Source organism: Rattus norvegicus, chromosome 17 (genome assembly GCF_036323735.1).
Source record: "Rattus norvegicus strain BN/NHsdMcwi chromosome 17, GRCr8, whole genome shotgun sequence".
Classification (NCBI taxonomy): Eukaryota; Metazoa; Chordata; class Mammalia; order Rodentia; family Muridae; genus Rattus; species Rattus norvegicus.
The window spans coordinates 2211855-2273434 of record NC_086035.1 but is presented as its reverse complement, the minus strand read 5'-3'; the positions used below and the strand labels follow the sequence as shown (position 1 = coordinate 2273434).

General features: G+C 45.6%; 2 protein-coding genes and 1 long non-coding RNA gene across 8 annotated transcripts; 1 reads left to right on the top strand and 2 right to left on the bottom strand.

The window, feature by feature from the left end:
• The first annotated feature begins 8843 nt into the window (after positions 1-8843).
• Positions 8844-24035, top strand: LOC134482657 (uncharacterized). 2 transcript variants are annotated; one of them, XR_010059024.1, is made up of 6 exons: positions 8844-8953; positions 11544-11798; positions 13122-13261; positions 21763-21906; positions 23372-23639; positions 23773-24035. It is a non-coding gene; the product is annotated as an uncharacterized LOC134482657 (long non-coding RNA). The 2 variants fall into 2 exon arrangements; XR_010059025.1 differs by lacking the exons at positions 21763-21906; positions 23372-23639; positions 23773-24035 and adding an exon at positions 18436-18702.
• Positions 14064-31668, bottom strand: Fbp2 (fructose-bisphosphatase 2). Of its 4 annotated transcripts, none has more exons than XR_005495224.2 (8): positions 31196-31668; positions 29527-29689; positions 27498-27590; positions 23471-23611; positions 18316-18453; positions 16756-16875; positions 15185-15274; positions 14316-14453 (listed from the first exon to the last, which is right to left on the bottom strand). XR_005495224.2 is itself a non-coding variant. In NM_053716.2 (7 exons), exons 1-7 carry the CDS (start codon positions 31363-31365, stop codon positions 14259-14261), a joined length of 1020 nt encoding a protein of 339 aa, NP_446168.1. In that variant the 5' UTR covers positions 31366-31427; the 3' UTR covers positions 14064-14258. The 4 variants fall into 4 exon arrangements, 1 of the variants encoding a protein (NP_446168.1); XR_005495226.2 differs by lacking the exons at positions 14316-14453; positions 15185-15274 and adding exons at positions 17566-17638; positions 17722-18230 and having other exon boundaries at positions 31196-31666; NM_053716.2 differs by lacking the exon at positions 15185-15274 and having other exon boundaries at positions 14064-14453; positions 31196-31427.
• Positions 31669-37685: 6017 nt separating this feature from the next.
• On the bottom strand, positions 37686-60494 carry Fbp1 (fructose-bisphosphatase 1). 2 transcript variants are annotated; one of them, XM_039095342.2, is made up of 7 exons: positions 60353-60494; positions 47948-48110; positions 45410-45502; positions 43925-44065; positions 41670-41807; positions 40045-40164; positions 37686-38099 (listed from the first exon to the last, which is right to left on the bottom strand). In XM_039095342.2, the coding sequence occupies exons 2-7, from the start codon at positions 48026-48028 to the stop codon at positions 37833-37835; spliced, it is 840 nt and encodes a 279-aa protein (XP_038951270.1). In that variant the 5' UTR covers positions 48029-48110; positions 60353-60494; the 3' UTR covers positions 37686-37832. The 2 variants fall into 2 exon arrangements, with proteins under 2 accessions (XP_038951270.1, NP_036690.2); NM_012558.3 differs by lacking the exon at positions 60353-60494 and adding an exon at positions 59343-59728.
• Between the last annotated feature and the right edge of the window lie 1086 nt (positions 60495-61580).

Below are 61580 nucleotides of genomic sequence, written 5' to 3'. Positions count from 1 at the left end.
CTATTCTAACCTCAAGGTAAAGTAGCTTTTCCTCCTGAGCAAGCTGGTTCAGAGGAAGGCAATAGATGCCTCAATGCAGGACATAAAGAATTACATTTCGACTAGCCCTGACTGCTCTCTTTCTCATGACCACGACTTCACTGCAGAGAATTCCAGTGTTTTAAGGTATTCTTTTTGAATTTTTTTTATATGTATGGGTATTTTGCCCCCATGTGCACAGTATATGCTTAGACCAGCAGGGGGAAGCAGATCCTTTACAGAGATAGTAACCACGGAGTTTTGGGAATGGGCCTCCTGCCCTAAATTTTATTTTTATACATTGTAGTGGCTATTCCTGGTTGTCAACTTGACTATATCTGGAATGAACTCCCATCCAGAATTGGAAGGCTCACCTTTGGTCCTTATCTTGAGGCTGGAAGATATAAGTTTCTGACCTGGAACTTGGTATGGAGATCTTGAGGCAAAGTGGCTATGAATCCTAGGAGCTTAAGGCAAGAAGATCTCAAGAGTTCCAAGTCATCTGGGGCAAAACAAGTCCCAGATCCAGGTGTGGTGATACACACCTTTAATTTGGGATACACCTGCTGGAGACTTACATCAGGACATTGGAAGAAGGTAGAGTCTCTCTCTTTTTTACCTGCCTGCCTTGTGGGACTGAGCTACCCCTAGACCCTTGGGCTTTTATTCACAGCTGCTGCTAATCATTGTTGGGGAGTTGGACTACAGACTGTAAGCCATCAACCAATTCTCTTGCTATATAGAGACTACCCATAAGTTCTGTGACTCTAGAAAACCCTAAGACATACGTCTTAACCAAAATATATTGTATTACTTTCCCCTTTCCTTATCCATTCCCAAATTATTCCTTTCCAATTTCTTCCTTGTTAAGCATGTGTGCAAAAGTATGCCCAAATAAATGAATAATACCGGCTGTGTGCAGTTCTGTTTGGTGTGCACATAGTTTCAGGGATAAACGCTTTTCATTGGATATGCCATTAGGGATCTCATCCTGGCCTGAGGATGATTTTCCCACTTGCAGTAGCCTGGCCCTGAAGTAACCAGGGTGTCTCAAACAGGAAACATTATCAAGAAAACTGAGGGTGGTAAATACCTCAACTAACACTTACTAGTGCCATGACCCTGAACTTCTGGAGCTTCAGGGAAGACTATAAAATATTGACCTGAGCCAATCACAGTCGGCCTTGACTCTCTGGGCCTACCTAGCACCAAATCCAGTTGACCACTTTCACCCTGGATGGCTCTGAAATCCTGAAACTACCATATCGATGGCTTCCACTTCATTTACTGAGTCATTAGAATCACAGCATGAACAAAATGAGCAGGTCCACATATCTATTCAGTAATGACATAGCGCTCTGAGTCTGGGTTTCATGATCTGTAGACTAAGGACAGAACTCTGCCCTAGTCCTTTGGTGACTTATAACAAATATTATAATAAAGCAAAACAATATTGCTCCTAATTTGAAAGACAGTGGAGTTGAAGGTTGAAGGGCTGCATTTCATGGTAGACATCTATTGCTAGACTTAAGACCACAGTCTGTGTCTTAGCTACCCTAACCAGATAGACTCAAAAGAACTGACCCATCTAGCTGTGACAAGTTCGCCTATAATGCAGGTGCTCTGGAGCAGGGGTGGGTAGAATTCTCTGATGTTCTAGCACAGAAGCACATGTATTCAGGCCAGTCAGAGATTCATAGTGAGGCTATTCTTTAAAATAAAACAACAGGAATAAACAGAAAGGAGGAAGTTGTTAATGAAAATGAAACATTAGCATATTTATTCTGTGTGACTAATTTGGAACAGCGATGAAGTTATAATGTAACAATCCTTGGTTCCCTAACATGCTTATGTTAAAGGCAAGATATATGCACATGTAAGTAATCTAACCAATCCATATGATGAATTCTCTTTCTCTTATAAATACCTTCCCAAATTTTAGCTCCTTTCTGTACTGAAAAGGAATTCAGACAATGATTAAATATTTATTAAACATAGAAACCCTTATCAGGAGCATGATTCCAGGTAAAATTCAGCCTTCGTGGTCCCACTGTTACAGTACAAATTCTGCTTTGAAGATCCTATTCCTACCAGGTGGGCAGGTGTCAAGCCCACCTCGGCCGGCAAGGAAGACGCAACACGGTTGGATTCTTCTCAGCAGCCTTTACTGCAGGACACCTTCATTCTTGATACAGGGAGGTGGCGGCGGCAGCAGCCAGCCTTAAGTGTTACAGCTCCAAGTGTTACAGCTTCAAATGTTACCGCCGAGCAGCAAAGCCGCTCGCCTTATATACACAACAGTATGCTAATTATCTTTCAGGGATTGGTGGGGCACGAGTCACCCCACTACTTGTCCTCCAGGGATTGGTGCGGCATGAACTTCATTAGCATAGTACCGCCCCAGCCAGACTGATGTCAGGTGCAAAACCCCAGGCATGCGCAGTACTGTTGTTCACCACAGGAGGGCGCCAGATTCACCTCATTAGCATACAGCTGCCCTGACAGGGGACAAGCCTGCGCATGCACGGTAAGTTATTCACATTCGGACCGGGCTGGCTGTTGGCGCCATCTTTACTTCGCCGCGCTGCTCCCTACAGGCAGGTTACAGGGACGATGGGGTTCGGACTGACAAGCTTCAATATAATTGGAGACTGCCATGTGGGGTATGCCTGGTGTTAATCACTGACAGCTCCTTGTAGCTGCCAAGGATAGAAAAGAGGGGAAGAATTGGACAGGACTGACCCACCACAGCTGAGTGGATACCGAGAGTACAACAGGAGCAAGCTGGTTCTCAGGTCTACCTCAAGTCTTCCACTCTGGCCTATTCATCCTATTTCTTTGACCTTCAAACTCCCAACCCCCAGATAGTTACATCCATACTCCATGGTTCTTTCAAAATGCCTGATTTCCCCAGTCTTAGAGTGACTTCTGTTTGAGGTCCAGGGTCCCCTGATAACAACCCTGATGTCACCTACAGTTACTACCTCTCAGAGTACCTAAGTGAACTTTTTGCAAGCATCAAGGAAGAAGGATACGATTTCATTCAGACAAGTCAATCTTAGTGCCTGTATATTCCTTTTCCCTCTTTTCAAGAAGCATAAATCACACCAGGGTTATACTTGACATGTATTCTTGACTGCTGCTAAGTGAGTCTAGAGGCCGGTCAGACTGTATTTGGAAATTTTCAATAAATTGAGGTATGCTCTTTCTTTTTGGAAGTTTTGAGACACAATATCTCCACATAGCATGATTTGTCCAGGAATTCACTCTGGCCTAAAACTCAGAAAGTGACCTACCACTGCCTCCAAGGTGTTGGGATTACAGGTAAGTGAAAGGAGAATTATGACGAATTCTAGGTTTGGAGATACAAAATTAAAAGAATAAAACCCAAAAGGCCACAGATACAAAATTAAAAGAATAAACCCCAAAAGGCCACAGATACAAAATTAAAAGAATAAACCCCAAAAGGCCACAGACCGAGGGCTAAGCCCTACAGCCAGAACTAGCAGGCCATAAAGATAAAGGAGCACAGGAAACACTGTCCAGGCAGGACTGGCAAGCCATAAAGATTAGGAAAAGGAATGCAGGAACCAGCCTGAGTTAATGGGACTGATTCATGGGACGTCTGGCAGGAAGACATCTCCCCCCAGCTCACTCAGGGCCATATTTCAACTAGGTGTCCTCCAGACCCTGATAAGCCCCGGACTTCTAACACGTACTCTTTCTGCTTTGTTCTTACTGCTATGTTTGAATGAGCCAATTATATGTAACCACGCCAAAACCCCCTAGCCTTCTCTATATAACCCTCTGACTTTTGAGTTTCGTGGTCGACACCTCTGTCTCCTGCACGGGATACGTGTCAGCCCGGAGATCTCTGTAATAGGTCTCCGTAATAAACCTCGCCTTTGCTTATTACATCCAAAAAGGTCTCTCTGTGTCTGGGGTCCGCGATTTCCCGAGACTTTAGAAAGGGTATCTCTTCGGGGATCTTTCATAAGCCCCTGTAAATCCAGATGAGATGTTACTAAATGACTCATTTTCGAACCAAAAATGAAAGGTTAAAGTAAGGTTTAAAAAGGAACCCTCATGGTTCTTACAAACAGCAATACTAAAATTTTATAATAATATTCTAAACTGGAAAATCGTTTTGTATTTTATGAAAATTGGCTTATTTTCTTTGCCTTGTTCATTTCCTCCATGTAAAAATGTTTTAACTGTGTGTGTGGATGTACACTTGTGCCATGGGTGTAGGTAGCAGTGATGGCGACTTAGTTAAGTCCAAGAGAATGTGTGGGGGCAGGACGCACCAAGCGTTGGGATGTGTATGCCTGGCGGCGTGGTAACAACCTGCCAAGGGAACTGTGAGTGAAAGCAAAACAGCTGGCAAGGTGCCACATTGGAACAGCTCAGAGAGATAGCCGGGAGAACAGAGGTTTTAGAAGGGAGGAAGAAGCAGGAGAGAAAGCACAGGGCGGTACACGTGGAAGAGAAAGTGCGGAGCGATAAGCGCGGAACCAGTCTCGTGCCTTTTCTTTATAACCAAAAAAGGCGATAGCCTTTAGTATTTGCAGGTCTATGAGACTTTACTACCAAAACTCCAAAAGGACAACCTGCAGGGAATGTGGGACCGTACTACCTGACAAGCACAAGAGCAGGCAAGGTTGAGTGAGCTCGGACCTTGGAATCCCAGAGATTTGAGAAAGCAGGAGTCCAGCCTATTCCTGCCTGTCTCTGTACTTGGGCACTCAGTCATGTAGCATACATAATACCTGGAGTTCTACACACTAGTGAGGTGTCTAGATAGCCTTGATCCTTCAGCCAATGGCCTTCCCTTCCTGGGTATTCTTTCCCTGGAAGACATATATACTCTCTGGTTCAACCCAAAAAAAAGTGTAGGCATTTACATCCACCACCAAGTAAAGCAATGTAAACAGGCAAAGATCATCTCAGAGAGCTGCTTCATTGGAGACCACCATTGAGAAGACCTTCGCCTAAAAGAGTTACACCTAAGATTCTCAAAAAAAAGGCTTTCTCCCCTTCAATTCCTCTGGTACCAGCTCCCAATCAGGTTAGGTCCTGTTCCTCCAGGGCTCTGTCTTTCCCCCTCCTGCCTAGGGCACAGATGCCTTGAGACAAAATGTAGACTGCAGACCTCTATTGCCAACTGTGTGTCAATAGTTCCTGGGTACTCCCGGCAGAGAGGCAGACCATAGGTATGACAATAACCCATTCCCAACACTGGAATTTTTGTTAGCCTGTGATGTCTAGTGGGAATATTGTCTCCCTGCTATAGAGTAAGTTCACTTTAACTCTATACACGTGTGTATACTTTAAAGCTTCTACTATAGTTGATTCCTTTATAACTTTTTCAAATGTCTGTATTGTTATTGATCTTTCTATGTCCCTGTTGTACTATGTTCTCCCAGCTACCGCCCAATTTACCTCTTCCTATCCCATTATCCCCTTTAAGCCTTTATATCACTGCATTCTTCTACCCTATTTGAAAGCCTTCCCCAAAGGAATCCTTGCAGTTTCCAGAATTCTGTAGCTATTCCAAGTGAAGTACATATATGGAAAATTCAAAGTCAACATCTGCACGTGAATGAAACCATGCATCTCGTGGTATGTGTTAATCCATTCAAAATTATTGTTTCAAGCTCCATCCTTTACCTTTTTTTTTTTTTTTTTTTTTTTGGAGCTGGGGACCATCCTTTACCTTTTAAAGTCATGATCTTGTTTTTTTTTTTTTTTCTTCACAACTGTTCCCCCTTCCCCAAAGGTATGGACCAATATTTGTGATAAAATTTTTTCAATGGCCCAGTCTGACTAGGATAAGATGAAATCTCAAAATAGTTTTATATTTCTCCTCTGATGTACAACACTGAACACTTAAGAAATGTTTCTTGGAATGATTTAATCTTCTCAGAACTCTCTGTTTAGTTCTATGACTCATTGGGTTGTTTGTTTTCTTGACGTTTGTTTGGTTTATTTTTGTTTTGTTTGTTTTAGTCATCTTAGTTTTTTTTTCTTTTGAGACAATGTCTATATAGAACTGTCTGTCCTGAAGCATACTATGTAAAGCATGTTGTCCTGAAATCCTCAGGGGTCTGTTTGCCTCTGCCTCCTAAGTACTGAGATTAAAGATCTGTGCGCCCACACCTGGACTTTTTGTTTCCATATGTATCCTCATCATATTCTTACAGAGATAGACAGAAGATAGTTCTCATATCAAGGAGAGTATATCAATGTTTATGCCATATTTGCTAAGTTCTGCTTCTACATAAGGCTAGCTAGTTCCAGAATAGTCACTTGCTTCAAAACAGATTCTATGTCTCTTCTTGGCAGTTTTCTTCCTTCGGTTCCATTATTTGTGTTCTGTCTGATGGGTTGCCCTATTCTAAAAGGGTCATATAACAAAGCTCATAAAGTAGGTAACTTTATGTCTGGGTTGCTGATCTCACATGTTGTTTTTACCAGCATTCATATTGTAGTATTTTAGGATCTCCAATTGTTGCTAAGACATTTCACAGTATAAATTTTGTTTATGCACGCTTCCGTTGATGAACATTTGCTACAGTGTGTGGCCAGTAGGGTCAATGCTGCTAGAATATGTGTGCTTTGAGTGCACATTAAAGATCACATTGTTTTGTCCTCAGTGTCTATATGTCAGGATAGATCATATGAAGAAGTCTTTGAAGAACAACTAACCCGTTTTCCACTAGTGTTATTATAGTTTACTTTCCCACAGGATGAGTGAAAAAAAATACAGTTGAATTGTCTCCCCTTCCATCCTTCCCCCCCTCCCTTCCTCTTAATATTTTAGTACTGGGAATTGAACTCAGACCCTACTACATTCATGGCCAGTAGTCTCTCAGTGAGCAGTATCTCTACATTAATTTCATATTTTAAAATGAGTCTCCATTGTGAAATCACTCTTGACCTGTGCCTTGCAGATGCAATCCTCATGATGCCATCTCCTGAGAAACTAGGATTACAGGCTTGAATAACCAGGTCTGGCTTGTGCTAGACTTACCAGAAGCGGGGGTTGTGCTTGGGTTGTGTTTTGTCTTTTTTTGTTTTGTTTTTTTTCTTGCCTGCTGTCTGTAATATTTCCTTGATCCGGCTATCAGCATCTGAGTCAGTAGTCACTGGGGCTTTGGAAAAGAAATATGAGCCTTACATTAGCTTGCCACTGTAGACAATCTTCTCTAGGACCATAAGCAGTGTCCTTGGGTTCACAGCCCTTTGGCTATCCTGGAGATATGAACTCAGCTGTCAATTTCTATCAGTCAGACAGCAGTAATAGTGTTCAATACAACCTGGAAGGCTCCTTCTATTCAGGATCCCATTTGTCTGTATTCCTTCTTTCTGTGTTTTAAAAAGGACCCAGCGACCTGGGTCCACAATGCTTAGGCTCCATCCTTGTACCGGTATAACCTTGTTTCCATGTCCTAGGGGACATTTTGGAATAGCTTTGTTACACACTGGGTCATCTGACCAGCCACAGTACAAGACCAAATATAGCAAGAGGCAGTGATTTCTATGTAACTTATATAGTTACACTTATTTATAAATTTTCGAGATGTTCAGATTTTTTAATTTTATGTATGTAAGTATACTGTAGCTGTCTTCAGACACACCAGAAGAGGGCATCAGATCCCACTACAGATGGTTGTGAGGCACCATGTGGTTGCTGGGAATTGAACTCAGGACCTCTGGAAGAGCAGTCAGAGCTCTTAACCCCTAAGGCATCTCTCCAACCTGAGGTTCAGATTCTTATGGGTTGATGGTTTACAGCTCTAGTCATTTTTTTTCCTGAGGTTCCTCAGCAAACTTTGGCTATAATGTATGTAATAATTTTGTCCTTTTGATGATGCCCTTTGAATCAGGACTGCAGCCTGTAAACTCATAGGTATTTTTCCAAGGACCATCAATCTATACTGGATAACTTATGTAAATGATGGTCCATTTCTGCTGCATAACAAGTGGGAGAATTTGCTCCAGGACAGCTGTTGCCACTTCTCTGGCATTCTCAGTACTGATGAGGGCAGCTTCTATCCAGCTAGGATGTGGTTCACAAACAGACACCTGACCCTGGTGCAAGAGGACTTGTAAACAGAGTCTATTTGACAGTCCTTACCTGGGCAGGTGTCTCTTCTCTGTGTTGGTTCAAGGAATGGGACAGGTCACTAGTTGACAGAACACTTCTTACTGTGATGGTCAGCCCTTATCGTAGGAACGGTCAAATTGCCATTTCAGAGGTAGGCCTCTCTTTCTCAGTGGGATGTCATGTATTATTTATTTTCTATTCTACAATCTGAGGGCATAACACTCGACTCACTACAGAGATCAGTCTTCTTTGCTTCTTTTCCCAGAACCCTTGTGAGTTCTATAGTTTGACTGTAAATAATTTTCTTTCTATTAAAATTCTTGAGTCTGTAAGACTACCATACTTCCTATAATTACTAACCAGTTTTCTTGGCCAATCTCACATATGTCTTCTGGTGACTCTTGCAGTATCTGAATGTTACTCAAGAGGAGAGTTGGATAGCTCCCAATAGATTTTTGATGATTTGCTTATAGTTTATGAGTGCACTCTCGGCACTTAACCACCCTCCTCTTTCCTGGTGGTAGCTTGAAAACCATGAAAGCATGCTTTGAAGAAGTCCAGATGCTAACCCTTTTTTTCTTCCCCCAAATAAGTCCCCTTGCTTGGTATATTAGTTTAGCCTTCTTGGCCAATGAAGAAGGGGATATTGACTATTGACTCCACATCAAATGCTGCTCTTTGGCTGACCACTGTGCTACCACGTCTTGTTCTTCATTTAAAGGTAACAACTCCCATCGGCAAACCAGGTCTCTTCTGGATTGTCCCGGGTTGGCCGCTTAAATCCCACTATCAGGCACAAGTGAAGCAGATGGTCTCAGTACACAAGTAAGTGTTCTACATTAGAACGAGCTTCAGTGGGCATAAGTAATGTGGGATTTAGGGCTCCACACATTTTAATAGCTACATCTGGGTTGCCTAGAACAGTTGCCTGAAGTATTGTTAATATCATTCTAAGCAACATTAGCTTCCTTTTAATGGGTACAGCCTTTACCTTTTAAAATGTGAATGTTTTTAGATGACAACCCCAAAGATACTTTACAAATTTCTTCAACCTGCAGTGTCATAGCAACTGCAACTGTTGCCCAGTGAAGAGTAAGCCAGAGTTTCAGTTCAATCACAGACATTAAGTCAAAATGCCAAGAGCCAGGCCTTGCTTTTATTCTTCAAATAAAAGAAGGCCTTTTTAAGATTTGAGGAGTCCAATGTTGAGGCTTCTTCAAAAGCCTACTTTATTTGAGTTAAGTTGAGAAGCTGTGAATGTGGGATCTTGGTGGCCTCACATACAGGTTCTCCCATGTGGAGTCAGGATCCCACATTTGACAAAAGCCACTGGTCCCAAGAATGATAAAAGCTATCTCTTTGTTCTTGGGGGAGCTACTTTAGTTAAATCAAGATAAGGATAATTATCCTGCCCTGGAAGTCAAGATATGTGACAAACATTGTGTTTATGCGGAGTTATCTGGGATCTTGTAGGGGAGGAATCTAGAAGCTTTGTGAGAACAGAGAGGTTGGGACTCTGATGGCACTGTTTTTTGGGCTTTTTATAGTACAGCTACATATTTATATTTCGTGTTCTTATCACAGAATGGCTCTTTATAGGAGAAGTGGGTCTGTTAGGGTTTTGTTCAGTTCTCTAGCAAATTGCAAATGTAAGATGTTTTCATAATGGTCTAGCCTAAATTTGGGATGGTCCTGGACCCTTGAAGTAGAACTTTCCAAATGTACTCCTGGGACCCTCAAAAGCAAGTAAGTACTAAGTGGGTGGGTGTGAAGAATGGCAAAAGGCAAGCATATTTCATCTCTGATGCTCTATGCCACTTAGACTGAGGGAGCTGAGAAAGGATAGAAAAGATTCCCCACCAGAGAGTGCAGAGGAGTGGATAAGGGTAAGGTCTTGTATCATCGATGTCTGGATGTTTCCACTATGCTCAACTTATGGAAGAATCCAGGTGTTTCATAGGTAGTGGTAAGGGATCAACAGGACATGTTTTAGAAAACTTTCAGTTATAGGTGGTAGCCATGACTTGGAAATCATCTTGAGTGGGTATTGGTTTTGGTTGGGGTAACTTATGTAGGATCTAAGTGACTATTTTATTTGACATGCAGGTTTCTTTTTAAAGACTTACTTTTGTTTTTTTTATTTAAATGTATATCCATGTGTGCCACATGTGTGCATGTTGCCCCAATTCTACAATATCCTAAGAGTCTCATTTTAGCCCCAGCATCTGAAATGGCCCAAGATATTCTAACAAGAAGAACCTAACTTTCTTATAGCCAGGTGTGGTGGCACACACTTTTAATCTCAGCATGTGGGAGACTAAGACAAGAAAATATCTATGAGTTTGAAACCATCCTTGTCTACACAGCAAGTTCCATGACTTTCAGGACTACATAGAAAGACCCTGTCTCAAACAACCAAACTGCTTATCAAGAGGTTCAGAGATAGCTAAATGGTTAGGGAGACCTACTGTTCTTCTAGAGGATCCAAGTTTTATTCCCAGAACTCACTTTGGGCAGCTCACAACCACCTGTAACTCAAGTCCCAGGAGCTGCTACCTTTTCTGGTCTATATGAGAGGGAATGATTGAAAGATCCCTCTTCTGTTCTATATAGGTGGTGTTGGAAAACTCCATTGCTTGTTCACACTCAGCCTGACTTACCTTTTTCCTGATTCATTGGTGTAATGGGAAAACATGGAGTTAGCTTGGAGCATCACTGCATGGGATAAGATAGTTCTTCTCAGGCGTACTGCCCATTATATTATATTTGGAAAGAGAGCTGGAACACAAACTAGCATCATCCAAAATCCCTAAGGTGTCCCCTTTAGTTCTGTCGTTTGATAGTGCCTTTCCTGAGTGAGAGCCATGAAAGTATACATAAGGCACTTTAAACTCTTTCCCTGGACCCCCACAAAATAGGTCCAGTGATAGGATAATGTAGCTTCGATTTTCATTCTTTGCCCAACATTCCCTGCCATCTGAGCCTAAGTCATCACACAACAAACTATCAGCCTCTCTTCTTTAGATTCTCAGAATCAAGTTTACTCCAATCTTCAGGATACACCATGTCAGATGGTCCTAAAGAACTGATAAACTTTCTTTGATGATTCAAAGAAAGGAAGGAAGGAAGAAAAAAGAAACAAAATGAAAAAAAGAGAAGAGGCAAAAAGAAAGGAGAATGGGTAGAGTGTGAACTGGTGTGACTAAGGCAGCCCTCCAATTCATTCCTTGTCCTCAAGGAGACTTGATGGGTTGGAACTTCCACTTTCCAGCTATCAAAATTTGGACAGCCTAATATACCAGCAAAGCCAAAGAAGAACTAGACACACTGGTTTGAGGATTAACTCTTCTAGGATTAATCTTCATCCAACTATAATTTGAACCAAATTCCTGCATTGTCTCTTGTTGTGTTATAGCTGCCTCTGAGATAACACCATCCATCCTGGTGAGATCATTAAGACATGGGACGTTCTAAAGGAAGGTAAAACATGTCCTACAGTAAGGACTTCTAGGCAACACTCTGAGATGAGATGAGCTGCCTTAAAGCAGCACTCTCCAACCTGCTGAGCTGCTTGCTTGTGCCGAGTTGCAGGATTCCAGCTTTCCTGAGCCGTCACCTACATTGGGTAGACTTTGAGTGATACAGCTGCCTTTGGATCATTTCTGCTTTTGTAAGTAACCCAAGCAGAACTTCATAGTTCACCAAACTGGACTTCTGTCATATCCATACATTGGTTCCCTATCTGGGGTCAGTAAATATTGGTCCACATCTCCAGAGGAATAATTTTACCCATGCCATGCTTTGGGAGTTTACCATAGGTTCTAAAGGCCAGCTTGTAACAAAGCAGGTGGTAGAAGACAGAAACATGATTGAGTTGTTCAGTGGAGAAAAGTGGCCACAGAAAGCATGGCATTACCATGGAGATGAACATTTTTGGTGACTTGGTGAGTATTACAGGGATGGCTTAACTCTGTGCTTCTGGTTGTCAAGTCTATGCTTCTGAACCTAGTACAGGATTCAGGAAAGTGATGAATTCCCTAACAAGCCAGAAACAAGAAAAGGAGTTTTCCAGAAACCTTCTGGATGATGTTCCCAGCTCTGGACTAGAGAACAGAAAGCTATGTGACTCCTGTGAAGGATCAGGTGTGACATGTCTTGTCTTTTCATCCAGTGCCCGCTGGGAAAGCCAGGAAAAAATTGGCATCTTTGCTTTGACAAACTGCTGTGCTTAAATACCTACCATAGGTTCTATACACAAAACCTCTCTCTCTCTCTCTCTCTCTCTCTCTCTCTCTCTCTCTCTCTCTCTCTCTCTCTCTCTCTCTCTCTCTCTCTGTTAACTGTTGCTCTTGTTGGGCTTTCAGTGTAGCAGGTGCCTTAGAAGTGTTCTGAAATACTAGCAAGCTTACAGGACCTACTAGACTGCTTCCAACCTTAGGGAAACCTGGGCTGCACTGGCAGCATGATTGGCCAGCCTTCCTGTATATGAAGGTCAGCAGAGGCCTGGACACTGAGGAGTCTTGTTCTTATGAAGAAATGGTAACTGCAATGTCTATGTTGCCATTCCATCTCATGTTATGGGAAGGGGGCAATTGCAGAAAATCCATGGTCTTCAGAACTCACATTGGAAGGTAGAATCACTGTGTGCTATCAGTGTCTCATTGTCAGTCGGTGCACAGCTTTCTGATGTGATGGTTCCATGTAGCTGTTTCTGCTTCTCTGCACACAGAGAACACGCAAACCTTTCCACATATAGCACAGATTCTTCATATGAAAATTTCTACAGACTAGAAGATCCATGGGTGTCCTTGAAGACATGAAACTTGATTTTCAGTTCCAAGTTTCCCAGTTCATTTCACTTCCTGGGATGGTTTGTAGCAGCCTAGACTTTGGTGTGCTCTACAAAGTGCAGGACGTTGTAGCTCTAACTCGTGCTCACCAAGAGATAGGTGGAAGTAATTCAGTCTCTCTCTTCTCCCTTTACATTTAAAAGCCTGAGAATTCTCTGCTAATATCACAGACTTTGTGTAAATCCCAGAGAATGAGGGTGCCCTGGTGCATGCCATGCTACAGTGGGACCTGTGTCTGCTTCTATTGTCTGTAGCCAAGATTTCTTCCAGTTCTACAGTAGAGGTAAGCATATTTCCCCCTAGCGATTCATAAAAATAATTGTGATGTCACATAACATAGCACCTTGAGGTCCTCCTTGTACAAATTTAAAGTGTTTAGCTCCATGGAGATTACAAGTGGTATATGCAGCAGCTGTATGTGAAGTTTCCACTTGCATGGTGGTTCTTAACCTGTGGGTCTTGATCCCTTCAGAGGGATCGAATGTCTCACAGGAGTCACATATCAGATATCCTACATATCACATAGTTACATTATGATTCATAACAGTAGCAAAATTATAATTTTGAAATAGTAATTAAAATAACTTTATGATTGAGGGTTACTACAACATGAGGAAAGGGTGGAGGTGTTAGAAGGTTGAGAGCCACTGCTCTAGCAGCAGTATTGATAACAATGGATCCGCCTTTTAAGTCTTATCTGGAGTCTATATTATGTCAATAAACTCATCCAAAATACTTTTTTCATTGTTGATGGCAATAGATCACTGTGAGGTGCTTAGAGCCTTTCACCTCAGTGCCTCAGCTGTCATTCTACCCAGCGCCCTTCAGTGATTTAGCTGCCATTTCCCACAGAGCAGAGGATGGTCTATAAAGGGGAGCATCCTCCTCTGTACATGCCATCATGTTTGTGGTCAGAGGAAGTTTAACCTAAGTTAAACTTCAGACACTTCTTGATTGGTCGTGTGCCTTTTCCCTGGGGCAATGTGATGGGTAGCTACTAGCTCTGAGCTAGAGGAGAGGGAGTCCCTGGCCTATATTACCCACTTAGGTTGTTGTTCATGACAGAAGACCCAAGAAAAGAATTCTTTTCACATTCATATTTTTATTTTAGCCCTTCAATCATATCTTTACCTCTGGCTTCTAACCCTGTGCTTGCCAGCTAAGCGCTGTTCTGAAGGTAACCTGTTGAGCGTGGCATGCTTGTCTTTACCCCCATCTCCATTCATCTAGTTTTTCATTTGTCAAAGACAAAGGGAAGTGGGCTCATGAGTTCAGGATCACTACCTGCCTGCCTGGTTTCTTTGCACACAGCTGAGATATTCTTGCACATCTTCCGGGGACCCCAGAATGAGGGGGACTCGCTGGTGAATGCTCTCAGGCTTTACATCCAGTACCGGCTGGGTGCCTGTGGTTGCCATGCCTCCTGCCTGCTCAATGATATAGGCTACAGGATTGCATTCATACAGGAGCCGGAGCTGTGGAACAAGAAAAGGGGACAGGCATATACATTGTTCAAGTGGTCAGATACCCTGAAAGGCATGCTCCTAAATACTGAGAGCAGGGTGAACTGTTGAGCTATCTGTGTGAATCCTGAGTGTGAGCATAGGCATGGCCTGTTACCCACCTCTGGATGCCATGGGCTAGTAACCTCTCAGGAGGCACCACTGACCGGGTGGAGCTGAAGCAATGTAACTGTGCCTATGTGACATGCATGGTTTTTTCATTTGTTTTCTGGCATTTATTTATTTATTATTGGTGTTGCGCTGCTGCTGTCTCAAGGATACAACAAACAAAATGTCTTCAGTCAAGGCTGAAGAGCCAGAGACATTGAAGACACAGCAGGTTCAGACTCTAGAGGAAATGACTAACACATCAGCCAATCACTTAGGATGCCTTCACCAGAGACCCTCACAGTAGTAGGCACCTGACAAAAGACCTAACACACATGAGCACACTTGGGAGCTAATTTTGTCCCTTATCATCCATAGGAAGGACTCTGTCCTGACAGTTCAGCCAGAGGATCTTTATCTTAGGTACTTCTAGGGTTTGCTCTTTTGTTCCTCCCTTTCTCTGTCTTGAAGTCTTGACAGGGAGGATTTGGACGTTGGGCTGTAAGTCTAACTATAACCAGTTTGTCAATTCAGATCTATTTTAAAAGCTCAACATTAACACATAATGTGACTTTGAGGGTGAGGACCTCAGATACCTTGGTTGTACACAAGTAGCCTTCATCGGAAAAAATTCACAGTGCTTTGAATCATGTGGTCTCTTTCTTCGGCGGGGGAACATTTAAGATCTATCACAGCCATATGAGTCGAGCATAGAAAATAAGGATGTGAGTGTGTGAGTGCGTGCGCGCACACACACACACACACACACACACACTCATGCATACAATCATGTGGTCACAGAGCTATAATGTGGAGACCAGGAATCAAGGGTCTGGATAACAGTCGTGATGCAGTGGACACATCTCTACATAGAATTGCCTGTGTCTTCAGGACACATTTATGTGACTACATGTGGACATTTTCAGGTTCATTTACAGTCATTCTAATAAACATGTCTGTGTTCTACCTGCTGGAATTAAGCAGGTGGCAAGTGTGAGTTTATTCAAGAGCACTACATTGTCTGCACAATCCCACTTGATCCTCTGCTGTGCTTTTCTTTCCTGTGGCCCTCTTTGTGCAGACTTCTCTGTGGTCATGAGGTCAGCAGGTTGGTAAATGTGAGCTAAACACTGACAAAGAGAGGTGCCCAATACACAAACCTGTGTGTGACAGTCTTCATTCAGACTCACGGGCAGTGATAAATTTCTTATCTTTCATTTGAATCTGGCACTCAAATAGTGAAAATCTCAAAAGTCAGCTTAGATGACAATGCATGGTTTCTGTTGGCATGAGGATCTACCTATGATCTCTGTAGCTGGCCAAAACACAGATACATCTGCGTTGGCAGGACGTTGTCGCCATGATATAAGAATTTGGATCATGAGGCTCCCACTTGATAGTGGCTATTTTCAATATTGTGTCATAAAGTTGTTGCTGACTTTTCTAGAAGCTACTCTTCTAGAGTCATGGAAAGGGCTCTGAATAGACACCTTTTTCTGAATTCTTGTGGAGCTCAGGGCACATGCAAACCCTCCAAAACAGTTGCAAAAGTCACGCTTACAAAATATTTGTCTTTGGGAGATGGATTGATTCCCTAGGGTCAATGGTCCCAGGTTAACCAGTGCTGATAAAAATCAGACACAGCCTACAAAAGCGAGTGAGAGCCTTCAACTTTAGAGAAAGTAAGAGATGACACCTGACTACAGAGAGAGATGAGCATCTGATTGCAGAGTGATGAGCGTGTAACTACAGAGATGAGCATGTGACTGCAGAGAGAGAGAGATGAGCATGTGACTGCAGAGAGATGAGCATGTGACTATAGAAAGATGGTTGAGCATGTGACTGCAGAGAGAGAGAGATGAGCACATGACTACAGAGAGATGACCACATGACTACAGAGAGATGAGCAGGTAACTGTAGTAAACAATGGGCATGAAACCAGAGGAGAGGCCTGCAAAACTTGTCAGTCATAATCGTATCAGCCTTTTCTTCTCCAAAGCTACCACAGTTTCAAAACTCACTGAAAGGAACAGAGATCTTATTTCTCTTGCTCTGCGATCTGAAGGACACACATGCCCAGAAGCAGCTCAGTAGCCATATAGCATGCCAGGAGCAGAAGAATCTCCGTAGCTCACTATGATGGCAGCCGGTGGACACAGACAGTTACCTTGCCATTAGGACTCTTCTGGTTGGCTGGGTACATGAAGATTCCTCCATAGACCAGGGTGCGATGCACATCAGCCACCATGGAACCCACGTACCTTGCCCCGTAAGGTGCACTGCCATCCTAAAGGGCAAAAGGGGAAGAGATCAGAACCACCAGGTTCAGCAGCTAGCTTGCACCAGTGTGGGGTTAGAGGACAAATTGGCATGGCCTTTGCACTCCTTGGAGTGGAGAGATGGCTCAATGGTTAAGTGCACTGCATGCTCTTCCAGAGGACCTGAGTTCCATTCCTAGCACCCAGATGGCAGCACACAAGATCTGCAACTCCAGTTCCAGGGGATCTGACGCTATTTGTTATCCTCCATTGGCACAAATCATGCAAGTGATATACAGACACATGTGTAGACAAAAAATTCGTTAACATAAAATAAAATAACTATTTTTAAGGATTATTCAGGGCTAGAGAGATGGCTCAGTGGTTAAGAGCATTGACTGCTCTTCCAGAGGTCCTCAGTTCAATTCCCAGCAACCACATGGTGGCTCATAACCACCTGTAATGGAATCTGATGACCTCTTCTGGTCTGGCGTGTCTAAAAACAGCTCCAGTACACACACACACACACACACACACACACACACACACACACACACACACACACACATTATAATTTAAAACAGAATTATTCAAAAACTTAAGACCCTGTAGGGCAGGGAACATAGCTAAGTTAGGAAAGTGTTTACATCCAGAAGTTCAATCCCCCAAACCCACATACAAAAGTGAGGTATAGAGATACATGCTGGAAATCCTAGTACCATAGAGATAAAGATTGGTAGATTCCTTGGAAATCACTGGTCAGCCAGCTTCGCCTCCTTGGCAAGCTCCAGACTGGTGAAAAACAGATAAATAACACCCAAGGAACTGTGACTAAGGTATCTTCTGTCACAACTACCCCACACACACACTCTCACCTCTATAAATACACACAGAGAGACAAAGAAAGACTTTGTTGTTGAGCAGGTAGACACTTTTCTCTCCATTCTTCTCTATACTGTGAGAAGGTGTGGAGGCAGGGAGCAGCTCAGTCCTTCACTGCTTTTTCAGAATATATGCAAGGATCTGACTTGGAGTCCCAGCATCACAAACAATAATGACAACATCGGATGACCTATGGTTAACAGCAAGATCACGATAAGATAGCTTGTAAACTGAATGATATGATCATATCCCATCTTAAAGCAGAGTAACTGGTATTTCAACATCTATAGATTACAGCTTAGCAAACATGACCTGAGAGTGCTTCTGGCTGGAGTTATGAATTCTGAAAATGTGGCTTCTGACAAATTCCTAGAGGGACTGAATCGGGCAGTGTTCATTTTAATATGTCACTCCCAGATGCAAAGAAGATTGATCATTGATGAAGAAGGACAGAGTCCATCAGACTCATGCAGATGAGCGTTGTAAACAGTGACATGAACCCCTTTAAAGAGACAAAGAAGTCACATGCATAGCACACCACAGAGACAGCCTGCCCCCTGCCACTAGCCCAGGTTGTCTTCACTCACCTCAGGGAACTTCTTTTTCTGTACATACTCAGCGGTAGCAGCATCAAAATACTTGGCATAGCCCTCATTGAGGCTAAAAATTTTCCCTTTCTTCTTAATCCGGATATCTTTTTCCACTAGCACGAATTCTCCAAGAGCCTGGAGAGACAAGGGAATTCAGGAAGATGATCCATGCCAGGGAACAGAAGCCAGTCGCACATCATACAACAGTAAGCTATTAAAAGACTGCAGCCTGCTAGAAGGACCTGGGGCTTCCCTGCAGTCGTCTGGAACACCATGTGGTTTCTTTATATTCTTCCAAGTCATAAGAAGAACAAGGTGATAGGCCATCTTCGCAGAGGCCCAAGCAGTAATAGAATAAAGAATAAAACAAATCAAGGGAAAGAGGCCACGATCTTCTTCCTTTCCTCCATGTTTTCAATGCCGTTTCTAAGCAACCTAGTAAACCTAGTCCCCAGAGTCTCTTCCCCAGTTTAATGACGCCAGGGAGCCAACAGTGAGAGAAAGAAGCTACATAGATAAAAGAGACACACAGTTTTACTATCAGTTCACAGTTTAATTATTTTATGTTAATGGTTCTGTCTTAAAATCCATTACTATTTCCTGGTTTCCTGGACACTTCTACCTGGAAAAAAAAAAAAAGAAGAAGAAATGCCTCCAATCCATTACTGGGTTCACCCCACAAAAGGGGGATACGTGGCAAAACAAGAAGAACCCTCATAATTATTAATTATTAACCTGTGCCCAATGTCCCGAAGTCCCTGCAGAACATCCCTCAAACAACTGTCTACCTAGTTCTGGTTATTGACTCCCTAAGGTCTGGTAAGGCAGGCATTGCCTTAAACATCACCGTCTCCAGGACCTGGAGACCAGACCTGTATTAATGCTGGTGACAGCCTGAACTACTGAGGTAAAGGTTCACAGCCGATGGTCAGGCTAGAAGCTGCCCAAGGAGTATGAGCTTTACTTCCCAAATATGTAGACAACCATGTCTGAAATGGACAGAGACTAGAAAGTCAGCAACAGCAGAGCATGTACCCATTCCTCTCCCTTGCCAATGAGCAGTGAAACTGCTTCCTTCTCAGTGAGTCTGTCTGTGTCCTCAGTGTTCCTGCCTGCAAGATGCTAGATAAGATACCCAGTCCCTAGTTTCAGCCACATCTAGACAGCATCTCAACCAGAACTGATCTATTCCTCCTCAAATACTCCTAAGAATCACCAAGTGCTATAACAAACCCACCCAGCTCCCTTTCATAACACTCTCCCCTTGCAAAGAAATCCAACTTCTTTTTACTGTAAGTAATGTGTACTCCTGGTAGTCTTTGGTTCCTGACATCAGCCAGTCACTGTGGGCATCTTTATTTTGGGAGAGCCTGATGTTTAGTTCAACTCCTTTATTTGTGTGTGTGTGTGTGTGTGTGTGTGTGTGTGTGTGTGTGTGTGTGTGCACTCATGTATGTGTAGGGGTGTTTGTGTGTATGTATACATGTGTGTTCATGTGTATGTATACCTGTGTGTTCATGTGCATGTATACCTGTGTGTTCATCTGTATGTATGTTCACAAGTTTGTGTGTATGTGTGTTTGCACACCTGTGTATTCAAGTGATGTGTGTTTTTTTTTCTTTTTTCTTTTTTTCGGAGCTGGGGATCGAACCCAGGGCCTTACGCTTGCTAGGCAAGTGCTCTACCACTGAGCTAAATCCCCAACCCGTATGTGTGTTTTTATGTACCCACCTGTGTGTTCCTGTGTGAGTACACACCTGTGTGTATGTGTGTATGTGTGCATAACTATATGAGCACTTCTGGGCATGTGTGTGCACCTGCGTGTTTGTGTATATGCATTTATATGTGAACCTGTGTACAGGAGTGTTCATATATGTGCATATCTGTGTGTTTGTGTATGGGTATATTCATGTATGTGCACAGCTGAGTGTGTTTGCAAGTGTGTTCATGTATATGCAACCTTGTGTATGTGTGGACACACATGTGCCACAAAACATGGAAGTCAGAGGGCAACCTGAGGTGTCAGTCCTTGCCTACTATGTTGCTGGAGATGAATTCTCTCCTGCTCACTGCTGTGTCTGCCAGGCTAATTGGCTTCATGAGCTTCCAGAGATTCCGTGTCCACCTCACAATCATAGAGATGTTATATGGGGATCACAGATGCCTGTGCCTCTGCATCTATATTTTATAGGGGAGCTAGGGACCGGAACTCAAGTTTTCATGTTTGCAAAGCAAGTACTTTACTGAGCCATCTATCCAGCCCCTTGTTTCTTTAAGAGATAACTTTAAGATACTTTAAGAGATCCCTAACTTTATATAGAGAAGTATTCTTCTGCCAGGTGTGCTGGTGCTAGCTGGACTGAGGAATCCCAGTGCTCAGAAGACTTAGACAGGAGGACCATGATTTTGAGGGCAGCCTGGGCTATATAGTGAAAACCCATCTCAAAATAAATGTGTTATCTTTAAATGCCAGTCTAGGAAGTCTCTGATTTTAGCCACTTTAGCCCAAGGTCATGGATGTGACATATCCCAAGAGTTGGAATATTTCTTCCTAGCCCTTGAAACTGAGCAAGAAACACATAGCCAGTGTCTCTTGCTCAGGACTTGGCCAGACAAAATTCAAATCCACTCCTAACCTTCCTGCTTCAAGTTTCTCTAGCCCTATTCATGTCTGGCTTGGGTCCTCAGCTCTCCCAACAATACATCACCACCTTTTGCTTGACTGAGGCTAAGTCACTTCTCTCTTGCTCATCAGTACATGGCTTAGCACTTGCATAGCAATCTAAACAAGAATATCCACCAGCCAGGCTGTACACAAGGCCATGTCCTGCTTTAGTCTGGCCCATGGAAAGCTTTTGTCTATCCAAGCTGAGCTGGAGACAGGAACCCTCAGGCCTTGGAATGTTATTCCTTGTAGTAGGAGTTAGCTACAGAAATTATGCTCCTGCATTCTGACTGTTCGGTCACCAATGGTGACTAATGGCCACATGACCTGCCACACACTTCAACAAGAGCACCTGGTTATTAGCCAATAGGCCCTTTCAACTTAGACATACTATCTCCCACTTACAAATAAAGTCCCTGAGGCTGGAGTTTGTTTCCTCAGTTGAGAGTTTGTTAACATACATGAATCCCTCTGCCTGAACAAAAGATACACAATCCAACAAAATCAGGTTATCAGCTTTTGAATCCTTGCATCTGGCAAAATCTGGCCAACCCACCAGAGAGCACTCTTCCGCAAACTTTGCCACAGAACCTGTTGGTTACTCTGGAGAAAATTCCCATCTAGGATAACTGCCAAAGCTCCTTCATTTTGAGGACCCCAGCCCAAAGAGTTCAAAAGCTTCATATACTTCTCATTGAACAAATTTATTTTCAGCAGCATGGCGGTGTGGTTCAAAGAAAGATCTGGGAAGATTGTGTTATGGTCTATATCTCTTTCAGATACAGAGGCAAGGTCTCATGCTGACCTAACGCTGACCTCTGTTCAGGCTGTCATGACTGCAAGAGCAGAAGACTGCCTATGCATCCCAGAGTTGGCTCTGTGTGCCCTTTGGCCTCCAGAACTTCTTCAGAATATGATTGAAGGTATCTGGCTTATAGTCAATAGGTGGGGGGGGGGGGTAGGGATTTAGAATCCAGCCAGTAACTAACATGACCTGAACAGGATCCTTTCTGTCAATCACTCACTGTGCCTTGCCTGCCTTTTCAGAAGACTGGAACGAACAAGAATGATGGAGAGTCCCATGTAGGCCCGCTTAGACATGAGTGTGTGGAAATGGCTTAGAACAGGTGCCTCCTGTCTAACTTGTAGAGGAATTTTCAAAAGGATTTTGCCCAGAGGTCATGTTTGTGAACCACAGAATTTCTCAGGACTTTTCTTCTCCTTCAGAAATAAGGAGAAGCCAGGACATTAGCAAAGTGGTGCAGTGGGTGGGCTGGGTTCTGCGGGATCAATAATGTGAAACTTTTATGTCTAAAATGTCACTGGGTGAGCCATACAGTTGCCTTGTCAGTTGACTCTGGGATTTTCATCTGGGAGCCTTTATCACTGCCATCTAGAGTGGCACTTCAGAGTACTGAAGGTGTTCAATAAATATTTGCAAACCTGAATTAAAGTGAAATGCAGAGCTCCCCACTAAAGCAAATTCTCTGAAGCAGTCTTTGGTCATAATTTAGGATTTTCATAAAAACTCAGTCTCTTCAACAAAGCAACTGATAGATGGAGTTCCTGTCATTTAAAGGAGAAATTCTGTAATTTGGAAAATACTTTTTTTTCTCTCTGTTTTAATCTGCCCATCTCATAAAAGCTTATCCTTCCTTTTAAAAATGGCTGCCTTTATTCAGCTCTTCCTTCCTTTGGTCAGGACTATGCTGACACAGTTCCCATCTGTCCAGTTACCATGCCCCTTCCTTTCCTACTGCTGGATACTCTGTCATCATGAACAGTGTGGAGAATAACACGGTATTGGAAGGAACCATTTTCCACCCACTCTCCCTATTGTGGAATTCCTGCACATGTGTGGAAATTCTCCAGGACCTTGCAGTCCACAAGGGAAACCACTAGTCATATGGGCCCTACTTTAACTAATACTGTGAGTAATGTAAAAACTCCTTTCATGTGCACAGGCCATACTTCATGTGTTCAGTCATGACAGAACTGGGCTGGGAGGCCAGAGTATAGAACCTATCATCTTATAGAGGCTAAGGAAAGATACTGCTCTAAGGATCGATGGTCTCATCTGGACATTGGTCTGGGAATGTTACCTCTTGATGCTCTGTAAACATGTAAACAGGGTGAATGGTTCTGTAGAAAAGAAACTCTATTCCAGAAGCTATACAAAAGAAGGCTGAATGTTTTCACCAAAAAGAAATTATAAACGTCTGAAGAGATATATTTAACACAATTTATACATCCAGGACATTACATGGGACCCACTGGATACAAACAATTTTCTGTTTTTATGTTTCTGTCAAAATAATTTACTTATACAAAACATTGCATGAGGTCCTTCAGATTGTTCGTGATAACGTTCTCTAACTCCAAAAACAGGTACTCAGAATGAATGGGAAATTATCCCATGGAACTGGAATTCAAACACAGGTGCCCACAGAGCCCTCAAGAACAAACAACACTATATTCAGTGCCTACCGGGTCCAGCATGAAGAGATCCACTCCTTGCCCTGTAGAAAGAGCCACCAGGGTTGCACTACCATACAGTGCATAACCTGCAGCCACGATATTGCGTCCAGGCTGCAAGGCATCCTTCTCGGAAGGCTCATCCTCTGTGGTCTGTGGAAGATAAGAAGAAATGCACTCGGTGCGTTATTATTATTCCTGTAGAGCCCTTTCTTCACCAGGAGTTGCCCCTCAGAGCTCCTAAATGGAGTGGGAAATTTTTCAAAAAGCCTGTAGCCCTTCCCTGTTTCACCTGCTGCAATTGCTTTTCACAGGTCTCAGCCAGTCAGCATCATCAACCCTAGTTCTCGAAAGGAAAGATGAGATATGCTCTTTAATCTCCACCTACTTGGCTGCTGTTCTGAATTGAGTATGAGGCGTCCTTAGCTTCAAAGGCTCGTGTGTAAGGTAGAGGCTTGGTCCTCAGCTCATGGAACTGTTTGGGGACATTCTGGAAACTTTACAGTATTGGACAGCACATCATTTTAGTGTGTTTGCAGCCTACCTTTCATTAAAGACATCAGAAGAGAGGCACAGAGGCCACTGCGTTATGTCTTTGATGGCTGTCTCTTTCCACTCTCTATGTCTCTCTCTGGTTCCTGTCCTCCATCATATGAAGACTCTCCTCCAGCATACATTCCCAGCATAATGTCTGTCCAAGTGCATGGGGCCAAGCAACCATAGACTAAATCCTCTCAAATCTGCAGCCAAGGCAAGGCCTTCCTTCCTGTAAAGTATTCTATCAGGTTACTTTTATTATAGCAAAAAGATAACACAGCCATCTCATGTTTAAACTATATATTCTGAAAAGTTCTTCATGTTGGTGGTTATGGGATGCTGCACCGTGGACAAAATGGGATAACTTGGGAACAATTCTGATCTGCAGAGTGCATCCAAAGGAAGTGAGTTACCAGCTCGTGAACAGCTCAGACTGAGAGCCAGAACCAAGGCTGCTCTTGTGTCTCTATGGGAATATCTGTCCTTGAGTCCTGTCAGGAGCACTATAAGATGTTCAAGTCACCCCTTCCCATGTAATTGCCACAAGCCAGCCACGTCCCTAACTCGCTACAATGGTCTCTACTCAGCAGGCCTATAAGGTAGACAGCATTATTATCTCCGTGTTACATATGAAGAGTTTGGAGCGTCAGTAATTGAAAAACTCCCACATCATGCAGAGCTGAAATATTTTGGTTGATAGAAACTTAGAAGCTATGAGTATTTCTTCCTCAGCATTTCCCCCACTATTTTGTATTTACAGCATGAGCGTGTGTGTGTGTGTGTGTGTGTGTGTGTGTGTGTGTGTGTGTGTGTGTGTAAAGGCCAGAGGACATCTGAGGTTTGTCCTCATGGACCCTATCCACCTCCTATGAGATAACATCTCTCATTGGCTTGTAGCTCACCAATTAGGCTACACTGTACACTGATTGGCTAGCAAACCCTAAGCATCTTCCTGTCTCCACTGCACCAACTCTAGGATTTCAAGTGCATTCCACCATACCTGACATTTTTATGAGGGTCCACACAGTCAGGCCTTCATGCTTGTAACTAATACCCTTTGCTTACTGACTATAGCCCAAACCCCAGCGTCAACATTCTGACTTTATGATTTGCTATTCCAGATTCCTGGTGGTAGAATCAAACATGTCTTTGATGTCTAGCACACCTTCGTTAGTGTATTTAAAGTCTGCCTTTTCTTTAGAAATATAATCGGAGGAGATCCATGGCTATTTAGACTGGCCATCCGAGTCTGTGCTTTATTTTAAAATGATGGCTACATGCCATGAATAATAATATTCCTTTTTTTCCCAACGTAATTGGTCTTCAGATGTTAAAGTATGCAAGAATAGAGCTGGGGAACCCACTTAAGTGTTATTCCGCCATTACTGACTCAGTGATCTACACTGAGTTAATTCTTCTTTATGCTTCTACTGTTCCTCAGCCAATAAGCAGTATTACCCTATGGTCTATACTTTATTTTCTATCTCAGGGTCCTGCCTTGAGTTCCTACCTTAACTTCCCTCAGTGATGGGCTGTAAAGTGTAAGGTGAAATGATCCCTTTCCTTCTAAGCTGCTTTTGGATTGTGTTTTGTCACAGCAATAGAAAAGCACCAGAAGTAGGATGCAGAGAAGATTCACATCCAAGAAACCTATACAGAAAACCACCTGAGTATACAAGTGGGTGACTCTCCTCAAACTGTACTGCCTGCTTTCTTTCTTCTTAGAAACAAAGCCCCTTTGCCTCTTCTCAGTATCACTTACTCTTGAAACACAATCCTATTCTTTTTTAAAAAAATATTTATTTATTTTATGTATATGAGTACACTGCAGATGTCTGCAGACACACCAGAAGAAGGCATCAGATCTCATTACAGATGGTTGTGAGCCACCATGTGGTTGCTGGGAATTGAACTCAGGACCTCTGGAAGAACAGTCAGTGCTCTTAACCACTGAGCCATCTCTCCAGCCCACTCAATCCTATTCTTGTCCCATGTGATTGACTCCTGCTCCCTTGGGAGTTTGTGGTCTAGAAAGGACACAAGCAAGACATGTCTGCAGACTCCATTACTTGAGTACAGGTCAGCGTTGTCTGGATTGTGAAATCTGGTGTGGAATTTATGATCATGCCAGATGGTCACTGGGCAACCCTTGTGATATCCTCTGTTGTTAACTTTGTGGGGTCAACAGAAAAGCCCCAAATTTACAGTAGCCCCCAAATCTGCATGTTGCATTACTGAACAAAACCAACTTTGCCAGGGGTTACAGATTTAAGAAGAGATGACCCTGGGATGTTCTGATAATATTAGTTCAGTCTAATCAAATGAAAGCTTGAACTCACTTGGCTCTCAAGGGCACCTCAAGGAGACTGAAGCACTGTAAGGAGGGGCTATCTTAGAGACTCTGAGAGAAAGCCACGGGACACTTGTGAGCTTTGAAACTGAAGAAGTCACAGACCTAGTACAACAAGCAGCTTCCAGCTAGAGCTTCTCTCTAGCAAAGAGAGAAATACTTCCAGTGTACCACAAAATGAAACTGAACTCCACCATCAACCTAGACTCATACTAACCTAAACTCACCTGGAAGCAAGCTCTTCCCACTCCTCCCTTCGGCTTCTAGATACTCAAGAGATCAGATTAGCTGGTCTATCTAAGCAGACAAAGTTGGAAATTCTCCTCTGATTTAGTGTACAGACAATCAATAGGTATTCCAAGCCTTCTCTGATTAAGTGAACAGACAATCAACAGGCGTTTTAAACCCCCAAGAGGCTTAAATTACACAGCAGCAACAGAAAACTGACAGTAAGCATTGAGTCTCACTAGGAAGCAGAGAACGAGTGTGCTTAGAGCCTAGTGAAAGTGGAGTATATCTACTACTGGTCATAGTGGCACCAGCATCAAGGGTCATAAGGCAAGAATATTGTAAATCCGGGGCCAGCTAGAGTGACCTAGCAACATACTGCTTAAAATAAATAAATAATTAGACAAACAAATAAATAAATAAAATCCTCTAATATCTGAAACTGTTTAAGTACTAATATGTGCTCATGCAGGTCAAGTTTTATACCCGGCCCTGGGTTGCAGGCTAGAGTACTCTAAAACATAAATTGTATAAGTTACGTGTAGGTGAAGGGCACAAGGTCTGTGAGTAACACAAGTGAGATTTGTGCTCATCTCCAAGACGACTTGTTACGCGTTTGCAAAAATTTCAAAATCTGAAATCCCAACAGTTCTGCTCCTTAGCATTTTGGGTGAAGGGTGTTCAGTTCCATCCACCCAATCAGAACGAGGTCCCAGTGGGAACCCTGCCATTTTGCTTTCCTAGGGGAATGCCAGGAAAAAGGTAGGTGGAGATTCCCAGTGAGGAGCACAAGGTAGGGGGAAGGGAATGGTGTTTCTGGAGTTTCCTCAAGTTCTTTGTCCTGTGAGTGGAGGGAAAGATAAGCCTCCAGGCTCTGTTTTCAGACTAGGAAGTAAATCGTAGGATGCCAGCCTGTCTACTCACCTTTCTGTAGATAGCAAATATAGTTCCAATGGAAGCCAGGCAGTCAATGTTTGAAGATCCATCCAGTGGGTCAAAGCAAACCACATATTTCCCCTAAATCACAGAGAGAAAAGCACCCAGTCAGCACACCTACCTACTGGCACAATTGTTTTATATTAGAGCTGCGTGTGACTGATGTCTGTCCCAACAAGAGATTTAGACCCATGGGCCTTCCACTCTGCAATGCCAAAAGCCATTGCTTATGGACATAGCTCAACAGGTATCTGTTGTGTGTCTTGTGTATGCCGAAAAATACAGTAGCAATCACTTGCCTCAAGGCTCAGGTGGTGGAACTCAGAAACACAATCCACAGGCAAACGCTGTGTACATGACCTAAGCAGGTGAGTGTATAGAAAGCAGGCAAGGCTAACCCTAATGATAGACCTGACTGGGATTAAGAAAATCAGGCACTGCTAAGGCTGGACCTCCCAGTGTAGGGGAATGTCAGGGTGGGAAGGTGGGAAAGGGTGGGTGGTTGGGTGGGGGAACACACTCATAGAAGAAGGGGAGGAGGAATGGGGTGGGAGGTATGGACAAGAAACAGGGAAAAGGGGATAACATTTGAAATGTAAATGTAAAAAATCCAATAAAAGAAAGAAAGAAAAGCAGGAGCACAGAGAATTGGGTAGAAGAATGCTAGACAAGAAGATACTTGAGTCTCCTGGCCTAGAAGGTGGCCTAGAATACATTCAAGAACTAGTATGCAGGGCTGGAGAGATGGCTCAGCCATTAAAGGCTAGGCTCACAACCAAATATATAAGAACTAGTATGCAGTCAGTGAAGGTGGAGAAGGGTGAGAGCCACTCTAGTTGAAGTTTAAAGCCAACGATAACAGATGTGATTGGTTTGTGTCAGACAGGTGTAAAGGGCTTTTAATAAACTTGATTTCTCTATATATTTTCAGTCCTGCGAATTACAAAGAAACAGCCCCATCCCCAATTCCCAATGAGTAGGACAAGGGACCAGGAGCTCAGCTCACAGCACAGCGCTTGCTTTTCCATTCTTTCTTGCTGTGATAAAACACTCTGGTCAAAACCATCTTTGTGGGGAAAGAGTTTATTTTAATTTACACCTCCAAGGTCACAAGTCATTAATGAGGAGATCCCAGGTAGGAAACCAAGACGGGAACTGAAGCAGAGACGTGGAGGAGTGCTGTTTACTGGCTTGCAGTCCTCACGGCTTGCTCAGCCTGCTGTCCTATACAACTCAGGACCACCTTCCCAGAGACGGTACATCCCACTGTCGGCTGGGCCCTCTCACGTCAATCATAAATTAAGAAAATGCAATGAACCTGCTCCCAGGCTAATCTGATAGAGGTCGTTCCTCAAGTGTGACTCTTCCCAGGTGACTCCAGTTTGGGTCAAGTTGACAAAAACTAACCAGAACAATATTGTGACTGAAGGTTGGCTGAATTTTTGGCCACCAGCAAACTTCGGTCTTTAATAAGTCATTGTGAATCTGCTGGATGTAAACCCTCTCCGTGCGCTAGCAAACTCTGCCAAGGCCACAGGATTATCATGAAGTGTTCCCTGGATTAGTCTTTTTACCAGGCTAATCCACCTGGGAAGAGCCACCCCATCCAAGGAGTTGCAGCCCTCTTCAGGACATGTGTAGTGAAGGCCATAGATAAGAAATCATGGGGGCAGGAGGGGACGCTGAATCAGAGACTGCATTCTACAGCTCTTGTCCAAAAGAAGACTTTCCCCCAAATTAACCTTCCTTATCTCTGGACTCTACAAGTCCAAGTTCATCCAAATGATGCCAAGGCCTGTTTAGTGATGCGCTAGATGACACATACCCCAAAGGACACGAGACCACGTAAGATTTCCAACGAAAGAAGTGAGATGCCTTTTTTCCAGAAAACAAATGTCCCAAAATAGAAGACAATCCCAGAAAAAAAAAAAAAAGTCTAAGCAAATTAGCCTGTTCTCTCAGCCCAGTAGCACCATCTACTGCTCATCAGAGGTAATGCAGCCTGCCTTAGACTCACCCTCCTCTCCTTGGCTGTGATCACAGCCTCTTTATTCTCTTCTGAGACAAGCACACAGGTGCTGTAGGAGGACTGAAGCATGTTGATCACCAGGGAATTGGACAGCACATCCAGTTTCTTCACCTCATCCCCTGTCACATTCACGCTTCCCGCAATCCCATACCTAAGAAGACAGGTACATAAGTCACCAAAGGAGTCTTAACACCAGCAAAGAATGTGCAGAGCCCAAACCAACAGTACACTTACCCTTCTCTCCCATCTCCAAATTATAAATATGTAGGGGGTGAACTATGGCTCGAAGCAGTGATACTCAACATTACTTCCTTTACACCTGGGGGATACTGTCATATCTCCTTGGTCTTTCAAGGAGGTTGACCAGATTCGGCCTCACTAATATGTAGACTCCTGCTTGGCACTGGCAGCTAGAGGGAATGGGGGAGCCCCTAAAATCAGACATCAGTTAAATAAAGCACTTAATTCTCTAAGTCCCTGTTGGCCCTCAGTCGGATGCTGAACCACGAGAAGCAGATTGTGGCTGATACACAAGGGGCTTTGCCAAGACAGTTGCTGTGGAGCCGAGAGGCCTGCATGGGGGAGGGGTAAAAGTGTGGGCAAAAGTCCTGAGGGAACCACCCTAATTATAGCGGAGCTGGAACACAGGAGCAGCAAAGATGCTGTCTAATGTTACTCAGGGATGATCGTCACACACGCAGGCACCTCACATTCTGGAAGCATGTTCTTAAAGGCATCGAACGCTTGGCGGTTCTTGCCAAATGAGGTAATCGCACAGTTAAGGAAAAGCACAGGCAGGGGAAAGAGCCCATCATCTTTAACTTGGACCCTGCTACCTGTCCCTAAACACTCACATAGTAAGCTCTGTTGATGGTTTTATTATTGCAATTATCAAATCAACGCTGTCAGAGTTCGGGAATTAAGGCACCACACGGTTGAGAATAAACGTTTTTTTAAGTAGGTGGATGGACCCTGTTGGCTCATCTTTGGGGGTTCTCCCCACCCCACCCCCCAAATCATGTATGCCTCTTCAACTTAAAAGAGGCCCTTCACTGGAAATACCACAATCCAAATGGAAGCCCAAAGGAGGTGATTTCATTGTGCCTTAAAACTGGACTCCCGGCTGTGGCCACCGGCAACTCCGGCATGAATGTGGCCCCATTCTGCAAAAGGGAACCAGGTAAAGGTGCTCTGCTCTGCCTGCCCCAGCCCAGTCTGTCCAGATTCCCAAGCACAAACATGAAGATGAAGAAAACTGAACCAGGTTCTCTTCATGACAGCCGGGTCATGGCAACTGAACACACTTGTATGGAGAAAAAAGGGCATCAAAACCCATTTTAAAGTCCCTGTACAAATCTATCTGTGCAAATATAAGTAATGAGAATTCAATACATGTTTTGAGGCAACAAGCTACAGTGTTACCATTATAATCCGTAGTAACCCGTAGTCAGACTTTTCTCTACATTGCTAAGCAGTTGCCGTTTCCTGGCAAAACATGCCAAAGGCTGCTTTATCAAAGCAGGCATAAAGAATTTAAATGCAGTATCCTCAGGACACAAAAAGCAAAATAGCTTTGGAACCAGTTTCAACCGCAAGCACCTGTCTGTGGCTTCCACATCCTGGTTTGGGTTGCCCGCGCATGCTCTCCAGGACTTACAGGTTGGCCAGGCCGGCCTTTCGCACAGCGGAAGAGATGGCTTTGATGGCAGTCAGCATCGAGTTGAGCAGCTGGGTGAGTTCTCCGGTCCCTTTGGCCTGTCGCCCCTTTTCCATAACGTAACGGGTCAGGGTCAGCATGTCTGTCTCAAAGGGGCTTCTGTCCGTCATTGTGGCAAGTGAAACTTCAAAGCCTCCCTTTCCTCCTCGTAGGAATCCTTGCTCTCTCAAGGCAGCAGCCTTACAGCCGCCTACACGTTGAAGACACACCTACACTTTGAGGACACACCTACACTTGATTGTGCCAAGGTTCAAGGGAAAAGAGCCACGTGACTCAGATAGCTGGACAAACCCTCAAGGAAACTTCCCTGGACTCTGGGCATTAAGGAGGCTATAAATAGAGCAGCGCTACAGAGAAGGGCTGGCCTCAATCTCTATTCTGGGTTTTGCTGGTTTTTGTTTTTTGGGGTTTTTTTGTTTGTTTTGTTTTGTTTTTCTTTTAAGATCCTAAAAAGCCAGCATCAGTCACAGTGAGAGAAGACTAGCTAATAAAAATGACCCACAAAATCCTGTTATCGGAAGCAAGAGGGTTTTCTGCAAATAGCTGCTGCTGGGCCTCCTTCTGCATGGTTGTGACTCTCAGATGGCATATTGGCAGATACTTTATCTGGGGCATAGGTCATGTAACGAACTAATGGCAATGCTAGGATAACTGTAACAAGAGTCCTTTCATGTTTATTTCTATTAAGCATGTTTAACTAGAGGGATGCGGGAAATAAATATTGCATTCCTAGCGAACTGTATACTCCCAGGGTTGGTTTGTCAGTTTCTCTGGAATTTTATTTTTATTTTAAAAATTCTTTATCTGGGGTTGGGGATTTGGCTCAGCGGTAGAGCATTTGCCTAGCAAGCGCAAGGCCCTGGGTTCGGTCCCCAGCTCCAAAAAAAAAAAAAAAAAAAAAAAATTCTATCTGAAAAGAAACGGCCTCAGCTGGCTGCTCTCACTGGCTGCTCTTGCAGAGGGCCTGGGTTTGGTTCCTAGCACCAGCTTTTACTCTAGTCCTAGGAGATCCAACACCCTATTCTGACCTCCAAGACAGTGAGCATGTAAGTGGTGCACATGCATACATGTAGGAGAGCTCTCAGACACACGAAATAGTCTAATAAAAATGTTTAAAGAAACACTTTTTAAAAAGTGTCCTAGGGGCTGGAGCGATGGCTCAGTGGTTAAGAGCACTGACTGCTCTTCCAGAGGTCCTGAGTTCAAATCCCAGCAACCACATGGTGGCTCACAGCCATCTGTAATGGGAGCTGATACCCTCTTCTGCTTTGTCTGAAGACAGCTATAGTGTACTTATATATAATAAATAATTTTTTTTAAAAAAAAAAGTGTCCTAGAATTAACTGCTTTGAGCTGGCCATGTTCTGTTTCTGTGATATCCTAACTTTCTCTGACTGCAGACAGACCTGGCTCCCGGGCCTAAGCTGGCTACCTGTTATATGGATAATTTGAAAAATTTGCTAAACTCTTAAAGCCTTGATTTCCTCGTGAATTTAGATAACAACTAGTAGAGTGCCTCTAAGTATTAGAAATCAGCTGATGGGACTGTTATCAAACTCAGTGTCTTAGAAACCTATATCCTTCCAGTTCTTCAATGTACCTAGAACTATAAATAAGTATACATATAAATAATTTCATGTATCCCCACTTGGAGAGCTGAGTCAAGAGAATCCCAATTCCGGACAATAATATATCAAGACTCTGTATCAAATAATTCAATCAACAAAACTGAGGGTGTGCACATTGCCTTACAACTTTCTATCTTCCCTTGATAATTATTTCAATTAAAATTGTTTAGTGGGGCTGGTGAGATGAATCAGCAGTTCAGAGCACTGGCTGCTGTCCCAAAGGACAATTCCCCGCAACTACATGGTGGCTCACAACGAACCATCTATAAAAGGCATCTGATGCCCTCTTCTGGCCTGCAGACAGAACACTTTTACATTTAAAAAAAATGATTTTGTTCTTTGCTTTTGTTTTGTTTAGCTATAAGTCATAGAAAACCCAGAGCATTCTGTACATGAATGTGTTTCGTTTTTTCTCTTGGACTGTGGGTTTTCCAGGCTGTGGCTGTTACATCCTTTCGGGTGTTAAAAGGTCCCTTTGAAAGCCCATTCTGAGGTTGAATGACTGGATTAACTGTCGAAGTGCTTGCCATGAAAATCTGAGGATCTGAGTTCGGATTCCTCAGCACTTAGGTTAAAACCCAGACACATTGGAACATGCATGTGATTTCAGCTCTGGGCGAGAGACGGGGCAGCAGAGTCTTGTTGGCCAGCCAGCTAGCCTAGTCGAATCAGTAAGCTCTGGGTTCAATGAGAGACCCTGTGTCAAAACTAAAGAAAAATGTCTAATGTCAAGTTCTGACCTATACCCAAAGCCGTATTTAAAGGGTAGAAGTTCAAGTTGCCCAAGTGGCCCAAGACAGCAGCTGCTGGCCTTTCTGCAAATGCCAAAGTTCTTCCAGGGTGCTTGACAGAGTGGAAACTTATAGAGTGGCCCTGGTAACAGTCCAGATGCTGGGTGACAGCTGCCCCTCCCTCCCAGGTATTTCAGGACTGCTGACACATTAGTGACAGAGTTATTGAGGACCTGGTTGTGTTCCATGAAAAAAACACAAGTCTGAGTGCATCAGGACAAACAGATCCTGAAACAGTTAAGGCTTGCTTGTTGGGCAAGGCCACCCACCAGAGACCTGGACATAGAAATATGTTTCTGTAACATTGTCTGAGGGCCCTTCCTGTTGGCAAAACTGCTTCATCTAATCCTGTTACATGATTCCAGAACCCTTGCGTGTGACACCTTTGGGATACCTGCTCAGTCTGTGAGCAGTCTCTCAACCAGGTGGCACTCACATAGAGGCAAAAGAAGCTTCTTGGAGACACAGGAGATGAGGTGGGTGAGGGCTGCCTCTCATAGGTGTTTGGGGACGGCTGACACATTAGTGACATGTCCTGTGTCCCTTTTTCCAGTTCACAGCTATCTCTGCCTTCCCACCACTATATGCGAAGTCACGGGGACCCTTCCTCATCTCAATGCTTCATGGAAACCAAAAGTAGCATCGGTATAAAGAGGTTCCCTCTGAAGAGCCATGTAGAGGAGGAGTGCTCTGGGCTGTCACCAGGGGCTTTGTGATACAAGCTGGGAAGACGCTTCCCAGGCCTGCCAAACTGAGTCGCAAACCAGGTTATTTAAAAGATGGAATGCACAACTGGGGAGATGGCTCAGTAAACGGGTCAACCGCAGTGTCCTTGTAAAAGCCAGATGTGTGGCCTGCAATCCCAGCACTCTAGAAACAAAGGCAGGATTCCAGGAACTCCTTGGCCAGCCAGCCTCACTGTCAGCAAGCTCTAGGTTCAGTGGGAAAAGCCTTGTCTCAAAAAAAATAAGACGGGGAGCACCTAAGGAAGACACTGAGCACCAACCTGTGGTCTCCATATGTGTACATAACACATATACCCACACCGGAACACATGTGCCCACGCCCATACACATACACCATTACACACAACCACATCCAACAATCCAGAAATTTTTCTTATCATTTTGGAGGCACAAAGCCCAGAACCAAGGTGTCCATGCTTCTTCTGAAAGCTCTGGGGAGTGTCCTTCCTTGCCTCCTCTGGCTTCTGGTATATTCCCTGGTTGCCATGGCTTGTGACATCACTCTGGTCACTGCCATCTGGTGAGGTGGCTAATTGCAGTCATCTACTACATCTGGAATTAACTAAACCCCAAGCATTTGGGGATTTTTCTTGGATCATTGGAGGTAGGAGGCCTACCCTAAATCTGAATCATTTGAGGTCAGAAATCCCACCCAATATCCAGACCATACCTTCTGGTGGCCAACCATATAAATAAGACATGGAAGGAGGAAGGTTTTGGCAAGTTCATCAGTCATGCTGAGCCATGCCTTTGCTGGTGTTAGGACATACTTATTAGGAACACCAACATAGACTTACAGTTCTCTAGGACCTCCCTGGGGTTTTAGCACCAGATTGGGACTGTTAAGACATTCGATCTTGGGCTGGAGAGATGGCTCAGCGGTTAAGAGCACAGACTGCTCTTCCAGAGGTCCTGAGTTCAATTCCCAGCAACCACAGGGTGGCTCACAACCATCTGTAATGGAATCTGATGCCCTCTTCTGGTATGTCTGAATCATGTATATAAATAAATAAACCTTTAAAAAAAAAGAATAGTTTAAAAACAAAAAGACATTCAATCTTGGGGGCTGGAGAGATGGCTCAGTGTTTAAAAGCATTGACTACTCTTCCAGAGGTCCTGAGTTCAAATCCCAGCAACCACATGGTGGCTCATGAGATCTGAAGACAGCTATGGTGTACTTATATATAAGAAATACATGTTTAAAAAAAGACATCCAGTCTCAGAGAACTCAATCATTAGCCTTTCTGTTGTTGGAGATAGCCACATCATGTAAGCTCCTCCAGTAACTATTCTCTCTCTCTCTCTCTCTCTCTCTCTCTCTCTCTCTCTCTCTCTCTCTCTCTCTGTGTGTGTGTGTGTGTGTGTGTGTGTGTGTGTGTGTGTGTGTGTGTGTGGTGTGTGTGTGTGCGCGCGCGCTCACATATACTCATGCGCTCATTCTGTCACTTGTGTTTCTAGGGCCCTCCCATGGGGAGGGATGAGCTCATCTCAAAATTGTCAGCTTAATCACATCCATTGTGACCCTTCACCCAGATAAGGTCATATTGGCCAGTCCCAGAGATTTGAATGTGAGCATGCCCTTGAGATGTACCAACTACAGGCATCTGGAAATGATTCCCAAACCTGAGGCTGGGGGGGTGGGTCAGGCTGCAATTACTCCAAGGGTTTTGAGAATCTCCACCGTGCCTGACCTGTTCCATCCAATGCTCAGTCACATGTGCACTGAGTGTAATCGGCCCTTGTTGGCAAAGTCAGAGCAGGAATGGCTTCCAGTCATATCAGAGGGATGCCCTCCTGCGTGCACAATGGATACGCCCTCTGCTTGGTTTGCTATGTGATTTAAGTTGGAAGAGGCACATCTATGAAAACTCTGAAAGCAAACCAAATGGAGCCGCTTGCCACTTCCTGCTTCTGCTGATGCTGAAGAAGTCAGCGGAAAGACCTGGCAGCCTTCGTGTGAGGGGGAGGTTTCAAGGGCTATTTGCCGGGGAGATGTTGAAAGTAGGAGGGTCTCCCACATCAGGGCAAAGCCACACTGTAGAAACTAAGTCTCATACATCTTTATGTGATAGGGAATGTGATAGGGACTGCATCTAAAAACCTTCAAGGTTGTATTGAAGACTTATCAGAGAGCTGTTGTTTATGCTGTTGTTGCTCTGGATCCTGTCCCTGGTTCGGGCCTACATATAGCGAAGAACTTAGATGCACTCAGGGAATACAAACAAGCGTTCTTGAAAACATTCCCTTAACTGAACCCACCTCCCAATCAAAAGAAGCCAGGTGGGACGCACAGGGAAAAGCAGAGGAAGGGAATCTTTGGTTGGCTCTTCTTGGTTTCATCGTGGTACTGGGGTGTGTGTTTCTGGATGCTGCGCCCTCCTCAGGTGCTGCAAGCAGGTTGAAAGACAAGTGGAGGATGAAGAGATAACTCAAGTCAGTCAAGCACTTGCCTTGGAAGCGTGGGGACCTCAGTTCAAGTTACAGAATCCATTATTTAAAAAAAAAATGAAATGAAAAATTTTAAAAAATGGCACCCGAGGAAAAAGAAACAACATCTGAGGTGGTCCTCTACTCTCCACATGTACATAGAGATATGGGTGCACACTGCACATGAACACACACACACACACACACACACACACACACACAGAGAGAGAGAGAGAGAGAGAGAGAGAGAGAGAGAGAGAGAAATCTCACAAAGGTACAGGGTTTCTAACATCTGATGTAACTTACCATAATCTGGAACTTCTGACCCAGAAAGGGATGAACTGTGTGCAGAATAGACCACACACCAAGCCAGGTGTATCTCTTACCCCACTCCCTCTACATAGGAACAGCTGTGGCAGGTCCTCTTAGGAAAGCCCCCTAACTCAAAAAGTGCCCACTTGGCACACAATCTATTTCATTAAATTTAGTTCTTATGGGCAAGCATTTGCATCATGACAGCTTGACCCTCCCTGGAGATTATATGGCTTTGTTATTCCATGCCATTCTTGCGGAAACAGCGAGAACTGAAAAAGACTGCATGTAAAAGATGAGACATTGACTCAGTTTATGACATAAGTGACCAGGATGCCTGGGTTCATCTCCCAGCCCTGCCTGCCACCTACTGGCTGGAAACCTTCAGCAGGTTTCATTGACCTTCAGATCTCCATGTAATCACGGATAAAATGGACCCAACCCGGAGTTCCAGCACAGCTGCCATTGTGGGGAGTAAACGAGTTGTCTCATATTAGTTATGTTGACACAAAGCACTGAAAAATAATTTATGAAGGAAGAATATGTTTATTTCTCCTTCACCTATTCGAAATATATAGTACCTGATACAGTGGCATTATAGCATCTAGGCGAGGCAACCTTGGGCATTGCAAGGCATTCGGCCCTGAAACTATCCGCGCTGTTGGGTTTGTTTCTAGAAAAGTTCGTCACAGATAGAATGGACCGGTGACTCTCGAGCTCTGCTCTGGGGCAGGGGCAGGGACGGCCTTGATTTGGCTTTGTCCTTATTGTAGATCTCCAGGAACTCCTGCACGTCTTCGGTGGACCCCATGATAACTGGTGCCTTCTGGTGGATCTCAGTGGGGACGATGTCTAATATGTCTTCATTCCCCGTCGTGGCAAGTCCACCGGCCTTCTCCATGACGTAAGCGATGGGATTGCACTCGTACAGCAGCCGCAGCTGGAAGACAAGACCAGAGGCCAAAGATCTTCAAGCCAGAAGGCAGTACCATCAGGGTTGGGGAGCTTGTTCTAATGTAAAGACCTGCCTAGGAGCTGGTGGGAGTTTCCATGATAACACCTCTCTCTCTCTCTCTCCTCTCTCTCTCTCTCTCTCTCTCTCTCTCTCTCTCTCTCTCTCTCTCTCTCTCTCTCTCTCTCTGCTTTTGAATTGGGAAAGTTCCCATATTTGGTTGAATAAAACCATTCATGGAGCCAGAGCCTAGCCGGCCACCTGAGGCAAACATGAGGCAGACCACCTGGATTTGGGACAGAGTGACATTTTGGCAGTACTAACAGTTCCCAACTCTTTACAGCCAGAGACTAGACTTAATGAGTGATTCCGTGTGTGTTGGATGGAGCTCTGTCTGTTCTAAAAGCGTTTTTAAAATCCACAGTGGTGTCTGGCTGCGGACATCTGGAAGGCAGGCTGGCCCCTCCAAACAGTGGGCTATTGTCTCCAGCCCTGTGCGCTCCTCTTGAAAACCTCCTAATGCTCCGAGGTTGGGATTTTGTCTGCCATATATCTTGGTGTTTGCTTTTGAATATTAATTTCTTTTTATTGAGTACGTTTTCAAGCATTTGGTCGATGGAGCAGACGGACTGTGCCGGTGCTTCCTGAGTCTGCTTCCATATGGGAATGAGAGCTTAAAAGCCTGAAAAGGGCGGGGAGAGGGGGACGGGGTGGGGATCTCCACATTTCTACCGAAGAAAAGGAAAGTAAGTCACTTTCCTTTTATGATAGAGAGGAGGCCGGCCATACACTTCTGGGCTGGGCTGTGACTTTCAATGAAGCGTTCACACCATGCACGAGCCCGAGCAGATCTGTCAGACCTGCAACCTCAGTTCCTGACATCTTGAGGGCACTGTTCCTCCTGCTTCTTCTTTCATACAAAGAAAGATGTGCGGGGGGATGTAGCTCAGTTGCTAAGAGTGCCTGTCTCGCCCTGAATTTGATCCCTAGGACTGTGTAAAACCTAGCGTGGTGGTTCACACCACCCAGCCCTCAGGAGGTAGAAGCAGGAGGATCAGGAGTTCAAACACCCTTGGCTACATAGAAAATTCCAAACCACTCTGGGCCACAGACAACTGGAGAGGGAGAGGGAGAGGGAGAGGGAGAGGGAGAGGGGGAGGGGGAGGGGAGGGGAGGGGGAGAGGGAGAGGGAGAGGGGGAGGGGAGGGGGAGAGGGAGAGGGAGAGGGAGAGGGAGAGGGGGAGGGAGAGGGAGAGGGAGAGGGAGAGAAACAGACATAGACAGGAGGGGGGTAGCAAAGAGGACAGAATATCCGAAAAGGAAGCATTTTTGTCACCTTGTGTGAAGAAGCAAAGGATCTCCGCCTAGCCAGCATTAGAAGGCACAATAGCCTTGTTAATTGCTGGGAACTGGGCCATAACGTGGCCAGTGTAGTCAGTAGAAAAATCCACCTGGAAGCTTTGGGTTTTCCCCACAGCTTTGTCCCCTCATCAGACAACATTACTTTCCAAGTAGCAAGTGCCAAGCTCATTAGCTACATCTATTTTAGGCCTTTTGGGAGCTGTCAAGGCACACCCCTCTCTGCAACACATATTTGACTTTCTGTCTTGGTAATGAGACAGGACTATTTCATTTCCCTCTATGAATGGAACTTGTTCTAGCCAAGCCAAACCCGTGCCCCTGGAAGCTCTGAGCACGTTTAGTCCCCTGCTGGATCTCCATTAATTCTCTTTTGCCATCGCCTTTGGCAGGGCCCTCATGGGACATTAGTTGATATAATCTGGGCTTGTCTCACATCTAGAGACTGTCACAGACCTCTTAGCAACCACTGGAGTGTTCATCAGCTCCATGACCTTTTTTCCTAATGAAATCATCCTCCCAGGCTGGAAACGAAATCCACCCTCTCTCTCACTTCCTTGGGGGATGATCATACCTTTCCAGATGGATTTTTCTTGTTGGCAGGGTATAAGAAGATCCCTCCATACACCAGAGTGCGGTGAACATCAGCCACCATGGACCCCACATACCGGGCACCATAGGGAGCTGAATTATCCTACAAGGGTAACAAGAGCAAAATCTTAGGGCTGTGGAAGATAAAAAGGCAAACTCCTCCTGTCCTGATGCTTACTCTGTACCACAGCCACTCACCAAGGATCTTACAAGTGCTCACTTCGAGCTGGGATAAGACATGAAATGACAATCCCATTCCAGAGAAGGAGAGAGATTATGGGGACAACGCCTACTGAATATCTCCCAGCAGGTCACATTCTAGCAGTAGCTTCCAAGGAGAGTGTGGTTGGTTCCGGCTATGGGGTTGGAACAGGCCATATGAAAATTTTAACTTGAAGGTTGACAAGGACTTTTGTCAAGCTAAAGAACTGGGCAGGTGAAAAGCTGTATGTTCTGTGGGAGAAGACTCTTGTGTAACAAGCCAGGACTTAACAGCAGAGAGGTAAGGGCTGCTGCCACAGGGCCTGCTGGCATGCACTTGTGCGGGGATTGGGCTTGTGAAAGAAGAGAATCCTATACTAGAGAGGAAGCCTGGGGCTAGACCCTGAATGCCATGTTAGCATGTGAAATGCATCCTCAGTACAGAGCATCAATGGTAAGACAGAATCAGACACCCCTGTAGAGCTCCTGGACAATCAGCCAATTTTTGTCTTCATATTACTTAATTAGTAACCTCTGTAGTGAGATACCAATGTAGACATTGCCCACCAAATGTCTGTCCATCCGTCTGTCTGTCTCTCTCTGTGTGTCTGTCTCTCTGTGTCTGTGTGCATGTGTGCGTGTGTGTGTGCGCGCGCGCGCGTGTGTTTGGTGGTGTGCATGCAGTTGTGTATGCATGTTTGTATGTGCAGGGGATTATGGGAATGTAAATGCATGTGGAAGCAAGAGATTGATGTCTGGTATCTTTCTTCATCGTTCTCCACTTTAGATATTGAGACGGGCTTTTTCCACACAAATCCAAAGCTTGGTGATTTGGTGTTCCTAGCTTACTGCTCACTCAGGAGATCCCATCTCTCCCTCCCCACACTGGTATTGGCAGGCCTCCTGAAAACTAGATCTGGGGGACAAATCTCTTGCCCCCATGACTGTGAAGCACACAGTTTACCCATTGAGCTGTCCTTCCTGCCTGACACTGACCATCTTGATACAACAAACAGAAATCCACCAAAAGGCATAGGCCCAAAGGTACAAACATCACATAGTGAGTGCTTGGGTGCCAGGGGCCCCCAAAATGGGAATGTTTTATTGTTGTAAAGGAAGTCATCTGGTTGATGATATTGTCCAGATTTTGATACGCTGGGGGACAAAAGCGAAATCATACTCGGGTTTTAATATCTCTGAGGAAGCTTTCAGCCTCAGCTTCTAAGGCTCGATGGTTCCCACCTCTCTGTCTCTCATCACCATGATAAAATTCACATCAGCAGATTTTCTCATAAAGAGGGAGTCCCAGGTGAAGTTCAGACCCTTCCCAATGGCATTCCTTTTGCTCTCAAGGACTCTCCTCCCAGGACCGAACACCATACCAGTCCCACCTGCTGTCTCACTCACCGGAGGGAACTTTTTCCTCTGGATATACTCATTGATGGCAGGGTCAAAGTCCTTAGCATAGCCCTCATTAATGCTGTAGATGTTACCTTTCTTCTTGATCTTCACATCCCTGTCCACCAAAATGAATTCTCCAATGGACTTTGAAACAAGGGAGAAAGGTAGACAGATGACCAGCAAGCTCCCCTCAGCATGAACAAAACATGGGACATGACCACACCTTATCCCAGGGCATAGTGACTGCAGCCAAAGGCTCCCGTGGTGAGAAGAAGAACGGAGAGAGTCAGAGAGTGCCAATGTCCACAGGGTAATACAGGATTTAACAGTGCAAATGATTTCCACAAGGCCAGACACTGGGGAGCACAACTCTTATCCCAATACCAGAGAGGTTGAGGCAAGAGGATTAGGGGTTTAGGGTCAACCTGGACTACTTTTTGAGACCCTGCCTCCAACATCATAGATGGGGGAGGGACTCATGAGGTCCCACCCCTCCATGAAGGACAATTGTCAGTTAATGTTCCTACGGTCATTTTCTTCATTGTCATGGTCATTGATAAGTTGCCCATTTCCCAATAAACAGCCCTTGCCCATGCCCTGTGCCCATACAAGCAATCCTATTTAAGTGCTCTCTCTCTCTCTCTCTCTCTCTCTCTCTCTCTCTCTCTCACACACACACACACACACACACACACAAAACGTGACATGAAAGTAGGAGAGGACTGGCTAGCAAGGGAGAGAGAGAATCTAGGGGATGAAACTGATCGAAATCATTATATATGTGTATGAAGTTGTCAAAAAATGAAAATGGAAAACCCACTAAGACACAGGAATGGAAGAAGTATGTGAAATAGAAAAGTGGGTTGGTGCTAAGGCTAGAGAGGGCTAGAGAAGAAGAGGAGGGGGAGGAAGGGGAGGAGAGGGAGGAGGGGGAGGAGGGGGAGGAGGGGGAGGAGGGGGAGGAGGGGGAGGAGGGGGAGGAGGGGGAGGAGGAGGAAGAATTAACCAAGGTCACAGAGTGCATCACTGCAAGTGAGTCTTCACATTTTTACTTTTGTGCCTTCTGGTTTCTATTTCTAAAAATTTGGGCCACGAACTTACAGGAATACTTCTGTATAGTCAGGAAGACAAAATAAATATCTCTACCTAAAACATCTGAAAAAGGAAACCATCTCACAGCAAGCAACCGGAACTACCAGCAGAGCTCGGGCCCCCGTGCTCCCCAGGCAGCCATCTTGGTACCCAGCCTGAGTACCCAGAAGGTGAAGGAGAGTCTCCCACATAGAGAGACAGGAGCTATAAAAGCTCAACGAAAGCCGAAGCCTGCTAGAAACCCACTTGTAGCCACAGGTGGGTCTCAGCCTAGCAGTCCTGGCAGGGGAGACACGAGGAAAGGGAGAGGCACTTAGCCGTCTCCCCGGAGTAGTCTTGCCTCCATCAGGCCAAAGAGAGCGAGCAAAAGGGTGCAAATCGAAACTATCCCTGGCAATCAGCAAGGGAGCATTCCAGCGGCTGCACTGATCCAGCAAAAACATCTGTGTCTGGGGAGGGAGAAACCCAGCCATTCACAAGCCCGGATGCAGTCGGCAGTCAAGAGACTGAATTTTCCCCCAAATGTCTGTCTATTCAAAAGTGAGAGCGGGGGCACCGGGAGCTCATCCAGAGGACTGGACAAGCTGGACAGGTGACACTTTGGCAGTCATCACTGCTTTCAGAAGCTGTGCCCTTCTCTCAGATTAAAGTTCCATCTGGACCTGCCCTGCTTTCCCCTGGGGACTTATGCCGAGATTTTGATTCGTGTGGCCACCCCTCCTCTCCGGTATTAGTTGATTAATTAAATGTTCCTGCCCCCAGGAAGGTGAAAGTGCAGTTTTGTTAAGCATGCACAGATCAAAGGTAGAGATCATGCTCTGATTTACAGCACTTTGCCACACCCCGAGCAAATCTCTCCCAGGCCTCTCACAGAGGACGCCATGCTGTGCTTTGTACCTTGTGTGCGTGGTTTTTGTTGTTTTTGGTTGTGTTTTGTTTTGTTTGGGATGGGGTGGGGTGGGGGGAGAAAGAGGAGAGAGCTGAAGAGATGGTTCGGCACTTCCTGCTCTTCCAGAGGACTTGGGGTCAGTTCTCCGGGCCCAGGTTAGGTGGCACGCGCGCGCGCGCGCGCGCACACACACACACACACACACACACACACACACACACACCAACCAGGTCCAAGCTCAAAGCTACTAGCTAAGTACTCGGTCTAAGGGATGTCTCACCGGGTCCAGCATGAAGCAGTTGACGCCACAATTCATGGCCAGGACCAACATGGTGGCGCTGCCATAGAGTGCATAGCCTGCTGCCACCAGGTTCCTGCCTGGCTGCAGAGCATCTTTCTCCGAAGGCTCATTAGCAGATGTCTAAAGCAAAAGAGAAAACAAAGGCACGTTTCCACTTTGCTTCGTGGGGTCCTTTTTCTTTTTCCAGTCCAGCCGTCTAATGCAATGGTTCTCAACCTTCCTAATGCTACCACCCGTTAAACGTGAACCGCCCCCCCCCCAGCCATGAAATTATTTCCGTTGCTGTTTCATAGCTTTTTCTACAGTACTAAATCGTAATATAAATACCCTATATGCAACCTCTAAGGGGGTTGAGACCTATATAGGTTGAGAACCATTTGCTTCCTTGAAAGCCACTGATGTCCCAGGTGTTGCTTTTCTCCACACACCAGCAGCTCTCTGATTGCAGTGGGCTTCCTGAAGGGCCCTGGCTTCCGGCATCGGGATCTTTCTTTCCATCTTAACATCTTTCTAATTTGATTTTCCCTCGTGTCTCTGTTACCGCTTCCAAAAGCAACGCCCATTATCACCAGCCCCACGAATGTAACCTGATTACAGGCCCCAGCACCTTTCGCCTACCTTTTCTATCTTTATTTAAACAGATTAGCACAAGGGCTGCTGGGCTGAGCGTCTCATGAGAAAATCGATTCTGTGAGCTGTTGTCAGTTGAAGTATACGCTCACTGAGCAGTGTGGTCAGTTACTCCCATGGCAAAGAGATTCTCAGAAACATAGTTTGTAGCATCTCTCTGGCGTTGTCAGAGGACAAGCTAGGTGCTGGGGACAGGGCATTATAAAGCTGGTCTCACAGAACCCGAGAGGGAACGGAGGTTACCAGAGGCTTGGGGGGAGGGGGGCGGGCAGGGGAAGAAAAGAAAATTTGTTTTCCTTTTTTCTTTTTTCTTTTTTTCTTTTGTGGTTTGGATGGTTGGTTTCCCTGGGGCTTTTCTCTCACAAGGGCAGACAACCATTCCCTTTACGGTTCCATTCTCGGTTATGGGAACCAAATACTTTTTAAGGATATTGCCAGTTACTAGAGCAAGACTAAACTAAGAGAGGTGGGTCGTCCCAAGTGAGAAGACTTGTTTGGCTTTGTTCTCGGTATCCTATGAAAAGAGCTCAGGGGTGGGGGAAGCTTTCGGCTTAAAGAAGAAAACAGTGGGACTGGTTGGGCTGGTTTGGGGAGGTTGTCACAATATCTGCCCTGTCTTTTGTGAAAGAGAGATAGCTGAGAGTGCGCAATGGCCTCTCGGTCCACCAGCATTCTACCACTGTATCTCAGCAGCTCTGTGGACCTTTCTTGCACAGTACATGCAAGGTCATAAGATTTTGCTGCACATCTGTTCAAGCCACACAGCTTTATGCTCTATGCTTATTTTTTGGTCAAAGCCAGGGGCTGTGTGCATTTCACCTTAGTTCACTTTACCTTTCTGTAAATGCCAAAGATGGTTCCGATGGACGCGAGGCAGTCGATGTTGGATGAGCCATCGAGGGGATCAAAACAGACAACATATTTGCCCTGGACAAAGAAAACAGAAGGCAAGCACGGTGCGTAGGTATTGAGTGGACTTAAAGGACAAGGCGGGGAAAGTGGTCTTATCTATTTATATTCTGTTTGGGAGTATGCGAAGATGGATGGACAGATGACAGACAGACAGGGAGATAACGTATCATTTAGAACAGAAAGTAGGGAGTGATAGAAAACAGATAATTAAATCATTGTTTCCTATGCCACTGATATAACTGAATCATATTTGGTTTGAGAGTGTCCTGGCAGCTCCAAAGGAAAAAAAAAGCAAAACAGAATTAGTCATTTGTTTCTCTTACTTCTAAGGCCTCAAGGCGCTGGAAGCCATTCTTAGTACTTAGGCTTGTAAGAAGACATCGTTGTCACTCATGTGTGGTAGAAGCTACTTGTAGAGAGACTATTACAAGCCTCACCAGTCAATAGAGAAGCCAATGGCCAATGAACTGAGGCAGGAAACAGGAGGTGGGACACTGGCAGGAAGAGGGGATTTTAGGAAATAGTAAGAAGTAAAAGAGAGCTGAGGGGAGAGACGAAGGAGGCAAGACAGGAGGAGGACTGAGGAGACGGACATAAACCAGCAGGTAGATGAGTTCAGAGAGACGCTGAGGGGGACGCTGAAGAGATGAGAAGCAAAAAGTGGGCCAGGACTGAAGGATAGTTAACCCAACCAAGTTGTAGACATAAAATAGTTTAAACGGTTAAATAAGTTATCAGCTAGCCAGGAAGGAGCTAAAGCTTATAGCCTGGGTATTTGTTAATAAATATTTAATCTCAGAGTTGTCATCCCGGAGCAGAAATTGAAAGAGAAAAAAAACGATTATTAAATTATTACAAATGGCGTCTCACTTTCAGCACTATTTGTAAACGTATTCTATCCATTGTTCCTTCACAGACTCTGAGGTTAGTTATTATTAAATGCCTTGGCCATAAGCTTTGGTTCATTCCCTGATGAGCTCATGACTTATTTAACCCATTTAAACTATTCGATATCTACCACGTGGTTAATTACCCAGTCCACTTATTCCTTCTCATCTCCCTAGGTTCATTTATCTGCTGGTCTATGTCTCCTGGGTCTGTCTCCTGTCTCATCTCTCTTGGCTCTCCCTGTGTCTCTCTTTTATCTCTTACTATTCCCCGGAATCCTCTCTTCCTGCCAGTGTCCCCCCTCCTATTTCCCGCCTCAGCTCATTGGCCATCGGCTTTTTTGCTGACTCTCTCTACAGATATTCTACACTGTCGTGCACAGATTTCTCAACAAAATCCCTGCCATGACTCCTGGAGGAAGTAGGAAGTGGCCCTCTGCTATGGTGTCAGCCCAGCATCTGTGGCACCCGGGCTGACCAGCTTCAGCTCACGAGAGCTCATTGAACAGGCTCTTCCAAGCTCTGTCAGGGACACTACAGTGACAGCGTGCTTGCAGGCCAAGACCGAACATTTCCCAGTGATGAGCCAGTTTACCAGCTCATCACTGGGAAATTCCCATCTCCGACTCGGCGTCTTTAGATGTGGAGGGGTGTTCAGTGTGCTGCCAGAGTCAGGGGACTCTCCCATTGCCTGTTCTTAACAAAGCATTTCTACAGGTGCAGGAAACTGTAGACTGGAAAATGAGACAGCAGCCACCATGATGGCATATCACCAGGGGTGGAGGGGATGGGGGAGAGGGGCAGTGCTGGAGAATTGACCAACACTTCGGAGAAGATGGGGGACTTCTGTGGCATGTAGTCATGCTTTACAAGGGCTGTAGAGCAGGTCACTTTAGGCTGGCTTCTTGCCTCTCACTAAGGTCAAGACGAGCTGGGCATTTAGATTTTCTTTCCCAGTTCTACTCTTCCATGCCCTCAGTTCACCTGGATGAGGAAAGACGGTAAGTAGGACTAGCTACTGTTGGAATAGAAGCCGAATAAACCTACCCTGTAGCATGCCACTCTCAAATTCCCCCAGGAGTGCGGTGTTGAACACATCCCGAGCAGTTGCTCCATCTTCCCCCAATGGTTTATCATTGAGTCCTACAATATGCTGGTGTGGAGCTAGAGGCTGGGATGTACAGATTATTGCTTGTTCTCTGCCCTCACAAAGCAATCTGAGCACCAGAGAATCCCAGTACCTGAGCCAGGGATGGAAAAAAAAAAAAAAATGGAGGCAGCTCAGCTTGGCGGTGGGTCTAACACGAAGGCTGGAGATTGGTCATGATGAACCAGGCTTTTACGATCCCTAAACACGGCAGTGACGCAGACACACCCTGGAGAAATGGGGAGGGCAGGATCAATGGAGCCTCTGGGACCACGTTCAGAGGAGAGGTTTGGGATGGGATGGTGGGAAGACAGAACAGAAAGGGAGCTTGGTAATGGTAGCTTAGAAAAGTGAATGAGATCTTCCACAGTGCCGAGGAGGAAAATGGCCACATGCAAGCCTTCAGGGGTGTAAACACAGACCCACCCTCTTCTCGGGCTCTATTATGATGGCGTGTGTATCTTCTTCCGACACAAGGACACAGGTAGCATAGGACGACTTCAGCATATTGATCACCAGGTCATTGGAAAGTATGTCCAGCTTCTTCACTTGATCCCCAGTCACATTGGTTGAGCCAGCGATGCCATAGCTAGAGGGAAGAAAAACCACAGAAGATGAGCCCCATGAGGACAGCTTTTCTCCCTCTAGATTAAAGTTGCCGCCATCAAGGCCACTGCTAAATCAGAAGGGGAACGGTACTGACAGGAGAAGATGGAGCCTAAAGATGCCAATGACAGCCTCGCCTCGCCTCGCCTCGCCTCACCCCCACCACGTGCAAACCTCAGCTCTGTGAATCTCTGGTCTCTGAGTCTCCCTCTCTTCCCGGTGTGCACAGAAGGAATGGCATCTTGCGAGTGAGGCTGCCATTAGAAAACACACACACACACACACACACACACACACACACACACACACACACGGGGGGGGGGGACGGACTCAGCGCAGCCCTTGGCACCTCAGGAATACAGATGGGAGATCTGATTCTGAGGAGCCTTAAGAGTTGGGGCAGGCAAAGGTTTTGGGGCACTGCAGACAGGCACCTTCCTGCAGTTTGTCACAACTGTGTGGAGAACCTGAACCGGTATTGAGCTTCCAGTGAGAGAGACGAGAGACGAGAGACGGAAGCTACAAACACCAGCTTTGATAAGAACCCTTTTGTGGTGGATGACAATAGAGTGCCTGGGAAAAGGAGCCCTGGCTGGTGAGGCAAGAAGCCAGCACGAGGGGGAGGGGCCAGCTTTCCATCTCCCACTGGGCCCCACCTCTTAAAGGTACCACCACTGCTAGACACAACCGGCATACTGAGGGCTAGGCTCCTGGCACATGATCCCTTGAAACTTACACTGCAGCAAGGTGAGTTTGTGGGGAGTCTTCTTAAATACTACAAATAACTTTCTGGGAACCTACTGTGCTAGGGCAGCATTGCTGAACAGGGCAGACCAGACCCCTGGCCCCAGGGAGCTTAATATTGCTGTGAGAAAAGACAAATCAGAAAATGGCTGTTTCCAAATGAGTGCGATGGTGAGAGAGCAGCTATGGATGTCAGGTAGCAGGTGGGTAATTAATTTAGATGGTCAGAAAGGCACTCAATGCTGGACTTCCAAGTGCATGAAATTTAGAGTGGTTGGTTGGTTGGTTGGTTGGTTGGTTGGTTGGTTGGTTTTTGTGTTTGAAAGAGAAGATACCCCAAATCCCTGAAGAAGCCTGAATTCACCAATCAGCAATGACTACAAAGCAAAGTTACATAATCAATTCAGGAGAGATAGTCCGTTTTTCCAGAAAGGGGCTGTGTGCTGTATAAACATCCGTAGAAATAGCTTTTTAAAACTTTTGACGTCTTTCTCCCGTGATGACCAGATCCTGAGATGTGGTAAAGACAGTGGCCACTCAGCTCATTTTTCTGAGCATTCAGCTTCAATGTGTGGGCAGACCGTAAATAACGGGAGCCCTGGGACTGTCACCCTGCCCTGGGCTATGAGAGGTTACAGTGGTGTCAGCAGAGGTGGCTTCATCGGTCAAGCTCATACTCCACACTTGCTCCAGGATCTTAGAGGGCTTGACCCTGGGGTCACAGAGAAGCCAGTGTACAGGAAGTCAAGAGTCACAGAGACATGCTGCCTGTTCATGAAAAGACTCTTTCAGCCCAATTAACACTCAACAGGGTCTGTGCCGCCAAGGTACCAGTGTCACCCAACACCTCCAGGACTCCCATTCACCTTAGTGCAGTGGCCACTAGACGACACTGCTCCTCCATCAGAGCTCTTTTTCATCTCCAGTGAGGGTCTGCCTCTTTCAGAAACCTCTAAACTCATAGGTGCACTGTACAACTTCTGTAGGACATGACGTGTGAAGGCTTGCTCAGGGAAGCCCAGGTGCTTAGATACCCCATAAGAAAACACAGTGACATGTCTTGAAGCTAGACACTGGGCTCAGGAGTGAACATTTTCAGTTGCCAGCCAATAACACTACCTTGGTAACGGGAGCAATGTGTGGGTCACAGGTGACCTAAGTTTTGCCTCAGGGCCCAGTGCCTGAGTGAGTCAGGTCTCTGTTCCTTTCTACTGTGCACATCTTTACTCGAGCCAGTGATGTGAGGTCAGAGTAAAGCAGTCCTGGTCACACTCTAAGAGCCACAGAAAGGCTGCTGTGGAGGAACAACTGGCCAGTGAAAGGCCAGAAATCAAGGCTTTTGTTGGTTTGACAGAGGAAAAAAAATAATCCCTTAAAAGTACTCTCAAGGGGGGTTGGAGAGAGGGCTCAGCAGTTAAGAGCACTGACTGTTCTTCCAGAGGTCCCGAGTTCAATTCCTGGATGATTCACAACCATTTGTAATGGGATGTGTGTCTAAAGACAGTGACAGAGTTCTCACATACACTAAATAAATAGATGATTCTAAAACAAAAATACTCTCAAGGGGCAGCAAGACGGCTCAGCAGAAAAAGGTAGCTTTTGCCAACACTGACAACCTGAGGAAAGAATTGACTTCTGTGAGTTGTTCTGTCTTCTACACCCATGCCAGACACGTGTGTGAACACACGCAAACACACACTAATGAGCCCTCAAGGAAGTAAAGAACTGAAGAGCACACTATATCAGCTACTCGTTAGTCGTTGTAACCAAACTCCTGCAAGAAATAGATTAAGAAGAAAGTCCAGCCTATGACTGCTTGGTACCATGTGCCATAGCCAGGACAGAACATCCTGGCAGCAGAAACGTGTGACTTTGCACTACAGGTCAAGAGAAAAGGGAGCAGAAGAGCACCAGGTCTTAGCTGGATTTGTTTCTGTCCACCTAGGCCCTGGGCCACAGGACGGTGCCATCCTCTTGAGTTAACCTTTCTGAAATGCCCTCCCCCAAACGCTCAGAAACAAACCTCACCAATCACCTACGTTTCTAGATCCAGTCAGGCTGACAATGAAAATCATCCCTCATTCAGATGTGGGAAAAGTGGGGCAGGAGAGGGCTGAAAGTGAGAATGGAAATCAGTGGGAGGCATCTCTGGGACTATTTGGAGGCCTGGGACCGAGGAGCTAATTGGGGAGGAGAGATAGCTGAAATTTCTACCAGAGGGGATGCAGACTGAAATGGCCACCTCCTGTAGCCAGGCAGGACTTCTGGAGGAGGGAGAGGGACAGCAATCCACCCGTAAAACCTTCAACCCAAAATTTGTCTTGCCTACAAGGGATAAAGATGGAGCAAAGGTTAAGGAAACAGTTGACCAATGACTGCCTCAACTTGAGACCCAATCCATATGAGAGAGTACGTGGGGTCTCTATTAATGACACTATTAATGATAATCCGCTATGCTTGCCGACAGGAGCCTAGCATAACTGCCTTCTGAGAGTCTTCATTTGACAGCTGATGGAAACAGATACAGAGACCCACAGCCAACCATCAGATGGAGCTCAGGGAGTCTTGTAGAAGAGTCGGGGATAGAAATGAGCAAGTCAGAGGGGACAAGGACACCACAAGAAGACCCACAGAGTCAACCAACCTGGGCCAATGGGGGCTCACAGACTGAACCACCAACCAAGGAACAGGACATAGCTCCCCTACACATTTGTAGCAAATGTGCAACTTGGTGTTCATGTGGGACCCCTAACAAGTAGAGTGGGGGCTGTCTTGATCTCTGTTCCCTCCACTGGATCCCCTTTCCTCTACCTGGACTGCATAGTTGGGCCTCAGTGGGAGAGGATGTGTCTAGTTCTACTAGAACTGGATGTTCCAGGATGGAGTGGTACCAAAGGGGGTCTCCCACTTCTTAGGAGGGGAGGGAGCAATAGGGGAAGGAACCTGTAAGGGTGGGATTGGGAGGAGAAGAGGGAGGGAGGCCGTGATGGGGATGTAAAAGTAAAAAGAATTATTGGGAAAAGAAAAAAGTTATTCATCACACAGGTGGGGTGTATCTTCTCAACACAATTCCAGATCTGCACCCACACTTCCTCCCCCAGAAACCATCAGCCTCTGCGGGGGATTGGTCTTCCTTCCTCAAGCCTTGAGGGATAGAGTAGCAGGGGTCTCCACAAAACATGTGGCTCTTGGAGCCTGTTTGACCCACTGAACCAGGGCTTAGAGAAAGAATTGGCTGTGACCTCTCAAGCATCAGGCAGACTTCAGGAGGACTTGGGAGTGGGACAGAGGGCCATCCCCTCCCAATTCTGCAGGGAGCTTCCACACCAGCATCTGTGAACAGGGACGGGATGTCACCAGCTGCCCTCGGTGGGATGAAGCCCCTTACACACCACCTGGCTCACTTTGGTTCTCTGGGACCAGAACAAGGTGGAAAAAAAATGAAGTTTTCCTGACCAGAGAAGCTTTTCCTGAGGCGAGCTGGGCCCTGCTACCAGTGAGAGACACCTGAGCCCAGAGAATGAAGACAGCAAGGGCCTCAGCCAGGCAGATGTGTCTCCGCCCAGCCCCTTCTGCAGCCCCATCCCCAACCCCAGAGTCAATACCAGCTGCTTCCATGAGCCATGACTCCCTCCAGCTGCAGGGGAAGCTTATCCTAATGGCAGCTACTTCAGAAAACAAAGGCAACATCTCAAGCTGCTCCCCAGCTCTCTTTTGTTGAGTCTCATAGGAGAAATGTCAAAACACAGTGGATATGAAAGAGGCAATCGCTTGAAGCCTCCCTGGGAAGTAGTAGACAGAATGCAAAAGGGTAGGGGTGCCTGCCCAGGCTTGAGCACCACTGGCTACTAATGTGGGCAAATAGAATGCCATTGCCCAACCCAGTCACAGCCAACCTGCCACATACCAGGACCCAGAACACTCAACCCTGAACCAGGGGTGTCAAGCTCATTAAATCTGCATTTGGATATGTGTGGATTGTAGCTGTATTCAAAGGTTTCTAACAAGGCCTGGGCCTGTGCTCAGTTTTAGAGCGCTTTAGCAAGCAGAAGGCTCTGAGTGCAAGCCCTAGTGCATTTGCATACAGCCCAGTCAGAATTAGGACTCTCTCGAGACTAGGAAAGATAACGATCACCAACATAACACAACATTTCTATTTTGAAATCTGTGTCTGGTCTTGAATGGCTGGGCCAGCCTAAGAACTACTCTGTCCATGCAGGTCTCTTCCTGGGGAGGTGGCAGTCTGCTTTGTTTCTGGCGAGATGGGATGCTAGAACCGGGGCTTCGTTCGTGGTTGCAAGGTAAATGCTGAGGGAATCCATTAAAGGAACCGACCTTATGCAGAAGGGGCACATCTGAGAATTTACAGTTCTGGAGACTGGATGACAGAGCGTTCCCTTCAGCTCATATCCCTAACTCTACCAGCAAAAGCAATGTGCAGCACAGGAGGTGACATTCAAAGCCACAGGCTGGAACTCTAGACAACCAAGATTGCAAACCCAGTTCCACTACTTGCTTGGCAGTCCTGCGTAAGTCACTTCACGCCTCTGGTATCTTGTCCTTCAACTATAACACGGGGATACAGACATCAGCTTCACGGTACATGGGAGGGTGGGCAATTAGTTGATAGGGGCCAAAGGCTCTAAATAATACCCCTGTCTAGACAGACATTTAAGAACTATTATCGTCCCACTCATCTCTGGTTCCGTCAACATTAGCACATTCGTGCTAAGAAGCAGGCGAGGTCCTAGAAAAAAGTCAGCGTCACAAAGACCTAGGTTCAGCTTCTCTATGTTCCTTCTACCAAGTGTGTGATCGCCGTCAATTTGTCTAAAACTCCCTGGCTAAGCTCATCCTTGTAAGCTCAGCCAGAAACAGGGAGCTTGACACACCTGGTCTACAGATGTGTCCCTTTGCTCATCTGACTCCCTAAAAATGACAGCCAAGGTTGTGCTTAACACATCCCCAGAGCAGCCACTAAGCAAGTGTCTGTTGCTGGGTGGGTGAGAGACCCATTCTAAACCACGCTGGCAGACAACTTCTAAGAGGCCAGCCGACATAGGACTGTCATCACAAGTGAATGGCATGAGGAAGAAAACAGCTCCTATGAGGTCCTGCGACACTTCATTATGGCTCTGTTGCAATTATCTGGCCTTCAGCTCAAGCAGTTACAGTGAGGAAAGTGTGTTGTCAAGAGCCTTAGACCAGGGCCTGCTCTTAGGCCTCTGGAAACAAGCATTCTCTTCCCGGAGTCCATGGACTAAAATCAGCATTAAGAAATGCTTCATAGAGCTGGAGAGATGGCTTAGTGGTTAAGAGCACTGACAGCTCTTCCAGAGGTCCTGAGTTCAAATCCCAGCAACCACACGGTGGCTCACAACCATCTGTAATGAGATCTGATGCCTCTTCTAGTGTGTCTGAAGACAGCTACAGTGTACTTATATATAATAAGTAGATGAATCTTTAAAAAAAATGCTTTGTAAATCTCAACTCTTGCTTTTACTGTCAAACTCCACATTTTACTCAAGTTTTTAAAGATATAAACTACTTTAATTAATTAGTAGAAAATCAAATTCCTTAGCGCGTGGGTTAATTTGCTCAATATATTTAAATCTTTGAAAGCTTGGGTCAAGTATTAGTATTTTATGCAAGGTTCTCGAATGATTTCTATCGTGGCAGGAGCCAGAAGAACGGAGGCCTTGAACAGCTTTGATATTTAAAAATTTTTTTTTTATTTTTGAGAATCTCATACATGTGTCCAACAAAATACAAACATATCTACAGTTGTCTCCATATCCCCCAAAATGATCCTTCTGACTTCATGTCATTATTATTACTATTATTATCATTATTATTATTAATCATTATTACTTCTACTACTACGACTACTATTACTATCTTCTAATTCAGTTAGTGCTGTACTCACATGTACACAGATGTGGGGCCATCCCCCAGATCATGGGAATTTTACAGTCCCACATTCTCCAAATAGAATAAGTCTCTCTCCCCTAGCAGATATCCACTGCCCACAGCTCCTCAGTGAGGGGCTGGGCAACAGATCTAGGCTGCAATTTTGCTTGGTCCTGTGCTGGGTCTTCTGGAGGGAACCACAGGTGCTGCTGGTTCATTATTTCTATAACCAAGTCATGTCCAGACCCTAGCTCTTCACAGCGTTCCTCCCCATCTTGGGGCTCTTACCTTCTGCCTGCCTTCTCTTCCGGAATTTTCCCTGACCCTTGGAGGTAAGAGAATACAGATGCTTTGTTTGTGGCTGAGCACTCTCGGCAGTTTACCCGGTTCTGTGTCTCTCCACAATTGCTACATAGAGAAGCTTCTTAGCTGAGAGCAGCCCAGGTCATCAGAGCTGGGAGTTGGGTTGGGGATTGCCTAGGCTCGCTCTGTATTCCAGAGTGACCTTGAATTTCTCAGCCTCCATGCTAAACAAGCACCTTACCACTGAGCTGCAACCTTAGCTTCCTTGAACAGCAGGACTAAAACCAGGACTGCTGGTTGGACAAGCCCTATATAACACTCTAGACTTTCTGACCGGCAGGCTATTTCCCTCCTTCTGGTGTCTATACCAGAGCTGTAAGCATCTTTGGCAGCACACAAGTTGCCCACACTGGTTTTCAGAACACCTAACCAAGGGCAAAGGGAGGATGATTATGGTTTAAACTTTATCACTGAGGTCCTAGGTGAACCTACCTCCACCCTGTTATTCATTGATCCTGTGGCAAATGACCAACCATTCACCCAGTGGGGAAAATCCTGGGGTTATTTGAAAAATACGTGGAAGAGGTGTCAGTCAAGCTCTTTCCAAGATCACAACCCCAACCCTGGCTTTTGTTCGTGCAGGTTGGCGATGGACAGATGTCAGGGTATGGGACCAGCTCTGATCCTGCCCCAGAATGAGAGTTACTGCACGCTGGTATTGTATGGTGCAGATAAGCCAAGAAACAACATGGGAATCTGCTGTTCTTCTCTGCAGTTTCGTGCCATAAATTCTGCCAGTGTGCACACAAGCATAAGCTCACATCAGTTGATGTGCAGTCCCAAACTGCTGTTTTTCCTTATTCCCCTGTCAAACGAGGGAGAAGACCATGTCTTGAAAAGAAAAGAAAAGAAAAGAAAAGGAAAGGAAAGAAAAGAAAAGAAAAAGAAAAAGAAAAAGAAAATGTTTCTGGGAAACTGGAAAGAGAGCTCAATTGGTAACGTGTTTGACACATGAGCAAAGTGTCTGAACTCAGTTCCTAGAACCCATTTTAAAAAGCAGAGCATGATTGCACACAGTTGTGATCTCAGTGCTGGGGAGGCAGAGTCAGGCAGATCCCAGGAGCTCACTGGGCAGCTTGCCTCACCTAACCAGTAAGTAAACCCCAGGACAATGAGAAACGCCGTCTCAATAAACAAGGCAGACAGCCTTGGGGAAACAACAACAAAGGTTTGGCCCTGACCTCCATACACGCATGCGCGCACGTACGCACGCACGTACGCACGCACGCACTTTTCCAGATGTTGTAACCTGAAATATATTCCAGCGGATATGCATGTGGTGGCTGCATATAGAATGCAAAGCGAAGCACAAACAGATTACAACAGAAATAAGTACGTTGCCAGAAACGCAATGACGACATCTGGATGTGATTAGGAAGCTCCTTCATCTCCACAACAGCTCTTAGGTTGAAGAGCAGCTGTCCCTATCTTACCATAGGGGAAACTGAGGCCCTCAGATGCTTCACCATCCATCCACCCATGTCACCACCTAAATTAAATGGCAGCTCCAGGAATTTAAGCCTAGCTCCTTGTCTTTGAGAAGGTCTCTTCGGTTCTGCATCTCCCTGCTTTTCTAAACCTAGTCCTAAAGATGCCAAGGGGCCTTGATGCCCCTAGACTATGACTGTTTATTTCTACGATAGCCTAGCCAAGGCTTCCAAAGTGCTACATCCCCTTATTGCTCCCAAGCCTTTAGAAGTCAACATTTCCTTGATTCCGTTCTCAGTTTTGTATTTCCTTGGTTTGGGGTGGCATGATTCTAGTCTCATTTGTTAGATAGAGCCATCTCTTTGAGAGCAACCCTCATAGCCTTTCAGATCCAATCTATACCTTACCTTTGCCATACCCCTGCTCTCTCTGCTACAAAAGCTTTGCTCAATTCATCTTTTTCACCCATTTTCCATGTCTTCTCCAATTCCACACTCCTAGCCTTCCCTTCCCCAGAACTTGACCTGGGCTGAGATGCCGCTTCAAGATATCATATTATATACTTATACTATTATATTATTACATCAATCATATACCATATATCATACATCATACAATGTCACATCATATGGAGCAGTGGAAACGACTACAGCGGCAACATTGTGGTTGACCCAGGTAGAGGAGCAGCGTGACCCATAATTACACCTCTGCTGATTTCCCTGTGCGACATCAGGGAGGAGACCAGTCTTGGCGGGGTTCTTGCAGATCTTCAACCATCCCATCCCTCTGGGTGAATGCTCTTCTAAGGCCAACTGGCAGCCTTAATAAGCTCTTTACAGGCACACTGGCTCTCCATCCAACACATCAAAGCCTGAATGAGCCTAATTGAAAGGCCCGACTTGAGATCTCATCTGGCTGCTAGTTGTCCGACTGCGGTATCACCCTGCGAATAGTCAGATGCTTCCTGTCTCACAAGAACCCAACTTCTTTCCTTAGTTACTCACATAGCCAGCCAGCATCAACACCTGTTCTACCACTGTACTAGCCATAGTAGTGAGGACTTAAAAGCCCCAAAGTGGCAGAAGGGTTCCATTACTAATAAGGCATCTGCTCAGGGAAACACCATGCAGCAGGTTAAAAGAAAGTGGTAGGTTGTCACATCCTGGTGGCACAGAATGGTCATTATGTAGCTGGAGAAAAACAAGATAAGTATAGTCCTGTTTTGTTTGCATAAAAAAGCATCTGAAAAAATAACCAAGAAAAATTAACAGTGGGTAGCCAGGAATTTGACATGGCGGGGGGGGGGGCTTGTTCTCCTTCTTATCTTTGAAATGTCTTGGTGTTTTTGTCAGTGGGTGCAACTCCTCAAGAACAGTGAGGGAGTCACACCTCTAACATACCTGTTCCTAGCTCTCTCTAGCAAGGCCCAGTCCTGCTTGGCATCTAAAAGTAAACGTCACCAGGTATTCTATGCTTAAGAATTATCTCAGCCAAGCCACACAGTAGAACCAGAGGTTTTCCAGTAATAAATGCATACCTAGATAACACAGGACATGCTGTTGGAGGAGCATTTAAAAATCCATTTCAGAGGATGATAGGTTCAAGTTAGCAACAAACCTCACATATCAGTTCTTCGTTGTTCATAGGGAATATTTAAAAAATATGATAAATATTAAGAAAGTATACAGATAATGTGAAAACCCAGGTTCCGTCCAGTTGTGTGAAAACCAGTTAGGTCCCAAACATGTGCTCAGGCCAGAACAAAGTTTAAAAAAAAAAAGTGTTGTGTAGTTTATAAAATGAAGGTGTTCTGAGACTCCATGTTTCTTCATTTGCTCCTACCTACAGTACAAACTGCAGATCAGAGCATTAAAATCACCCACCATGCTAGGTGTAGTGCTTCATGCCTTTAATCCTCACTCAGGAGGCAGAGGCAAGCAGATCTCTGTGTGCTCAAGGCCAGCGTGGTCTACCTATAGTGAGTTCCAGAACAGTAGGATCTACATAGTGAGATCCTGTCTCAAAACAAAATAATAAAATTCATCATCATCATCGTCATCATCAGCATAACCTACCACAAGGGAACTTATTGGAAAGGCCCTTATTGCCCCCTAAGGAGGGTCTGCATAACAAAGTCCCCAAATGGTTCAGGGGAAGGAGATTGGATCCTCGGCTTTATAAAAAAGCAGTCTACTACTTCTGCTCTGTCTTTGAGCTCTTCATTAACTGGGCAAGATCTGCTCCTATCATTAATGCAAATAAGGAGAGGCTTTGATGCTCAGGGGGTGATCTACAGCCGGCTCCAGAAAGAGGGAGCGCCCGCTGTATAGACAGCTTACATCGCTGGGCATCAACTTCCTCCCAGACTGACAAGTGATGTGATACTCTCAATGGGACTAGTCTAGGTTAAGGATGATACCGGATTAGAAACTGAGTTTAGGACTGCAATTCCAAAAGAGAGTAACAGCGGTTAAAAGAGAAATGGGGTGAAAGGTGCCGGTGCTAGCACTTTCTCTCTGAGGCCCAGGTGAGCAGCTGGTAAGTCACTCACTTTTACCGTGAAGCTGGGAGGAGCGAAAAGGAGAGTTGAAACCAGAAGAGATGGGACAGTTGTGCACCAGGAGAAAGGGGAATGAGGGCTGGTGCGCAGCAGAGCAGGAAACCGGAATCTTAGGTGTCAGATGGGCACACTGGCTACCAGCAGGGGTCCAGAGAAGCAGACCCCAGGTGCTCTAATGAACAAGATGCAGCAGCCAGAGGCCTAACTCACAGCTGAGCGATGCCGGCCTGGCGCACCGCTGACGAGATGGCTTTGATCGCGGTGCAGAGCGAATTCAGCAGCTGGGTCATCTCGCCCGTGCCCCCAGCCTTCCTGCCCTCCTCCAGGACGAAGCGGGTCAGGGTGCTGATATCCGTTTCGAAGGGCGCATGGTCCACCATTGCTGGGGTCTGGCACAGGTACTGTCTGTAGGTGCTGGCTAAAGGTGCAGGCAGGTGAGTCCCCCAGGTGATAGTCACAGCAGGAGGACTGAACGCTATACAGTGTCTGCAGAAGCTCAGTGAACTTGAGTCCTGGGGGAGCCTATAATCTCCAGGTCTCCGCCCCCTGTCCCAGGAAACACCCCCTTTGCGCCCTTCCTCCACCAACTGCCTTTCTGCCCGCGGGCCAAGGTCCTCCTAGCCTCTCCCTCCCTCCATTCCATGCACCCTCCCCTAGATGACATAGCTACTTCCTCCTCAGTTGCCCCACTGCCCACCTTGCCTCTGGCCTACCTCTATGATGATCTCCTTCAATACCCCCCCAATCCCCGCTATAATCTGCCAGAGAGAATGGCGTGATGGACTCCCCCTCTTATACCCCACCCCCACCGCCCCTATCCCCCACCCCTCCACCCCCTACCCCCCACCCCCGCCACATCCCACCCAGCCACCTGCTTAAAATTCCGAGCAAATTCAGGGAGGTTGAGTGACTACTAGTTCAGGGAAAGCAGCACTTGAGCCCTTGGTGGCCTGGTTTCAGTCCCTACCCACTGCTCTCCCATTACCTCCCTGCACCATCAGTCTCATCTGACCCACCTCCTGAGAAATGGATTCTCCCATCCCCATCCACTCTGAATCCTCCTTAATGGTTGCCTCCTCCGAGTTCCTAAAGTTGGAGAACTGTTGAGAACCTTAGTTTCCAACAAGTGTGTGTTCCGCCGAGAAAACTATTGCGGGCACACACACACACACACAAAGCTGTTCTCTGAGATCAGGCAGTTCCACAGCCAGCATTCTTACCTGTTCCTGTTCTAGCTGTCACAAGTCAGAGGCTGATTTGTAGAACAATTACTGAGTCCTTACTGTGCTTGCCAGAGCACCTGCTTTCTTTGAGCCCAGAGCTCAAAGAGGACAAATTCCTGCCCTCCTTGAGTGTAGAGTTTAACAGACAGATAACAAAAAGAAACAAAAACAAACCACGGATCGGTTTCCTGTTTCCACGTTGGCAGAGGGGAACACGAAAACAGAAAGGTAAACAGAGAATGCTGGGAAGAATAAATTGAGGGTGGGTAGGTGGGGGCATCAGGGAAAGGTTCACTGGGAAAGTAATATTTGAGCAAAAAACTGAAGGATGCCCCGGCAGGAGTCAAAGAGGACCTGTCTGTGTAACTGGTTAGCCAGCCAGGCTACTGCAATCAGCTAGCACTGAGCTTATCAGAGAACGTCTCTCAAAATCAGGTTTGTCGGTGCCCAAGGAACAGCACCCAAGGTTGTCCTATGACATCACCTGTGTACCCTGCAGGCACACAGACACCAGGAAAGAAAAAAAACGAGAGAAGGGTAATATTATGACAGATCTCACAAACCGTACAAGGACACTTGTGGGTTCTAGTCATAGTGCTTAAAGAATTTCAAGCTGGAAAGTGATGACTTGCTTTATTCTATATGATGTAGGGGCAGACTGTCAAGAGCGGAAGCTGGGAGAGCTAGCAGCATGCCTTCCATCTAGCCTGTTTGTGTCCCCTGTCTGATTGCCCTCAAACTACTTGTCAATCTCAGTTATTCTTCATAGGGGGTGGGCCTGAAGCTTCCTGCCCTATCCTGCCCTGGGCCCACTGCTTCTTGGCACTTCCACTCAGGACCACCCTCTCTGGACACACCCTCTTGGCATGGCATGCCCTCCCCTACCATCCCCTTTTTCTCAAATTCCTCTTCTCTGCCTACCTGCCCCGCCCTGTACTCCAGTGACTCATTTTCTTAAGAAATTACCCTCTCATCCCCAAAGACAATATTGAACAGTCTGATGGTCACATCAGGGTGGGATGGAGGATGTTGAGCCATAATACAGTAGCAAGAATGAGCTCAACAAAGACCACAGAGATCCCTGAAGTTGAGATGACCCTTCTCAGCTGGCTTCACTGGGGGACGCGGGGGAGGTCAAGGTGCTACTACACACCAGGTTCATATGTCATCCTCTGTAGGTTGCGCTAGGTAGGGACCTGACACAGGAGGGGTGACAGTCTCTGCC

Bases quoted from the DNA above. Each gene is read 5' to 3' on its own strand.
- Fbp2 (NM_053716.2), bottom strand. From the start codon at position 31,365: ATGACGGACAGAAGCCCCTTTGAGACAGACATGCTGACCCTGACCCGT. The intron at 27,591-29,526 runs GTGAGTCTAAGG...TCTGTGATTTAG, and splicing joins TCACAGCCAAGGAGAGGAGG to GGGAAATATGTGGTTTGCTT. The intron at 18,454-23,470 runs GTAGGCACTGAA...TTGTCTCTCCAG, and splicing joins ATCTCTTCATGCTGGACCCG to GCTCTTGGAGAATTCGTGCT.
- Fbp1 (NM_012558.3), bottom strand. From the start codon at position 59,512: ATGGTGGACCATGCGCCCTTCGAAACGGATATCAGCACCCTGACCCGC. The intron at 40,165-41,669 runs GTGAGTGAGACA...TTACCCTTGTAG, and splicing joins AGAGGAAAAAGTTCCCTCCG to GATAATTCAGCTCCCTATGG. The intron at 38,100-40,044 runs GTATGATCATCC...CTTGTCTTCCAG, and splicing joins AGAAAAATCCATCTGGAAAG to CTGCGGCTGCTGTACGAGTG.